The 71,157-nt window shown below is 48.1% G+C and overlaps 1 protein-coding gene and 2 long non-coding RNA genes across 4 annotated transcripts; 2 read left to right on the top strand and 1 right to left on the bottom strand.

Moving 5' to 3' along the window:
* Positions 1 to 24,090: 24,090 nt before the first annotated feature.
* On the bottom strand, positions 24,091 to 29,440 carry LOC121141468. Its single transcript, XR_005878399.1, has 2 exons — positions 29,306 to 29,440; positions 24,091 to 25,072 (listed from the first exon to the last, which is right to left on the bottom strand). It is a non-coding gene; the product is annotated as an uncharacterized LOC121141468 (long non-coding RNA).
* On the top strand, positions 28,936 to 34,159 carry Tmem92 (transmembrane protein 92). 2 transcript variants are annotated; one of them, XM_040749536.1, is made up of 5 exons: positions 28,936 to 29,232; positions 31,445 to 31,467; positions 31,872 to 31,958; positions 32,074 to 32,269; positions 32,415 to 34,159. In XM_040749536.1, the coding sequence occupies exons 1-5, from the start codon at positions 29,149 to 29,151 to the stop codon at positions 32,508 to 32,510; spliced, it is 486 nt and encodes a 161-aa protein (XP_040605470.1). In that variant the 5' UTR covers positions 28,936 to 29,148; the 3' UTR covers positions 32,511 to 34,159. The 2 variants fall into 2 exon arrangements, with proteins under 2 accessions (XP_040605470.1, XP_040605471.1); XM_040749537.1 differs by lacking the exon at positions 28,936 to 29,232 and adding an exon at positions 29,509 to 29,653.
* A 21,998-nt stretch (positions 34,160 to 56,157) lies between these two features.
* On the top strand, positions 56,158 to 57,654 carry LOC121141178. Its single transcript, XR_005878075.1, has 2 exons — positions 56,158 to 56,429; positions 57,110 to 57,654. It is a non-coding gene; the product is annotated as an uncharacterized LOC121141178 (long non-coding RNA).
* The last annotated feature ends 13,503 nt before the right edge of the window (positions 57,655 to 71,157 follow it).

The raw sequence follows: 71,157 nt of genomic DNA, 5'->3' as shown, positions 1-71,157 counted from the left end.
TCTCTTTGCACCATGAGCTTGGGAGACCAAAATGTCATCAGGTTTGTGTGACAAGTGCCTTACATGATGAGTCACCCTACCTGCCCTATTTTTTTTCTTCATTTTAAACTTTTGTATATTTAAGTTATAAAATTTCTGCTATTGCTAGATGTGGTGGCACATGCCTGTAATCTTTGAACTTGGGAAGTGGAGGTTAGAGGATCCGAAGTTCAAGGCCAGCCTCAGCTACATATGGACTCTGAGGTGATCCTCACTACATATGGACTCTGAGGTGATCCTCACTACATATGGATCTGAGGTGATCCTCAGCTACATATGGACTTTGAGGTGATCCTCACTACATATGGACTCTGAGGTGATCCTCACTACATATGGACTCTGAGGTGATCCTCACTACATATGGACTCTGAGGTGATGCTCACTACATATGGACTCTGAGGTGATGCTCACTACATATGGACTCTGAGGTGATCCTCACTACATATGGACTCTGAGGTGATCCTCACTACATATGGATCTGAGGTGATCCTCAGCTACATATGGACTTTGAGGTGATCCTCACTACATATGGACTCTGAGGTGATGCTCACTACATATGGACTCTGAGGTGATCCTCACTACATATGGACTCTGAGGTGATCCTCACTACATATGGACTCTGAGGTGATCCTCACTACATATGGACTCTGAGGTGATCCTCACTACATATGGACTCTGAGGTGATCCTCACTACATATGGACTCTGAGGTGATCCTCACTACATATGGACTCTGAGGTGATGCTCACTACATATGGACTCTGAGGTGATGCTCACTACATATGGACTCTGAGGTGATCCTCACTACATATGGACTCTGAGGTGATCCTCACTACATATGGATCTGAGGTGATCCTCAGCTACATATGGACTTTGAGGTGATCCTCACTACATATGGACTCTGAGGTGATGCTCACTACATATGGACTCTGAGGTGATCCTCACTACATATGGACTCTGAGGTGATCCTCACTACATATGGACTCTGAGGTGATCCTCACTACATATGGACTCTGAGGTGATCCTCACTACATATGGACTCTGAGGTGATCCTCACTACATATGGACTCTGAGGTGATCCTCACTACATATGGACTTTGAGGTGATCCTCACTACATATGGACTCTGAGGTGATGCTCACTACATATGGATCTGAGGTGATCCTCAGCTACATATGGACTCTGAGGTGATGCTCACTACATATGGACTCTGAGGTGATGCTCACTACATATGGACTCTGAGGTGATCCTCACTACATATGGACTCTGAGGTGATCCTCACTACATATGGACTCTGAGGTGATCCTCACTACATATGGACTTTGAGGTGATCCTCAGCTACAGAGACCCTCTGTCACAAACTGCTTCCACAGAGCAGAACTATACTGTTGAGAGGCCATACATTAACCCTTGGATTTGAGAATCACTTGCTTAATTTCCAGCTTTCAAGTGTAACATAATATTACAAAACTTTTTGTTTTAAAAATTCCTAAATACACAGTTTGAGGCCAGCCTGGCCTTCAGAGGTGTGCCAGGACAGGCTCCAAAGCTACACAGAGAAACCCTGTCTAGAAAAACAAAACAAAACAATTCCCAAATATACACAAAGAAAACTGGAAAAATGCAACAAATACTTGAGCACCCACATATAGATTCGGCATCTGTCCAGGTTTTTGCCACATTTGTTTCATGCATCTGTGCATGCATGTGTGCGTGTGTGCGTGTGTGTGTGTTCGGAAGCCCTTTCAAAGCAAAATTACAGACACCATGGAGTTCCTTTGCTAAATTCTTCAACATAGTGATGTCTTCTCGCCTCACCTCCATTCATAATCATACTCAACAATACTGAGAATTATTCTGTATCATCATCAACCACCCAATCTACTGTCTAATTTACTCATTTGTCTCAAAAGTGTTTTCCCCCAAAGACATTGCCAAGAAACACCCACTATATTTGATCATAGTGTCTCATACTTCATCTCTCTAACCTTTGTTCAAATTGACTTTTTATTTTAGAACAATTTTAAGTTCACAGGGAATCTGAGCAGAAGGCACGAGACTCCCTCCTACGTCCTGCCTCTGCAGCACAGCCATCGCCAGGCTCCAAACCCATGCCAGGCAGTCTGTGGGGTGAGCATACACTGACTCATCATCTCCCCCCAAAGTGCACACCTCTTGTTTTTTTTTTTGTGCATACCTCTTGTTATGGATCGCTCTTGGAGCTGTGAATTTTATAGGCTCTGACAAGTATATATGACATCTGGCCATCCCTGAAGCACCATAGAGAATAGTTTTGACTTTTCCTAACTCTCTCTTGGGTTGGGGAGATAGCTGAGTTAGTAAAGTGTTTGCAAACCAGAGACGGATCCCCAAAACCCACTTAAGGATAAAAATGGGTGTAATGTTGTGCTTGTAATCCTGGCACTGGGGAAGTGGAGACAGCAGGACCCCTGAGGTTCATTGGTCAGCCATCTTCCTGCACCCTTGGTGAAGTCCAAGCCAGGAAGAGAGCACTTGCTACTCTTGCAGAGGACTCAGCAGCACCCATATGGAGGCTCACAGCCATCTGTAACTCTGGTACTATGGGATCAGATGCCCTCTTTTGTTTCTAATGGCATCATGCATATCCTGCACACATGGTGCACATACATACATGTAGGCACACACTCATACACAAAATACAAATAAATAACTCTTAAAAATGGTAGATAGTGCCTGAGAAATGACACCGAGGCTGTTCCCTGCCCACCTACACCTGCACACATACAAAAAGAAAAAGGAAAAGGGAAATCATCTCTTCTCTGTTGCACACGTCTCCTTCCCCCTGGCGACAACCAGTGCTTTTAGTTTTCATAGTTTGGCCTTCTCCAGAATGTCATATAATTGGAAGTGTGCAGTCCACAGCCTCTTCAGACTAGCTTCTTTCATTTAGGATTATGCAGACTTTGCTTCGTGGTTTTTCCCTGTGCTGCTAACTCATTTCTCCTTAGCTCTGAGTATCATTTCCGCTGCCTGTGTGTACCAAAGTGTATTTACCCACTCACAGAAGGACATCTTGGTTGCATCCAACTTTTGGCCCAAACAGAGCTGTTGTAAACACTCATGTGCACATTCTCATGTAGAACTGACTTTTTGACTCATTTGAGTAAACACCATGAGCACGAGTTGCTGATCGTATGGTAAGACTATGTTTAGTTTTGTAAGCTACAGCCCAGCTGTCATCCAAAGTGGCTGCAGCATCTTGCATTCCCACTGACAATGAATGAGAAGCCTTGTCCCATACCCTTGCCAACGTTTGCTGCTCCAAGTGTTTTGGATTTTAGCCATTCTGTTAAGTATGTAGTGGTATCTCATTGCTGTTTGTATGTGTGATTATCTATGGATGCATGACACTGAGCATCTTTTTACATGCTTATGCGACAGAAGTGTATCTTCATTGGTGAGATGTCAAGATCTCCTGCCCATTTTAAAATTGGATTATTTGTTTTCTTATTGTTGAGTTCTAAGAGTTCTTTATATATTTTGGACAAAATCACGTAATCAGAAAGTAATTTTTTCCAATAGCTTGTCTTCCTATTCTTTCTTTTGGGGAGGTGCTGGAAGTGAGGATTATGTATGTATGTGTGGTGTACATGCATTGAAATGTTCAAATGCATGTGTGTGTATGCAGGTACACACTTGTTCACTTGTGTGCAGATGCCAGAGGTTGACATTGGGTGTCTTCCTTGAACATTCGCCACTTTATTTTCTGACGCAAGATTGTTCCATGAACCCAGAGCTCAGTGATGTCAGTCTAGCAGCCATCTTGCTCCTGGGGATTCCATCTCCATCTCTGGGGTGCTAGAATGATAGCTTAGGTGTCATGCCCATCCAGCTTTCTTTACACAGATAAGACTATGCGGTGTGGGCCATTCTGGACTTTTTGGCACCCCACATATGGCTTCCCAATCTCTGATGGACTACCTGATGGAAATTCCCCTGGAACGGTCATGGGGCTGGGGACGGAGCATGGATGATAGAGTGCTTGTCTAGCATGCACGGAGCCCTGGGTTTGATTCCCAGCACTGAACAAATCCAGGATGATGTTGAACATCTGTAATTCTAGCACTTGACAGGCAGAGAATCAAGAGGTCAAAATCAGCCAAGCATAGTGACACACACCTTTGGTCCCAGCACTCAGGAGCCTCGGCAGTCTACAGAGCAAGCAAGTTCCAAGACAGCACAGACTACATAAAGACTCCCTGTTTTAACAACAACAACAACAACAACAACAACAAACTAAATATGAAAGGAAAAAGAAGAATGGCGTTGGCTGTGAGATAATGATGCTCTGTGGTCAAGCTGAAAATGTGCCTCGTTTCTTGAGAGCTTTTGTTTTTCATTTTTTATTCATGAATAGGTGTTGTATTTAGCCAATTGTATTTTCTGCATCTGTTTTTTTTTGAGACAGAATCTCTCTATGTCAGTGGTTCTCAACCTTCCTAATGTTGTGACCTTTTCTTTCTTTCTTTCTTTCTTTCTTTCTTTCTTTCTTTCTTTCATTTCTTCTTCTTCTTCTTCTTCTTCTTCTTCTTCTTCTTCTTCTTCTTCTTCTTCTTCTTCTTCTTCTTCTTCTTCTTCTTCTTCTTCTTCTTCTTCTTCTTCTTCTTCTTCTTTTTGAGACAGGGTTTCTCTGTATTGTTTTGGAGGCTGTCCTAGAACTTGCTCTGTAGACCAGGCTGGCCTCGAACTCACAGAGATCCGGTGACCTTTTCATTAATCATAAAATTATTTTCTTTGTGCCCGGCAATGATGTCTTTAATCCCAGCACTCAGGAAGCAGAGGCAGGCGGGTCGCTGTGAGTTTGAGACAGGCTCCAAAGCTACACAGAGAAACCCTGTCTTTAAAAACAAGTAAACAAAAAAACTTATTTTCATTGCTACATCATAACTGTAATTTTGCTAATATTATGAATCATAATGTAAATATCTGTGTTTTCTGGTGGTCTTAGGTGACTTCAACTCTCAAAGGGGTAGAAACCCACAGGTTGAGAACCATGGTTATATGTTATCCTGGAGCTCCTATGTAGATCAGGATGGCCTCAACTTCACAGAGATCCTCTACCTCTCCTGAGTGCTGGGATTAAGTGTGGGCACAGCCACATCTGGCCTCTGCATCCACTGATATGGTGGTGAGATTTCTTTCTTCTCTGGTCCATTGACGTAATTCATAAGATTAAATTAACTGATTTTCAAGTGTTGAGGCATATTTTTGTACCTGGGATGACTCATACTTGGCAGTGGTTGCAGTTATTTTACACACTGTGGGGTTTGGTTTGCCCTTGTGAAAAGATTGGCTGAACTGACATCAGGCCAGGATGATGGACTTGACAGACGACCCTTGAAGACAAGAGAGTGTTTGCAGAGTGCTTGCCTTCATACTCCAACAAGTATTCCTTGAACAGATGTCAGATGAAGGAGTCATCTAAAGACAGAGCCCTTGGATGTACCAGGAACTACCTAAACACCCCTTGCACAAAATGAGTCTGGTTGAGGATGCTGGCAGTACACCACTTGCCGCAAGTTCTTAGAATTGTTGCTGAACTCTATACCCTGTGACATTATCTTTTAAAGAAAAAAAAAAAGATGACCTACCAGGCAACTCAAAAATGGGGAGTTTGCTCCTAACAGATCTGTTTATTGTTTTTGAATTTTTTTTTTGAGACAGTGTTTCCTCTGTGTTACAGTCCTGGCTGTTCTGGAACTTGCTTTGTAGACCAGGCTGGCCTCGAACTCACCAACATCTGCCTGCCACTGCCTCCCAAGTGCTGGGATTAGAGGTGTGTGTCACCACTGCCTGGCTGGTTTTTGTTTCTATTTTATTTATTATTAATTTTTTGTTTTTTCAAAACAGGGTTTCTCTATAGATTTGGAGGCTGTCCTGGAACTCTCTTTGTAGACCAGCCTGGACTCAAACTCACAGAGATCTGCCTACCTCTGCCTCTGGAGTGCTAGGATTAAAGGTGTGTGCCACCACTGCCCGACTGTTTGTTTTGTTTTGTTTTTAAATAGCAAAGACAAAAAGCTCCTAAGTGAGAAGGAAAGTGATCTAGGTCAGAAACTCCAACTTACACAAAGAAAGAATATCAAAGAAAAGAGTGGGAGCCGGCTCACTGGGCAATGCGCTGATGGCAGCACCCACACCAGGCAGATCCACACAGTGTGCTGTGGTCCAAGGAGAGATGGGTCGGGCTGGGGGAAGGATGGATCCTTGGAGCTTACATACTGACCAGTCTGTTTAGCCAAAAGTGTGAGCGCCAAGATCAGTGAGAGAGACCCTGTTTCAAAACTAAGTGGGGAGTGGTTGAGGAAGACACCAACACCAACCTCAGGCTTTCCCATGCACATATACACACTGCATGCTCCCACATGAACACATACATATATGTGCCTGTACACATAAAAACAGTAAGGATGAATTAAAACTTTTACTTTTTGTTTTCCTAACTGACCTACTGGAATGGTTTGTTCAAAATAAGAAAGACTACCAATAACCATGGGGCTATGGAGGTGGTTCAGTGGTTAAGAGCACTAGCTGCTCTTGCAGAGGACTTGGGTTGGGCTCCCAACTCATAAGGCAGCTTGCAACTTCCTGTAACTCCATTTCTAGAGAATCAGAGGCCCTCTTCCAGCCTCCATGGGCTCCTGCATGCATGTGGTGCACAAAAACTTAGGTAGACTCTCTCTCTAAAATCTTTAAAAAATAAGCTGGACATGGTGGTACACACCTTTAATCCCAGCACTCAAAAGGCAGAGGCAGGAGGATCTCTGTGAATTAGAGACCAGCCTGGTCTACAGAGCAAGTTACAGGACATTCAGGGCTACAAGGCTATCTTGTCTAAAAAAACAAAACAAAAACAAATAAACAAATAAATACCAGTGGAGCATGATATTGGGAGCCTGTAATCCCAAAGCAAACATTTTGCAAAGTCATACATCTTTATTTCTTCCGGGGTCTTACATCCCCTGGTTAGTTTTACATAGCATAGCCTTCGTTAGCAATACTTCTTTGAACAGTATTACAATGTTTCTTTCATAGCAGCAAACCTTTTTTTGTTTGTTTGTTTGTTTGTTTGTTTTTTCCATCTCCAAAATTGTCCTGGCAATCTTTGTTTCAAATTCATCTACATTGAAATCTGTTATTTGTTTTTTAATTATCTCATTTGTCTAAAATCATGGTGATTCTAATTCTCCCCCCTTTGCCTCCTGAATGCTGAGGTTGCACGCATGCACCACGATCAACTTGCTTCTGTGGATTTTATCCCATTGTTTTTTGTTGCTGGGTTTTGTTTTGTTTTGGCGACCTTGAGATGGGCTCTCATGATATAACCTCGGCTTTCCTAGAACACACTTTGTAGTACAGGCTGGCCTCACACTCACATAGATCTATATCTGCCCTGCCTCTCCAATGCTGGGATTGCAGATGTGTGCCACCACAGCTGGCTGGTCCTGTGCTTTTTAGGGAGTCTGATATAACCGCTATCTTTACTCTTATAGACACGGTGCCCCCATCCCGTTTTCTTTCACTGTTTTCTGTTTCTATTCGATTCTTTACAGTGTGAGTAGGATATGCTTTGGTGGACTTTGGTTTCTGCTTTTTACATTTATTCTGCTAGTATTTTCTGAGCTTCCTGGAACCTTATTTCAGCGTCTGGCATTAATTTGGGGAAATTCTCCGTCATGATTGCTTCAAATTCTTCTGTTCTCTCTCTTCCTTCTGGTGCTCTCGTTATGTGTAAGGCACTCCTCCGCAGCCATTCCCTAGGTCTTGGATACTTGATTTGTGTTTGTTGTTTTCCAGTCTTTCTTCTCCTGGCTTTTCTGCTTTGTAAATTTCTATCCACATACCCTCAAAGCAAGAGAGTCTGCCCTCAGCTGTGTCCAGCCTGCTTTGAGCTCATCAAAGCATTGGTCATTTTTGTTATGCTATTTTGTTTTTTATTTTATTTATTTTGAGACATGGTTTCTCTGTGTAGTCCTGGCTGTCCCAGAACTTGCTTTGTAGATCAGGCTAGCCTCTAGCTCACAGAGATCTGCCTGTCTCTGCCTCCCAAGCCTAGCATAATTTTGTTGTTGTTGTTTTTTATCTCAAGCACTATTTTGTTTTGTGTTGTTTTGGTATTTCAAAAAATATTTATAGCCAAAATGGTGGTGCATAGCATTAATCTCAACACTCAGGAGGCAGAGGCAGGGTTAGGTGGATCTCTGTGAGTTTGAGGCTAACCTGGTCTCCATAGTGAGTTTAATAAGAAATTTCCCTGTCATTGTTTGGGAGATGACTGGTGGGACAGAAAAAGACTAGTCACATATGGTGCCCAGTGTGGGGCTTGAACACCCACATAGGGCCTGTACGATGGTTTCTCAGGTAGACTCATCCTACAGATGCTCTTTTAAGAGGCCCTGCTGTACAGCTGAGCACTTGAGCAGCTGGTACTGGGTACAAACTCCTGCTTTAGGAATACACAACAAATTTCCAGAGCTGGGGAGGGTAAATGTGGCTCTGGGGCTGGTACCCACTGACATGAGACAATACTCTCATGGAACCAAGGGTGGAGCTGAGCCAGCTGCCAGTGTACATTATGCTAAGCAGGGCTACACAGTGATAGCTTGACAATTTAAGATTTGACTCACAGCCAGGCGATGGTGGCGCATGCCTTTAATCCCAGCACTCAGGAGGCAGAGGCAGATAGATCTCTGTGAGTTCGAGGCCAGCCTGTTCTACAGAGTGAGTTCCAGGACAGCCTCCAAAACAATACAGAGAAACACTATCTTGAAAAACAAAACAAACAAATACCTGCTGAGAAACATTGGATTATGGAAACTGCTAAATCAGGTAAAAAAGGAGGATATAGTACAGAAATGGGCGGATTGTTGAGTTTACTTTTGAACAGCCACTACTCTCAAATATTCTACATTGGTATGGACTTTTGTATATTGATACAAATTTAAGATTCAGGCTTATTGTGTACATTCCCTCATCCCCTGTCCTGACTCTGTGATCAGACATTTTCCCAAGAAGTCTTGGTTGCTTCAGTAGGCAATGGCATTTAGTAACAAAGGTGGATGGTGGTGATGTCCTGCTATTATTAAAGTTGTGGCTCCCCCAGACCTCCTCAGTGGATGAAGTTGGGAAATACAATATGTGTATCATAATCTTACGGACACTGACACATATACACAACATAAACACACCACTCCTCTTAAAGCAATCTATTTCTATAGCTGATATTTTTAAGGAACAATTTGATTTTTAATTGTTTGTATATGTGTGGGGGGGAGGTATGTGCAGGTACCTGAGGAGGCTGGAAGGAGGGTGTATAACTCCCCTTAGCATCGGAGTTATAGACAGTTGCTAGAAACTGTGCTCGGGTCCTCTGCAAGAGCAGAAAGCACTCCCCCCCACGCAAGCACCCCCCCCCCCACTGCATCATCTCTCCAGACCCCTCCAGCCTTGTTTCTATAGATATTTTAAAATCACAGATTCTCACCAACACCCCCACTCCTAGTCCAGGTATGCAGGACTTTGGGTGGCAACACCTTTTCCATGCTTATGACACTCATTATAACACTGGAAAATCATCTTTTCGTGCTTTGCTAGGTCATATTTTCTCCTGAAGCCGTCCCATTTCAACCATATCCCATCACAATCACACCCCACCGCCCTCAGTCTCAGGATCTGACCCTGTCACTGGACCAGCCCACCACTTGGATACGCCTTATCCGTTTAGACTCCAGTGTGCCATGGCTCAACCTCCTCACAGAAGCCCCGGAACCAACATCTCAGAGTGCACACCCCACATAGAAGTGCCCTCATCCGACAAGCCATTGCCTCTCATACCAAGGTCGCTGGGTACCCTATGGACTCCACTACCTGCTCGTCCCCTAGCCCAGCCAGGGGCCCTCTTCACCTCTCATGAGCTGCTGAGCTGGGCCCAAGTGGACTCTTGATGACCCACACCAGCCTGTGCTCCCGCCTGGGTGCTCTCCCTCCTGGGTCCCACCTCCATCCCATTGGAGTTGTCATTTCCACTTCATTTGTCTTCCCGACCCCCCCAACAACATGTGAACCACTGTACATCTCTACCCCAATGCCTGGGGGGGGGGGATTTTACTTTGCTTGGCTGCATCTAAAGGCTTCTAGAAGAAACCGGTTTTGAAAGGAAAAGAAAGGGGATGCAAGGACAGGAAAGGGAAGGGATGGGGAAAGGGAGAAAGGACACAGGAAAGGAGGAGGAGAAGGGGGGATAAAGAGTGTTTCTGGCAATGTCACATGGAGCACTGGGCATTGTGTGTGAGGATGGGGTGTGGGTAGGGGCTTCTAGTAGCTCTGGCTGATGGCGTCTTCTTTCAGAGAGACAAGCAGGCAAGTGAACCACCTCAGTGCTTAACACTTGTCTTGCTCCAGTACCGGCTACGGCTCATTCCAGGACCCCAGTGGTCAACCAGATTAGATTAGGTTGAGCCATGAGCAGAAGTGGCAGGCTCCGAATAAGAGGAGTGAAATCGAAGGGGGGACAGAGCCTAGTATGTGAACTGGAGGGCCAGGAGGAAGGACAGGAGCTGAGACGTTGGTGATGGATGCAGCATGAAGGAGGTAAGGAACACTGGTGAGGAACACTGGTGCTGGGGGTTGTCGAGCAGAGGTGACAGACACCAGCGTCTTGAGTATTTGATAGGATAACAGTTCGTCACAGGAAGCTGTGAGGCTTAGAGGGACTGCTCTGTGTGTGTGTGTGTGTGTGTGTGTGTGTGTGCGCGCGCGCGTGTGCGTGTGTGCGTGCGTGCACGCTCGTGTGTGTAGCCCATGGTGTGGCAATTGTCAGGGGCAGGAGGTGGAGCCCTAAGCCTGGCAGAAGAGAGCAGTGCTTTGGGCAGAGAGATCTAACTAGCCACTGGTGAAGGAAAATGATCGGGTGGGTCAGGTGACAGAATCCCGAGTGGGAGGCTGCAGCTTTTGTTTTGGAGAATGGCTGGAAATAAGGTCTCTGCATGGGGGCCCAAGAATGAGATGAGCCAAGAAAGCAAGCATGCCCGTTGAGGAACGCAGGGCTAGTCAAGGGAAAGGACGTTCTGCGGGAAAAGACTCCGTAAAAAGGGAGGTTCTAGGGTGGGACAGGGGGAGCGGTGAGGGGAAGGGGCCTCAGAGATCGCATCCCTTGAGCCAGGGACTCTGACAGCAGTTACAGCGTGGGATCCAAGCCGGGTCCCTCCTTTCAGGCCGCGAGGCCCCAGCCTGGAGACGTAGGATGGGGCAGTGGGGGGGAGGGGCGTCTTCTCATTCCCTTCCGGGGCTGTAGGTGGGGAGCTCCGCACATCAGCAGAGTCCCTCTTGTCTGAGCCTTCTGGTCCTGGGGTCCTGGCGCCCAATGGGATGGGGACTGGGCTGGGGTCCCTCCTCCTCCCTCCATTCACCACAGGGGTAGGTAGGGGACTGGGACCGGCAGTTTCGAGCCGGATTTGTTTCTCATTTTGCTTTTGGCTCTTCTGGTGGAAAAATCGAGGCGCTCCCCTCGGTGCATCTGAGGCAGAGAAGGAGAGCATAGCGTGGCTTGGAGGCCGTCCTGGCTGGGAACTCGGGAGAGGGGGAGAGGGCGGGGCCTGGCTGGGAGAGACTGCTCCCCTCCTCATGAAACCCCCACCCTGCGCCCTCTGCTTCTTCGACGTGGCTCTTCGGCCCCGGATTGAGCCTAGCCAGGAGTCCTGAGGGGAGGGCCAGGCAGGGTGGAGGGAGGCATCAGGGTCAGCACTTTGCCAGCGCACTCTCCTTCTCCAGACTCAACAGGAGGGATTGTCTCTCACAGGAGACTTGAAGTCCCCCAGGAGGTCGGGGAAGCTACAGCAGGAGGGCTCAGGAGTAGATCCAGAACGTCTTTCTCCTTATAGCAGGGAACCTGCCTAACAAGGAGGAGGCAGTTGAGTGTCACTTTCACAGCCATCCCGAGGTCAGCATTACCAACCCATTTTATGGATGGGTTAAGTGAGGCTTACACAGTCAACTATGCCTGATCAAGGGTTGTAAAACCTCCCTGAAGCAGAGCCAGGATTTGAACTCAGATAATCAACTGTTTCCCAAAGCGGATGCTCGGAACCTTTCCCCCTACCAACAAGGCTGTGGGTGAGCACCCAGGCAGGGCACCTTGAAGGAGCCCAGCAGACCCGGTCATTCTCAGCACAGCCACTCCTTTCGGTGTCTGTGCTGTCCTCAGCCCCTTATTTGGTAGTGACGTGTCTCAGAGGTCCCCTCCATCTGCCCTCCTGTGGAGCCGGCACCCCCCCACACTCCATTTTCCCCGTGGCCCGTCCCAGCCCCCTCCTCAGCCGGCTTCCGAGAGGAGCCCAACCGCTTTCCCTGGAATCTGCTGCCTCTGCTTTCTGCTGAGGCACCATCTGGACTTCATTAGGCACTGAAGAGAAAACTGAGAGCGGGAACACGGAGCTGGCCCCCGGCTCCCGTCTGCAGGAAGGGCTCTGTGCTCTTCACGGGCTGTCCAGCCTTAGACCTCGCTTTCCTATCTCCCTAGAGAGCAGACACAAAACGTGCCCAGGAGAAGGTGGCCCAGAAGGTAGGACCCAGACCTTCGCAGAGCCCTGTTTGAAACCGCCCATCTCACTACCCTTCCTATTACAGAGAAGACTAAGGTCCAGAGAGGGTAGTAACTTTCTCAGGGCCACACAGGGAACCACAGGAACCAAGTCCAGGCTTGGGAGCCTTCCATGCATACAGGTTTCTAGAGAACACTGGAAGTCCCTAGCCAAAGCAAGGACTTAGGGGAAAGCTGAGTGTTTTCCCGGCAGCCCCGGGAGCTGAAGTGACACGGGAAATCTCGAGGGAGCCGTCGGGGAGCAGCCTTCATTCTTCTGAGTCTGGTCCCTTGATTTCTGAGCCCACTTTCTGCCCAGGTGCCACATCCCTCTGGCATCCCATCTCTGAGCGTGGTTAAGTCTTGGGGTGGGGAGCCACTGGCCCTTCCTGAAGCTCTCCCCCTTGCCCAGCCCCAGCTCCAGACGTGGCAGGGTGAGAGCATGGAGTGAGGTTTCTGCGCTCCCTCCCAAGTGCTGTGCTGGCGGCTCCCGAAATAAAGATCGAATGTGGGCTTGGCAGAGACAGAGGGTGGGAGAAGCAGCCACAGCAGCGCGCTGGGCCTTCATTCTTTCCGTTGTAACTTCACCTCCTAACCTCTGGCATTTTAATTATGTCTCCTACCCGCTGGCTGTGCCTGGGCCCGCTTGTGAGCTCACCCTTTCCTCCACGAGGGGAGGGAGGGGGCAGCTGCTTGCTCTGGGACCCTCAGCTCCCAGTCTTTTCCCTGGACCTGATCAGGGCATCAGGCTGGCTGACCTCTTGCCCTCCCCCCTTTCTAAGCCCAGGAAGGGTCTTGGGGAGGGTGTCTAACTCCCAGCAGTCAGCCTGGGACCTCTGGTCCTTTGTATGACTCATTCCATCTTCACACCCTCTGCACCATTTAATGGTAGCCACTGTCTAAGGAGAGGCGCGACAGGTTTGCTACCCTGTTTCATGGCCAACTCAGCCTTTGTTGGTCTATGCAAGGCAGAGCTAAGGCTAGGAAGAGGGACTGGAATAGTCCAGGCTTGCCATCTCCTCACATCCCTAGAGTGGCCACATTTCCCAAAGGGACAGGATGGAAGCATTAGGAAACCACACAGGAGGGCTGGGGATGCAGCCCAGTGTGTAGATTGCTTGCCTAGCATCCGTGAAGGCCGGGCTGGTCCTCAGCACTGCGTGCTCTGGGAGTGGTGGCACATGCCTGTAACTGTAGCACTCAGGAGGCAGGGGCAAGGGGATAAAGCTCAAGGTTGTTCTCAGGTACATAATGAATTTGAGGACAGCCTGGGCTATGTGAGACCTCGTCTCAAAAAATACCAGAGGAGTGTGGTGTCCCCAGATGGTAGGATTTCTGAAGGAGGTGGTAGCAGAGGATCATGAATGTGAGGCTAGCCTGGGCTAGACATTTAGACAGGTATGGTGGTGTACACTTTTGATCTCAGAACTTGAGAGGCAGAGGCAGGAGAATCTCAGTGAGTTCCAGGCTGACCTGGTCTACAGTGAGTTCCAGGACAGCCAGGGTTTCATAGTGAGACCCTGACTCAGAAAATAACAACAACAACAAATCAATTAGGACCAGGGAAATTATTTGGGTAAAAAGGATTTGGATAAAATGATTTGGGTAAAAAGGATTTGCCACCAAGTCAAGCTACCTAAGTTGAATCCTGGAGACTTACAAGATGGAAGGAGAAAACTGATTCATACAAGTTGTCTTCTGACTTACAAACACACACACACACACTCATATACACACAGACTTATACACACACAGACTTATACACATACACACAGACTTACACACACACGGACTTATACACATACACACAGACTTACACACATTTATACACATACATACACACACGGACTTATACACATACACACAGACTTACACACATTTATACACATACATACACACACGGACTTATACACATACACACAGACTTACACACACACAGACTTACACACACACACACACAATCTAATTTTAAAAAACACTAAAAAGCAAACAAAGGGGTAGAGAGATGGCTCAGAGGATCTGGGTTCAGTTCTCAGCACCCACATGGCAGCTCACAATTGCCTGTAACTCCAGTTCCAGGGGATCTGACACCCTCTTCTACCTCCATGGACACCAGACACTCACATGGTACACTTATATGCATGCAGACAAAACAGGCATACACAAGAAACAAAATAAATAAATCTTTTTAAAAGTCAAACAAGGACAAACTAAGAAGTAGAGTACCTAGGAATTTTTATTATATATATAAAAATTAAAATTTAAAAATTTAGATCTTTTTTAATGTGTGTGAATGGTTTTTGTTTGGTCGGTTTTTGGTTATTTTGTTTTGGGGATATTTTGCCTGCATATAGCATGTGCACCACATGTATGCCTGGTGCCCACAGAGTTCAGAAGAGGGCATAGGATCTGGTACAAGAATTACAGATAGTTGTGAGCCACTATGTGGGTGTTGGGAATTGAAAGCTGGTCCTCTGTAAGGACAACCAGTGCTCTTAACCAATCAACCATTTCTCCAGCCCCTTTAGAGTTTTTAAAGTAAAATAATTCCCAAATGTCTCCACTCCAGGTTGTGGCCAACGCTGGGAGTCACACCCTCTTCCCTAGCATGGCCCAGAGCAGGAGTAAGATGCTATCATGCTCCTTCCTAATTCATAACTCCAGGCTGCTGTTCAAAATGCCAGTGGCTGCTGCTAAGAAACCCTGATCCTTCCTGGAGACAGAGGTCCTGGGGGTGTGGGTGAGGATGGGGAGCTCTGCTGGTTCCCTGGAGGTCAGCTTCTTCCAGCTCAGCATGAGACAGCCTCAACTCTGCCACAAGGCCACTGACCCTGCTAAGACTTCCTTGTTCTAGTTCCCCCATAGACCCTGGACCTGCCTGTGAGGGCAGCCATCTGTTGTCTTCATGCATGAAGAAGGTTCCATCAACAATGACATAAGGCCTGCTCAGTCTCAGGCCTAACTGGGGCCTGCTATGGCCTTGGTGGAGCTCCCAAGCTCAGAAAACCAATATACTTGTTGGAGGAACAGGGCAGCTCCTGGAGGGGGCTTTGACCCAATCTTGGGTGAAGAGCACGGGGAAGATTCCCAAGGATGTGACAACCAGGCCCAGGAAGAGACAGAATCCATACAGTTAGAGTAAGGTGTGAGGACAGTTCGAAGATGGTCAGCATGGGTTGATTCCCAGGAGGCACCAACTGAGTTCCACGTGTCAGGCCATGGGGGACAGGGCTAGCCTGTGGTAACAAAATGGAAAAAGGAAAATTGACAGCAGAAGGATGAGGACCAGGGGGTACCCTAAGTTGGCTTCCAGGCTTCTGGTTTGAATGTCAGGCCAGGTAGCATACATGCAAAAGGTGAGTTTGGGTACCCAAGTAGAGCGACCCCCAAAGGGGTTGGATACCCCAGGTACCATGGAGAAAATACAGAAAAGAGGCTGACCAAGACACAGGAAAGATGGATAGGTATGGCCTACAAAGGAGCTGAACAAGGAGTGACCAGTGCCACTCAGGCCCCTATGCAGGGGTCTGAGCTAGTGGATGTAGTCTAGTGACCAAGAAGTCTTGGTCTCCCTCTGCCCCCAGTTCCTTCCCCTATGCCTTCACCCTGTCCCCACTGTCTCCCTTCAAGGTCCCATCACTCTTCCCCAGGCACTCTTTTTGCATAGCATTCTTCTTCTTTCTTCCTTACTTAGAAGGCTCAACATCCTTCTATGGCACACTCATACCACCCCATCACCCCAGCTTCTGAAATCACCCCCAACAACCACCTACACCCTCCACTGGGGACACACTGGAGTGGACTCAGTCCTTGGCTCCCTCAGTGCCCAGTTGAGCCTCTACCAGATACCAGGCTCTGAGACAGCTCCAGAGGAGTGGGCCCCCAGGGCCTCCAGTCTACAGGAAGAAGTAGGGCCTACAAGCGCTTGCAGAATGAGAAGGGAGGTCCCAGGAGGGCTTTGGATGCACCAGAGGAGCTGGGTGGTCATCAGGGAGGCGGTGATGGTAGAATTTTGAAAGGACCAGCAGGATTTCACAGCAGAGGAGGGAAGAAAGCGAAGGAGACTGTGGATAGGAAAACAGGGCAAGACCCTGAGGTTCCCAGCTCAGAGTAGCTGGGGGTCCCAGGAGTTCGGTTCACAAGGGCAGCAAGCTTGAGCCGAAAGGGTCATGTCACACAGGCCGGCAGCCACTGCTTTCTCGCTGCCCACAGAGGTGTCTTGCCCCAGGACTTTTTGGATCCTGCCACCGCCGAGTTCATCCAGCCAATCAGAAAATCCCTGTGGAGGTTCTGTTTTGTGCCTAGACAAGTGCTGAAGACTCTAAGAGACTGAATGAAGTCCCAGAATACAAGGTTAAGTTACAGCTGGGAGACAGACCCTGAAGACAAAAGTAAGTAAAAGCTACAAAACAAAATGACAGAAGTTAGCCTTTGAAGGCTGGGCTTGTGTCTATCTGCTCCATGGATGAAAAATCCCCAAAGACAGAATCTGCCTTCTCCGTTAGGCTAATGCAGGGCCTGTGACTACTCCATCAGATTAGGGCAAACCCTGTGCTCACCCCAACAGTTCCAACCCCTTGCAGCAGTGCCCGCGCCTCCTCCTTCAGACTGGGATTGAGCTGCACCTTCACCATCAGACGGTAGCAGAGCCTATGCCTCCTCCACTAGGCTAGAAGCACCCCCTGACTCAGGAAGGACATGGCAGAACATCTGGACCAGGAGCTAAGGCGTCTCAGAGCCTTCCAGAGCATCCTGGCCCCCAGTGCTTCTCTCAGACCCTAGCTGCTCCTGTCCCTGGTGGTGGGAGAAGGGCTGGAACCTGAGACCCAGATCCTCACACTTTGGGAAGGACCTGCCTTCTGCTGAGGAGAGGTGTGGGGAGGGGCAAGGACAGGGGAAGGAGACCCTGGAGGTGGCAGAGGTCGTGTGAAGGACCCTCCATTGCCAACCTGCCTGAATGGGAGGGTTTCCCTCTCTTCCTTCCCCAATCCATTAAACCCTTAAATTAACCTCGGCCCCACCCTGAGCTAGGAGAGAGTGCCCAAAATACATCCTAAATTATACGATGCTTGGGGGCAACCACAATTCTTCCTCCCTCTCCAGCAGGCAGCGTAGCTCTACCCAATGCTGGAGGACCTCCCCCACCACCAAGCTTATTTATATAGCTGTAGCTCCCCTTTTTGCTGTCTGGCCCTATTATGCTTGGGTGAGGCCCAAGCAGGCTCCACAACTCTTCCAAGAGGCCAGGGGAATAGGGGGTTATGCCCTACCAGTCTGCTGGTCTGAGGCATAATTTATGGCCTAACCAGGATACTTTGGGGGCACTGTTAATGATAACATCAGGCCTTGGGATAGAGCTGAATAGTTCCAGACAGGCACACTGAACACGTGGTGGTCTTTTTACACACACACACACACACACACACACACACACACACACACACACACATACACACACTGTGATCTGATTTTAGCCACTGGTCACAGATTTGATGTATCCCTTCCCACACCATCTGGCACTGTCAGGATTCTGACTCCAAGGACCCTAGATGCAGGGGAGCTCTGGGGAGACCTGGCCAAAGGAATGGGCAAGCTGGCACAGCTCTTTTGAGAATACAGATTTGGCCATGGCCTCTCTGGACAAAGCTTCCTTCCATCCTGGGAACATGGCTCCAGTGGCCCTAGTTTCTAGGGCTGCTGCTCTGGCCGGATGAAAGGGAAGGGCAAGCAGGAGAGAGATACGGGAGTGGGAGATGCCGGCACTGGCACGTGTGAGCTGGACGAACAGGAAAATGACAGAGTGAGAATTAAACAAGGGGGGGCTTCTAGAGTCCCCGCTGGCAACAACTCCTCCCTCCCTACCCTCACAATACCTACAGGCCTGGATGCCCTCCCACTGCCACTGGTCACTCTCTTGCTCTGAGCACCACTAGGCTTCACTGTCTCTCTAGCCTTGGGCAAACTGGGTCAGGACCTGCTCCCATTCTTGGGGGCTGAGGAGTGATGGCATTCCTCTGGCTCTTCCCAGCCTGAGTCCTGTTAAGTGTCCCTCCATTCTGCCCCTCCCAGGCCTGACTCCTCCAGATCCTGCCTCAACCCACCCCCCTGTTCTCCGTTAGGAGTTGCCTGTGATACGGGAGTTGGTACCCATTCTGAAGGGTGAAGAGGAACATGAGGGGTCCCCAGGGGCAAGGCAAGCTCAAGGAGCCTCTTCCAGTCCACGTCTGAGGAGAAGGGACGGAGACTGGGGACCAGTGGGGCTGGGTGGTAACATCACAGGATCTAGAGATGCACATACACATCTAAGTTCACACGTCATATGGGCGACTCAGGAGATGAGGCTCAACCTCTCTGGGTATCATCCCCTCGCTGTAAAAACAACTGGTAGTGTGTATACTGGGTGAGTCTATGAGTGTGTGAGGGGTACATGTGTGTATGTTGTGTGTGGGCATTTATTGGGAGACTAGAGGTTTCAACCATGACCCCCTAAGGAGCCAGAAGCCCTACATCAAGGAAGACAGTCACCACAAGCACACCCCCAAGGAGGTAACATGTGTTCTCCCTATTAAACTTGATTATCCGTCTGCTTGACAGCCCCCATGCCTCCCCACTTAACCAGAAAACACAATTTATGGGCCTGGGGCATCAGACCTGTCATTTGGTGAGAGGATGCAGCCCAGCCAGGCTGGAGCAGAGGTCTGTGTAAAGAAACTGTGCCCAGCCTGCCAGGCACCCGCCCAGACACTTAGTGCCCTGTTTACCCTGGCCCGCGTGGTTGGCACAGGTGGACCTCTCCAGGGAGCGGCTGGCAACTCTGTCAGCAGACCCACCTGGAAGTCAAAGAGGAGACCAGGACGGCAGCTTTGCAGAGGCAGGAGGGCAGGCAGCACTGTGCCCAGATGCGACACACCAGCACTGTAGTGCATGGCATAGCTGCCTCGAGCTCAGGGCCTCTGGCTACCTGACTAGACAGAGTACCTGCTGGGCCCTCTAAAAGATGTTGTAGCTCTAGGAGGCTGGATGCTGCTTGGCTGATGAGAGCCTAGGTCTTTGGAGTCTTGGTCCAGGGTACCTGACTACCACTGTCTGCCTCTCACTCCCCAGGGGAGGGGTCCACCCTCAGCGCCCGAAAGCACTGTGCCTTGGCTTAATTAAACACACTTGTTGCAACCCTCTGCCCACTAAAGCCAGTGGCTACAGACACACTGTCTTCCTGTTTCTTCACCATATGGACCAAGATTCTGCTCCTCCACCCAGTGAACAATATCCCCCAGCACAGCATCCCCCAGCAGCATGAAGGCTCACAACCCTCAGAAGACACAAGATGCTCATCCAGCACGGCCCGTCCACTATAGCCATGAAACCATCATACCACAGCCCACACCCACATGTCTACTCCTTTGTACCCTCCTGCCAGTGGTACAGCTCTGAAACAGGCGCAAAGGAGGCCAACATGTTTGCCCTGGAGTTCTCCCAGCCTTTTCCCTCCCCAATCTTCCCTCCCACCTTCCCCATTCCCCCTTTCCCCCTTTCCAATTCACTGAGCACCACCCCTTCTTCTCTGTCCCCTGGTGGTCCCCTTCCCAGAGGCTCTCTCTTGTCCATCTCCGAGCCCGTATCAGAATGTGCAAGGCTGCACATCGGGGGTAGCTCCCACTTGACTGGCAGTGAAGTTGGGGGATTGCTCTAGAGGACAGGGAGCAGGAGCTGGAAGTAACTCTGGGCCTCACACCACCCTGTTCCACACCCCCACATCGACTGCCCATCCTCCCCATCCAGGATGAGTCATCCCCACATCTGGAACTGACCCATCTGGAGGACCTCCAGCCTACTCAGGCAGCTCACAGGGGGCACCCCGGCTCCCAACTGTATCTCACCCTGCCCTCTCCTGGCCGTGGGGTCTTGCCTCATACCCCACCCCCACCAAAAGTGGCCTGGTCTCCTAGTATGCAGGCTAGTGTCAGAATGGAGTAAGGGTAAGACACCCAGCCCATAGGGCCTCTCTCAACAGCAGTAAAAGCAGTGGCTCAGTGTCCGTGGCTTGCACAGGCTATGCAAGCCGCTTTGGAAGAGCCCAGGCCCAGGCTGGGAGAGGCAGGAGGCTGGCAGCAAGGAGGCAGCGGTTTGGCTCAGAAGGCAGGGGCAGGCAGAGGGAGTTTATCCTGGCCCGAGGCCCCAAGCCAAACATCCTCCACTAACCTAGCAGACACATCAAAGCCCAAAGGGAAGGGGCCCTTTGGTAGAGGAAACCTGTAGTCCTGGACGCCTGACAACCTGGCTCTGGGCACAGGACCACCCTGTCCCACTCAGCATCAGCAGGCCAGATCAGACTGGAAGCAGCGGTTTGGAGGGGACATTTATATCTAGACTCTCCCCCTGCCTTTGGTGCAGTGAAGGGGACAAAGCCAGCATCAGGTCCTAGCTTTGGACCCTAGAACAGTTTCTTCCTAAACTATATGTGCCTCCCTGGGTCTCCACCCACTCTCCAGGCAGAGAAGGTTGATAGGGGGTCACTTTGCACCCTAGTATTTCATCCACAACTTGGAAGAAAAAAAACATTAAGCTGTGAGGGAAATGATTTCACCCCCAGGCGACCTTGCTCTGCAAAGAACGTTTTTCTACATGGGCATGGGAAGGACGGAGAGGGCAGGGGGCTTTGGAGCTGGTAGGAGAACCCAGCATTGAAAAATAAAAGCTGGAGAAGAATCAGAAGGCGAGAACTGGGCTGCAAGCCACGGGGCCTCTCTGGGGGCCCTGCAGGGGCAGAGGGAGGGGGCCGGGCTGTGAGGTGCTAACACAGGAGCGGGAGGCGTTAACAGGGCCACTGCGGAGAGGGGGATCCTGGAGCCAGCTTGAAGATAAGGAAGCTGGTCTGGGGTGAGGGGCGCGGCCACGTCAGCACAGACGCTGGCTGTGTGCACACAGCACGTGCACACATATGTACTGGGACGCACACGCCGTCACATGTGTGCGTGCACACGCCTGGAGCCAAGTCTGTCCTCAACTGGGAGCCAGATGATGTGGCTGCCTCTCGAAGCCAGGATCGCAGGAAGAATGTGCTCTCCACCCACCCACCTCCTTCCTCCGCCTCTCTCTCTCTCTCTCTCTCTCTCTCTCTCTCTCTCTCTCTCTCTCTCTCTCTCTCTCTCTCTCTCTCTCTCTCTCTCTTGCCTTCCCAGCTTCCTTCCGGGATGTTCCCTGTCCACCCCCGCATCCAGACTTAATCCGACGCCCCAGATCTATCTTTAAGAGGCTCTGCCTTAAATATGTCCCCCTCAGAGGGGCTGCTTTTAGCCCCCAGCTTCTTTGGAGGCTGGGAGGTTCCTGTAAATGTAACCACAAGCTGCTCCCCCCCACACACACATCATGGGTCTGTAAGCCAGATCAACGCACAGACAGGGTACAGTTGAAAAGAGAAGGACCCAGAAATCACAAATTCCTTGCTTCTTTATGGCTTGAGACGCCTATCTCAAGGGATAAACAGTGAGGGCAGAGAAACCATGTACGGGAGGAGGTGGAAGGAGCCCCAAATGGAGTAGATTGGGAACCTCCAGACCCTCAGCCCAGTTTTTGCTCAACCTCTCCAGACTGCATCATGGTGATTCCATTTCATCCACCATTCCAGACAGCTAAAGTCCACTAGTTTCCTCTCCTGCCACACCCCCCCCCAGTTTCTGGAGGGCCTCCCTCAGGTCTGGGCCCCGGAAACCTGCACTTTGGAAGTATAATGGTTCCCAAATGCCGTTTCTTTGTCTCTGTTAAGCCTTGGGGAAGGTGAGCATTAGTAGAGACCCTACAACCCAGTCATTAGGGTAATAAGCTCCCTGCACTGTTAATTATCAGGTGTTTACCCTCCCTCTGCATCTTGGCCTGCAGATTGGCAGCTCTGACTTGGGGTCAACTCCAGATGTCACTTAACCCATCCCTATGTCTACCACTCAGGAAGAAGGGCTAGTGGGCTTCCGTAGTCAAAGGGATGTTGGGAAGGAGACTAAGACCCTGGTCCCACTGGCAGGACCCTGCTGCTCTCTGCTCCTCCTAGAAGGAGGGTCAGCCGTTGCCCACCCCCATACACCCTGAAAGTAGCTCAATTCCTGGGGTATAATCTTGCTAGGAGAAGGGTGCATAAGCTTCAGTATACTATTGGGGGCAGAAAGAAGAGGAAGATACCCCCAGACAAACATCATCAGTTTGAAGCCTCCTAACCCAGGGCCCTTCACCAACGACTTGGAAACAAATTTCTCCTTAGAGAAACCCAACCCTGACCCCGGAGGCTCAGGCTCCAACCAGCTTCCCCTCTGACAACACAGCCTCTGTTTACTTGGAACAAAGCACCATGGGGAATGAAGGCTGAATCAGAGCTGGCTGGTTCCGTGCAGCCTGGTGGGAATATGAGGACATGTCCACACATCTTCAAGAGAGAAGGGAAAGGCCCTTAGAGAGTGGGGAGGACATTGGAGGACTACTCTTCCAAGAAGATCCACGTCTAAGAAGGCTTTCGGGAGGAAGCGATAAGAATTTATTGGGCTTCAGAGAAGTGTGTGGGCAATGTATTCCAGGTGGGAAGTGGCCCAGGCTGAGGCCAGGAGGGAAATGGAGAGTGGGGCGAAGGTCTCTAGTGGGTTGGGCCAGAGAGTGCACACTGGATGAGGGACAGGTATAGGCACCCCCAATTGTCATCCTAATTGGGCTTTATGCAAGTGACAGTTGGAGCCTTGGAAAGTTAGAGAGCAAGAGAGAAACACCAGAGCCAACAGGGAGGCCAAGCTAAAGACCTTACAGAAGATAATGGTGAGGCCCCTAAAGAGCAATGTGGCACTGCGTCTCACAGGGGAGGTGACAACTGTGATTGTCTCCAGTCCCTGAGAGCTCTCCAAAGACCCATGAAGGAATGTGGGAAAGAGTAGAAATCTCTTAGGCCAGACTTGGTGGCACACCCCTTTAATCCCAGCACTCAGGAGACACTGTTAAGCAGATCTCTGTGAGTTCAAGGCCAGCTTGGTGCACATAGTGACAACCAGGGCTCTGCGGAGAGACCCTGCGCCCCCCCACACATACCAAAAAAGGAAAGAAAGGAAGGAAGAGAGAGAGAGAGAGAGAGAGAGAGAGAGAGAGAGAGAGAGAGAAGGAAAGCAAGCCCAGGCTCTGCCCCAGCATCACATCCCACCACATCTGGTAGTGTGCTAGTGGTCAATACCAGTCGTCCTCCCAAGCAGGTCACTGCCCTATCCCTTGTAATTGACTTTTGCTGGGGTGCAGACCATGTACTGAACAGTAGAGGGGGCTGCTGAGCCGGGCATTTAGGGCCAGTAGTGCTGGTTGGTCTCTGGCAGCCCATGTAGAGGGGCAGAGTGAGATTTGCTTTGGAAAGAGGTAAGGCCCTTAATTCCTGGGTACTCCGTTTTGTCACAAACAAAACCAGCTCAGTCAGGCAGTGGTGGCACATGCCTTTAATCTCAGCATTCAGGCAGGTGGATCTCTGTGAGTTTGAGGCCAGCCTGGTGTACAAAGCAAGTTCCAGGACAGCAGGGATGTCTCTAAAAAACACAGCTCATGTTTTTTTGCTACTGCTGTATGCCAGGCACTGAGCAATTGGGGTGGAGGAGGAAGACCTTGCCCAGCTGACCCCGAGGAAGAAGTAGGCTGTACTCTGGTTCGTACAGGATCCCTCAGTGTCACTAAGCAGCTCTTGTCATCTCCTTCACAGTCTCTGTGTGTGTCGCTTTGGTTCTCCTTTTGCAAATGAATAGAGAGAGAGCTTAGGTCGCACACAGCAGACCATAAATGGCATATTGGCTAAGATAGCACAATACTGCCCCTAGAGGCAGAGTCCCAAATACAGGCAAGTATTCTGCCTCCTTGGAAGAAGTCACAGCCCAGTGATACTAGGTGTCTTAGTTGGGCTAGTTTTAGTATTGTGGAGAAGCCAGGAACATTAGGATGAAGTATCAAGGGATGAAACAGTACATCACCTAGCTCTTCCTATCCAGGGTCAACTAGGCAGTTATAGGCAAGGTTTCCCTCCCCGAACCCTCAGCAGAGTGTTTCTCCAAGAGAGCCGTGGCTCCCCTGGCTAAGATGTAGCCACTTGAGCGATGTGGGGGGTCTCACAACCTGCATGATCGAGATTGTGACTCAGCTCCCATGTCCTCTGTGAGTTGACCTTCCTGGCCTCTGGGCTCCAGCTGCCTTCTCTGAGAAAGCGTGGGTGGTCAGCTGACCTCCAGGCCCTTACAGTGAGGCCCTAGAGGGTCCACAGACAAGCAACTCCTTCTTCAGCAACCGGCCCGAAGAAGAGTGAATATGGAGAAGGCATGGGGACTTTACCGCTGCTTGAGAAACCCAGCTGGAATTTGGTGTGAAATCCAGAGAGCTGCAGACTTCAGAAGGTCTCCGGGTCTTCCTGCCTCTGGTTTCCTGAGTGAAAGAATATATCCATGCATGTCTGCATGCACAAGCCACCCTCTCATTGTCAGCTCACTGGGTGGGGATGGGGCCGCTGCCCTTGAACAGGACCCTTGTCTCTCTGAACAAGAACCGCTCTCACCATTGTGGTGATGGCACACGCTTTTAATCCCAGCACTCCCGAGGCAGAGGCAGGCAAATTTCTATGACTTCGAGGCCAGCCTGATCTGCAAAGTGAGTTCCAGGACAACCAGGGCTATACAGAGGGAAACCCTGTCTCAAAAACCAAATCAAAGAACGCAGCTCCCACTAAACTCCGCACTGACTTTGCCTATAGCAATGCTGAACCCTCTAGTCTTAGTGGATGCTGGCAAGGGCCTTGGGCTCTTGTCCTATGCAGGAATTCCCAACTTCCAGTCTCATCCCATCCCAGAAAGGGGCGGAGGGGTCAGGCAATTTGGTGTCATAGAACTGGGAGGCCAGAAGCAACTTCTGGGGACTGACTGGACTCTGCCTGATGAGTCAAGATTAGGGGACCACCTTTCTCCTTTTAGAAGTCGAAGGGCAGAGGGTGGAGCAGCTGTTCTCCAGTGTCAACTCCTGTGACATTGTAAATGTGGGTAGGATCAGATTTGCCGAGTAAAATACCAGACACTTTGAATTTATTTAGTGGGGGGGTCTGTGGTGGCCTTTAATCCCAGCAGTTGGGAGGCAGAGGCAGGCAGGTCTCCAAGTTTGAGGCCAGCCTGGTCTACAAAGTGAGTTCAAGAACATCCAGGGATACACAGAGAAACCTTGTTTTTGTTTGTTTGTTTTTCAAGACTGGGTTTCTCTGTGTAACCTTGGCTGTCCTGGAACTCTCTCTGTGGACTGCTGGCCTTGAACTCACAAAGATCTGCCTGCCTCTATCTCCCAAGTGCTGAGATTAAACGTGTGGGCCACCACCATCTGATTGAGAAACCCTGTCTTGAAAAAAAAATATTTAGGTAACTTTGAATTTCACATAACAAATACATTTTAGAATTATCTAAATGCAACTTTAATTGGGTGCTTTTGTTTTTTCTTTTGGCAACAATAGATCTGGGTCAGGTGGAAATGCTTCATTCCGTCCCTAAGGGCCACTGGTGCTAGCCGCTTCCCAACACCTCCCCCCCCCCACCAACTACTGAGTATGTCCTCTTCCCTGGTGTAATCCTAGAGGGCTCCAAGCCTGGGCAAGTTGACAGGCCGCAGGAAATGAAGAATGATCGGGACATGGATGCTGAGACACTTGGGCTTGGGCAGGGGCAGGTGGGTCAGAAGTCCAAGTTAGCAACAATGTCACCCAAGAGGCAGAAGTGTGAGTGTTGTCCGGAAGTTTCAGCACTCTCCCAAAATGTTCCCCTTTGGCTGGGGGCAGGGGGCACTAGTCAGGCTCCAATATTAACTGCAGGGAGGGGGAGGAGGTGGCAGGAGACAGACTCCCATTTTTCCCTTTGGACTCAGTCACCCCAGATTGCAATTAGAGAGGAGATTCTCTGGGGGCCAGCTCCCAACTGCATTTGGCTTAGTAACGGAAGGTTCTGTTTTTAAGAAGTAGAAAGAGCCAAGGGATAATGAGAAACAGAGGAAGAAAGTGACAGAGAGACGGGAGACCTATTCCGTGGAGGGGCCCTGAGCCACAGAAGTGGTGGGGGTGGAGTACAGGACCAAAGCGGTCAAGGAAATGCATGCAAAGACAAAACCAAAAGTCCTCTTACTCCACTGACCTACAGTGGGGTGACAGAACAGGAGGGGGACACAAAGGCGCCCAAATGGGTGCCTTTGGACATGGCGAAATGCTGAAATCGGAAAACGGGCCTGGGGGAAAGGCGAGGCTTGGAGAAAGTTTCTCAATATCACAGAGAAAAGAGGATCAGAAGGCAGGAAAGGGCTCTGTTTCCAGGAGGCCAAGTCAAAGTGGACCGGTAGCAGGGGATGCAGACCAGGCAGCGCCCCAGACACCACACCATTGCGCCCTTTCCCCCGGTTAGGCTGCTACACGTCTCTTCCACTCTTGACAGTCATCATGCATCCACCTGTCTGCCTGTTCTTGACAGAGGCCTCCTGAGTCACCGGGATCCCTGAGCGCACCCCCGCTCTGGGCGATGCTGCCACCTGGCGGCCAGACTCTGACCGCCTGAGTCCTACCAGGAATCCCACCTGACCTCCTTCTGCTGCTTGAGGACTATCTGCTTTTTGACCACAGTGGGCAAGTCCTTAACCTCAGTTTCCTAAACATGTCTTTAGCCTCAGTTTTTCTTTAATCAGAAAGGAAATGAACCAGCAACTCCCCACAAAGTTGCAAAGGGGAAGGGATTAATATCTCAATATCAATTATTGTCTCAATAATGGGGATGCTATGCTAGACTTTTCGCTCCCCAACCCAAGCAGCCTTTTACTGCCTTCATGGGCAAAGTGCAAAGGAATGCACCGTTTACATGACCCCACCAGCCCCGCCTCTATTCTGCTTGTTCCTTGGCTGTCTTTCTGAAATCTCTGCCTACCTCCCTTTGCATGCCTCTCATCTCTGGGCAGGTACAGCACCCCTCCTTTTGTGTAAGATAAAGGGGTGCAGGTAACAAGGAATAATTCAGCAGTCTTGAGCTGTTCTCTCAAATCTTTTATTTTAGAGATATTTTTAATCTGGGTGGTAGTGGCACACACCTTTAATTCCAGCCCTGGGAGGCAGAGGCAGGTGAATCCCTGAGTTCCAGGTTAGCCTGATATACAGAGAGAGTTCCAGGACAGCCAGGGCTACACAGAGAAACTCTATCTCCAAAAACATAATCAATAGCAACAACCAAAAAAAATCTACCTACCACCTGGTGGTGACCCATACCCAGAACTCAGAGGCAGAGGCAGGCAGATCTCTGTGAGTTTGAGGGCAGCCTGGTCTATGTAGTGAGTTCCAGGACAGCAAAGTCTACATAAACAAATCCTATCAGTCTGGCAGTGGTGGCACATGCACTTGGTTAGCCTGATATAACAACAACGACAACAAAAATCTACCCACCAGCCGGGCGTTGGTGGTGCACGCCTTTAATCCCAGCACTCGGGAGGCAGAGGCAGGTGGATCTCTGTGAGTTCGAGGCCAGGCTGGACCGACAGCCTCCAAAACAGAGAAACCCTGTCTCATAAAACCAAAAAAAAAAAAAATCTACCCACCAGCTGGTGGTGACCCACACCTTTAATCCCAGCACTCAGAGGCAGAGGCAGGCAGATCTCTGTGAGTTCGAGGCCAACCTGGAGTCCCAGGACAGTCTCCAAACCTACAGAGAAACCTTGTCTTGAAAAACCAAAAAAAAATTTTAGTTATTTCATTTTATGTTTGTATCTATTACACATATGTATTGCACCATGTGCATACCTGGTGCCCTCAGAGTTCAGAAGTGGGTGTTCTCTCCTGCTTGAGAGCCATCATGTATGTAGATGCTGGAAACCCAACTCAGATCCAAGGACAAGTGCTCTAAACCCCTGAGCCATCTTCCCAGATTGTCTCCCTCCCCCTTGTCCCCTCCCCCTTTTGTTCTTTTTCTTTCTTTCTTTTCTTTTCTTTTTTTTTTTTTTTTTTGTTTGTTTTTTTGAGAGAGGGTTTCTCTGTAGCCCTGGCTGTCCTGGAACTCACTCTCTAAACCAGGTTGGCCTTGAACACACAGAGATCCACCTGCATCTGCCTTCTGAGTGTTGGGATTAAAGGCGTGTGCCACCACCACCCGGCTTTGAACTCACTGAGATTTTCTGTCTTCTGGGATTAAAGGTTGGTGTCACCACACCCTGCTCTACTTAAATGCGGATCAGACTAGGGATTCCCACGGTGCTCTGGTACATCTGGTTTACTACTTAAATAAGCCCATCCCGCGTCCCAGTGTCTCAGACTTGAGCAAATTCAGCTCCTCACCACTTCTAGTCTACCTGAGCTCCCAGCTGGAAGCCTTAGTCTGGCCCAACTCAGGTGTGCTAACTCCGCCCCCATTCTGAGGCTGGGCCCCATAGGTGGAGGGAAGTTGTAAAGATCGTGCCCTGTCACTCCTTCCTTGGACACGGAAACTCAGTAGCCCCCTGCCAGAATGCCGGATGCCAGGTTCCTGGACCGCGCGCTCGCCTTGCTCGTCTGCCTGCTCTCCAATATCCAACGAGTAAGCACCAACCAGGTAAGCAAGCCTTCTGAGTCTTTTGGAGGACCGTATGGGTAGAGATTTGCCTCCCAGCCAGTCCCCGCCTTACCTTGTCAGGAATTCCTTGTAACCACTGGCAATTAGCAACTTCCTTTCTGTTTTGCTTGGGGAAAGTGGAGGTAGAGACCGCACCTTGGAGGGAGGCTCTGGAAACCTGGGCCCCTAGTCTTGCCCGAGTTGTGTTGTTAGTGGTATCTGGCTCCACCCACGGTCCTGAATGGGAACTTTGACCTCCATTCTTGTTGTATTTCTTACTTAGCTTCTCATCTGTAAGGCTGAGGAATCCGAGGTCTTGCTTGTGTGGGCTAGGCGGCTGTCCTGCCCTGTTTCTCCATGGCTCTCTCTGGGACTTCTCTTCATGTGTTCTAGGGAGGAGGAGGCTCTCTGGACTTCTTTGGTTCGTTGCAGCTTGTCGGAGCTGGGTGGCCTCTGACTTGGGTGGTTCAGGGAGGCAAGGTTTTGAGTGCTGCCGTTCCTCATATCCAAACTCTTTTAAGTGTCTCGGGTTGGCAGGTTTTCCTGCAAACTGAGAGGTGGTCAGAACAAGCCTTTTAAATTTACAATCTTGGTTGAGAATCTGTTGTGGGGTGGGGGTGACGTCCCAAGCCTGCTCCTCAGGACAGTTAAGATTCAATGGAATTGAAGTTCTCTGCCCAAGGCCATACATGAGCCCAGATTCAAGGCATTCTTTCCATTCTTAGACCCCAGCATCCTCTGATGACCCCTCTGTGCAGCCCCAAGTATAGGCATGGTCAATCTCCCCGTAAGAGCCAATAAATCCAGCTTGATATCCCACTCCATGCTTCCTAAAACTCAGGCTCCTAACCATCCCAGATCAGATAACCTGGTTAAGTTGGAAACTGGAATAATCCTGGTCCAGTTTATTAACCCTGCCATTATAGGATATGCTATGTAGATTGACTGATCTTGAACTCAACAGACATCTGTGTTTACTGCCTCAGCCCTGGCATTAAAAGTGGGCTGGGGTTTAAGGGGGGTGTGATCTCTGTTATAACTGCTTAAATGTAATACAGGAGAGGGTGGTGGCAGCTCACGCCTTTAATCCCAGCACTCAGGACACAGACAGGCAGATCTGAGTTCAAGGGCAGTCCTATCTACAGAGCAAGTTCCAGGACATGGGGCTACCAGAGAAACCAGGAGTGGGGAGTTGGCAGAGTCTGGTATTTGGAAGAGCAGGGGATGTGACTGAGTTCCTGGGTCCCCTGCTGTGTCTTTACTTCTTCCTATACCTGTCCTCACTAAAGAACAGTGCTGCTGTAAGCCTGTGACTGTCACTGCTTCCCTTGCCTTTACTCGGCAAATGAAGTGCTATTGTCATGATCTGACTTCCCATTTTTTATCTGTTGAGACAGGGTCTAGTCCTGGCTGCTCTAGAAATTGCTAGGTAGGCCAAGCTGGCCCCAAACTATAACATCTACCTGCCTCTGGTGTGCTGGGATTAATGATTACTACTGCTGGCAATGGTTGTCATTTTAAGTGAGGTAGTGGGAGAGAGAGATGCCTTGAGGACTTGTAGAGGAGAGTCCTGGTTAAGAACTTAGACATGATGGAATTCTGATAGAGGCTCTGAATTCCCAGCAAGTACCTGATGAATGGGGCTTGAGTGTGTTTAGGAAACTCCTAGAGATGCATCTACTTGGGACATGGAGTGTTGAGGGGAAGGGGCTTATGTTTCTTTCTGGAGGTTCTGGAGCTAGGTGGCTTCCTGGGCCAATCCCCAGCTGAGGGTATGGAAGGGGGGAATCACTTGGGAGCCAGGTAATAGTGTTCCACAGCAGTCTGGCGGTGGAGACAGGAAGACCTCTGAATTCCAGGCCAGCCAGGGCTACATAGTGAGACATGGAGTCATGCCTTTAATCCCAACCCTGGGGGTATAGGTGGACTCCAATCATTGACCCTGGACATGGAGCTGGAGAAATGTGTGAGACCAGCCCCTCTCTGGCATCCAGTCTGGCCTCAAACTATCTATCTAGCCTTGAATGATTCTCCTGCCTTCTTGGGTTCTGGGACTGTGGACATGCACCCCTATTCTGGTTTGTGCACATCTGATGTATCCCCATTGCTGGAAATTGAACCCAACACGTAGTGTGTGCTAGGCAGTCACTCTAAGAACTGAGACCCAACTCCCAGTTTTGAAGCTCTGACCACTGTCTGTTTTCTCCCACAGGTTATAATCAACTGCGACACCCTGTAAGTATGGGACTTAGGAGGGGGATGGAGGGAGGGTAGTGTGGTCAGATATGCCCTGGATAAGGGGACAGATACCTCCTCCTCACTCTTCCTACTTTTGCTGAAACCATACCCCCTCTCCTACCACCCAACATTGGGAACTGCATTATTGCAGGTCTGTAGCTGCTGTTAATCTCTTACTTTTCTGACCTGGAGCCCCATGCCTACCCTGTAAGATTTAGTAGCATGGTCATTCTGCCTGAGGAACCCTGAACTCCTTGGTCTCAAGTCCTCCCAATGTGTACCCCACACCCACCAAGGGTGGCTTGCAACCTGAGGGTATAGGTGTCTGGGGAGGCATGGACACTTTGTTCTGATATTTATGGTGCCCTCGGTGTCTCCCCGTCCCTGTCTGACTTGACCAGAAACTGCCCCATGGGATTCAAATGCTGTGAGAGTGGATGCTGCCCGGAGAAGAAAAACATATGGAATTCTTCAAACGACTCTTTAAGGTAAGCCCAGGGTCAGCCCTTCTGGGTACCATTCATTCACAGAAGGCTGAAATAGGCTGGGGGTGGGTGATGGAGAGTAGTATAGGCACTCAGGGCGATATCATTCCCTTCCCAGGATCTTGTTCATCGTCTTCCTGGTTATGATACCTCTGTTGTTCATCTGCGGCTTGGTGAAGCGCTTCTGTTGCAAGTGCAGAGAGCCAGAGCAGAACCTCAGAAGGAATCGTCAGATACCTCCAGAAGCACCTACCATTGCTCCCATAGAGATGATCTGGGTCACCACCTTGGATCCCCCACCACCCTATGATCAGGTAAGTCTTTCTATCTCAGTTCCTAATTTGTTTCATAGCTGGACATGCAACTTGTTGAAGTAACAGATTGGAGAGGGCTGCCAACCAAGTTCATCATTCCTTACCCGGGCCTAAAGCAAACTAAGTATGCTTCCCCCCCCCCCAGGTCATATTGAAGCCTGAAGAACCACCTCCTCCCTACAGCCTCAGGCCTGAGGACCCTGCTGGTCAAATGAGAGGCACTGACAGCACAGCCTTTTGAGCTACCTCACCACAAACTTTTTGGATCGAGCCCAGGACTTCGTAACTCTGGAATGACTCTCATCTTTGATTTAATTTATTGTTTTTCTCCCCCTGTCCCTCCCCAACTGCCAAGCTGGATTCATGGTCTCTGTCCCAACTCCGAAGCTAAAGACTGTTGAGGGTGCCTGTAGTGGGAAGCAGAGATCATTCTAGCATTCTAGTGGAATGCAGACCTTGACTGGACAGCTGGCTCTGCCATCCTACAGAAGCACTTCTGTGTCTGGGGGAGATAGGAGACTGAACTGCATGGACTCCAAACCACCTTCCAGACAGGACCCCACTGTACCTCCATAGCCAAGCTAAAGTTTCACTGACTGATCTCTGACCAGTTCTGAGGCTAAGCTCCTGCCAACTCCTTCCAATGGTGACTGAGTACGTTGACCATCTGCCTGGGAGGATTGTGCATCCTAGCTGAGAATGAATGCTTTGACCTTAAGATTCCTGGGGCCTGTGGGTACTAAAGAAATGGACTGGAGAGTTCCCCGGATCCGAGTCTCATCTCTGCTTTCTGGAAGACCAGAAATTGATAAGCATGGAACTCTTAGGGAGGTACAGGTCAGAAGGCAGGGTAGAAGCCTGGAGAGGCAGGTGTAGTTAAGACCATGGAGTGATGCCTACAGAATGCTTCCTTCCGGATTCCTTTCCAGAATTTCCTGGAGGGAGAAGGGTGCCAGACCCCACCCTGTTCTTCCTGCTGAGCAATAGGTGCCAGGCACTGTAGCCTAACCCCGCCCACAGCTAACCCCTAAAGGGAAGAAGACTGTCCTGTGGCTGAGGAGCTGAAGAAAGCTCAGTCCTGTGTGCAGTACAGCTTGGAGCTTCCACTTGCCCTCAGGTCAAGGCCAGCCTTCTTTTTCAGACACTAGAGAAATCCCACAGTTGGAGTTTTGACCTGCAGCAGGAGGTCACCTGCCTGTCACTGAAGATAGTGTACGGCTTTTAATTTCTCTGCAGCAACTGTGATGTGGCCTGAAGAGAGTGACTTTTCCCAAAGCTCGGTGCCTGCAATAACTTGTTTTTATTTTTAATGTTCATTGATGTTTGCCTCCTCGTGTGTATCTGTGAGGGTGTTGGGCCGCTTGGAACTGAAGTTTCAAGTTGTGAGCTGCCACATAGGTACCAGGAGTTGAACCCATGTCCTGGAAGAGCAGCCGGTGCTGTTCACAGCTGAGCCATCTCTCCAGCCCCTTGAATGGACTTCTACTGTTGGTGGGAACGGGAGAGGTGTCACCGTTTCAGAGGTGATCTTTCCTTTCATGTCACCGATATTTATAAAGCCAGTATTCTATGTCTAGCCTGGTATCCAGGATGAGGTCAGGTGCAATTCTTCAGATAAGTCTGCAGAGAGGCCTGTGCACTAAATCTCATGGAGATGTGTATCTCCTGGTGCACTGGACTGGGTGGGGTGTAGCTATGGTCCCCATCCATTGCCCTATGGAAGCTTGTTCTGAAAGACATGAGCACCCACACTGAACACCACCTGTCCCCTAAGCATGAAGAAGGACCTGCTGTGCCGACCTACATCATGTCTGCCATTTACTGTTGGGAGTAAAGGGGAGTTCAGGGCAGCTTTGGTTTGTAAATAAACTTCACCATTACATTTTAAAATGTGTGTGTGTTTCTCTACATAGAAGAGCCAAGTGCTGTGGTAGAGTCCTATCGTCTCAACTATTGCAGAATCTGAGCCTGGGTGACTTAGTTGAGATCTTATCTCAAAATTTAAAAGGGGGAAGAGGGGCTGGGGAATGTGGTAGCAAACTTTCCTAGACCCTGAGTTAGGTCCCCAGTTCCTGCCCCAACAATTCTAAAAGGATTTGAGCTGCTGGGAGCAGTGTGCTGGTGGTTAGGTATAGGGGTTGTTTTTCTTCTAGACAGTTTCTCTGTGTATCCCCCACTGTCCTGGAACTCCTGTAGACCAGGCTAGCCTCAAACTCAGATCTGCCTGCCTCTGCCCACCCCCAAGTGCTGGGATTAAACCATCACTACTGGTTTAGAATTTTATTTTTAATCTATATTAGTGTTGTGCCTGCATGTGTATCTGTACCAGTGTTATGCAGTACCCCAGGAGGCCAGAGGGGGCATCATCCCCTGGAACTCAGGTTCTAGTCAGTTAGAGCCACAGTGTGGGTGCTGGGAACTGATCCTGCCTGGGTCCTATGGAAGAGCTGCCCAGTGCTCCAAATGCTGAACCATCTCTCTAGCCCAAACTTCTGTGTTCTTTAGCATTGCTTAAGTTTTTTTCCCAGGGAATAAGCCTTGCTTTTTTATATTTGAGATGTGTTTTGGAAATGTATAGGCAGATGTAGAAATATCTGAAGGTCTGGGATATAGCTCAATGGCAGTGTGTTTTGTCTGGCTGTACAAGGCCCTGGGTTCAATCATTACACTGGAATAAAAAAATACTTGGTGAAACTTGATCAATTACAACTGGTAATTTTCAGCCCTGTTATAAAGACAGGAGCAAGTAAGACTGACAGGTGGCACACATGACATGTACATGACTCTGAGGAATAAACACGCAATAGACATGAAAAGGCCTGGATATCTGTGGACATAGGAAAGGCTTTTGAAGCTCATGTGCTCAGCCTCTGGGACTCGTGATGGGCTCTGGGAATAGACTGGGTGAGAAGCAGCCAGCTGCAGCCTGGCTACCCGGGGGCTGGATGAGCAACTTGCCAAGGAGTGAGAATTCATTCCTCATGGAGATTTAGCAACTCAAACTCATGAATGAATGATGAAAGATAGTAAGTGAACAAAGGAGGAAGAAAATGAATGAGGTCTTCCTCCGAGTGTTTGTTAGAACCTAGAAGCTCTTTGGACCACCATAAAGGAGTTCCCTGAGGATACTGAGGGACTGGGGGGACACACAGTGAGGAGCTAAGGGAGCATGCTCCTGGGACAGAGAGAAAGCTGCAGGTGCTGTGCAAGGGACGGAGTGATGACAGCAACACCTACTGTCATTACCCCACCCTAGAGCTGAGATTCAAGGCTCTAGTTTCTGCACCTAACATCATCACATCTCAGTTTTCTCATTTAAACAAGAAAGAGATGAGCCCCTTTCGATGTCTCTGGTAAGATATGCCTGCCTACCTGCCTTCCTTCCTTCCTACTCCTCTTCTTGGCTTTTTGAGACAGGGTTTCTGTGTGTAGCCCTGTCCTGGAACTGGCTCTGTATGTAGACCCGGTTGGCCTTGAACTTAGAGATCCGTCTGCCTTTGCCTTGGAGTGCTGGTATTAAAGGTATGTGCCGCCATACCAAGCTAGGATATACCTTCTGGCGCCATTTTGAGAAGGGCTGGGTGGGAGCATGTGACAGTTTGCTTAAACCCTGCAGCATTTCCTGGCCCTGTCTCCAGTTAAGTCAACTTGACACCAACTGGAGTCAGAGAGGCAAGAGCCCTGTGAGAAAATGCCTCCATTAACATCTGGCTGTAGGCAAGCCTGTAGGGCATTTTCTTAACTACTCATTGATGTGGGAGGGCCCAGGTCATTGTGGGTAAGGCTACCCCTGAGCTCAGGAGGCAGAGGCAGGCCGATCTCTGAGTTTGAGGCCAGACTAGTCTACAGAGCAAGTACCAGGACAGGCAGCAAAGCTACAGAGAGACCCTGTCTGGAAACAAGCCCCCCCCTAAAAAAAAAAAAAAAAAGGAAGAAAACGATCTAACCCAGGCGTGGTAGCATTTGCTTTAATACCTGCACCCGGGAGGCAGAGGTAGGTCTGTCTTCATGAGTACAAGGCCAACCTTGAATAAACTGAGTTCCTGGACTGTCTGGGAAGAGGGAAAGGGGAGAGAGGAAAGACAGAGAGAGAGGGAGAGGGAGAGAGAGAGAGAGGCACTGAGCTCAAGGCCTCTGCATCAGCTCCTGCCTCCAAGCTCCTGCCCTGTTTGAGTTCTTGTTCTGACTTCCTTCAACGATGATGATGTGGAAATGTAAGCCAAATAAACCCTTTCCTTCTTGCTGAGGTGGTGGTGCACACCTTTAGTCGCAGCACTCGAAAAGCAGAGGCAGGAGGATCTCTGTGTTCGAGGCCAGCCTGGTCTACAGAGCGAGTTCCAGGACAGCCAAGGCTACACCGAGAAACCCTGTCTAGAAACCTCAGTCCCCTGTCAGCTGCTCTTCTACGTCCTCTCCCCCTCTTCATTTCTCACACTCCGTTCCCACTCTTCCAGGACATAGCCACCCCGGGCACTGGTGGCCTCAATTCTGCTGAAGCCCAAAGTCCATTTCCCGATGTCGTCTCTCAGCATTGGATCCACATGCCAGTGTCCCTGCTCCAACAATTTCCCCACGCCTGTGTGGCTCTACTCTGCCTTCCTTCTCCCTACAACGCTGGCTGCATCTGCTAAGATTCGGTCACCTTTTCTCCTCCTCCGTCACCTCTGAGTGACAGTGGACCTGAGGCTCTATCTTCGGCTCTCTTGTCCTGATCTGCACTCACTCCCACAGTGCTGGTCATACTGCCTGTGACTTTGTTATAGAACTAATATGCCTTCCCGGGGAGAAATCACTCCGAGCACTTAGAGATTGATACAGGAAAACTGTAGTAATAGCGGGTGACTAGTTCTGGCTAATGGAACAAAAGGGAACCAGCCCTGACAGAAATTGTTGGCTAATAGCCTCAGATCATGAGGAATTGAGTCAGGCTGTATCAGGCAATCACCTCTAGCCTTATCATGTGTGCTCCACCTGTAGAAACATACACGGAGTTACTGAAAACAACCCACCCTGCTCCAGTCAAACCATAAAAAAAAAGCTGTAACTTCCTAGTATATTCCATGTCCATGTCCCCAGGCCTTCAGAGTGTACCCAGCCTTCATCCCAAGGGAATATTGGAGTCCCTCATTGTTCCCATAAAGCAGCCTCATTTGGTTGAAATTGAAGTCTGTCTGCTTCTCTGCCTTGTTTTTCTTACGGAAATCCCCATCAGTTTCGTGTGGAGACGCTAACCTTCAGTTATGTTAGAAGCACAGATTCTTTCTACCATTTCTGTTTGGTTTTTTCAAGACAGGGTTTGTCTGTGGCTTTGGAGGAGGCTGTCCTGGAACTCGCTCTTGTAGACCAGGCTGGCCTCGAACTCACAGAGATCCACCTGCCTCTGCCTCCCGAGTGCTGGGATTAAAGGCGTCAGCTGCAGCCACCACCTGGCCCTCTCTCTACCATTTTTTTTCTTTCTTTTTTTCTTTTTTTTTTTCGAGACAGGGTTTCTCTGTGGCTTTTGAGGCTGTCCTGGAACTCGCTTGGTAGTCCAGGCTGGTCTCGAATTTACAGAGATTCGCCTGCCTCTGCCTCCCGAGTGCTGGGATTAAAGGCGTGGGCCACCTACGCCCGGCTTCTCTCTACCATTTCTACCAGCTACTATACAATGTATCCTGTGTGCTCCTGTAGCAAGTTTGGTAGATCTTTTGTAACATCCGTTTGTTACTCTTACATCAGTTTCTCTACATCAGCTTCACAGATGTGTTTGGTCTGGTGAATTTGGGATCTTTGTCTCTGGTTAAGACTTCTCTGCTGAACTCCAGATGAACTTCTCCACACAGCACTTCCCCTTGGAGCCTCTGGAGGACCCCATGGCCAAAAGTGCATTCTGGCTTCCTGTTGCTCTTCCCCAATCCATTCTTCCTGATGTCTTCTTGCAGGTAGGCACTAACAAAAGTCTAGCTGTTCAGGTTGAAAACAAACAAAGCCAGGCATTTTCTGCCTTTTCTTTTCCTCATTCTCTCATTCCTCTCAGTAATACCCAAAGCAGACCCACATCTACCTCTCCCTATTTCAAGGTCACAGTCCATATAAGGTCATTCACTCCAGGCTATGCAAACAACAGTCGACAGGCTATGCACACGACTCTCCACAGGCTAGGCTAAGGACTCTCTCCTAGGTTTCTGCCTCTGCTGCTGTCTCCATCCTGCCCCCTGCAGTTCATGCCATGCAACTATACTACCTGTGATCTTTACTTTTGAAAAATTTGAGACATGATCACACCACTGGTAGCTTAGGCTGGCCTAGAACTCACAGTATAGCCCAGGACAGCAATAAACTCACAGAGATCCTCCTGCCTCAGCTTCCTGAGTGCTTGGATTATAGGTGTGGGTCACCAAGTCCCGCTGTCTCACCCCCCCCAACACACACACACACACACACACACACACACACACACTGCTGGAGATTGAGCCTCTGGCCTCAAGCATACTACAACTGAGATGCATTCCCAGCCCCCAGGGCAATCAATTCTTCCTTAGCATAAATACTGCACTCACTGCTCCAGTGCCCCACCCACACCTGGGGCATAGGGCACACCTCTGTCTGTAACTAGCAGGACTTAAGGTGAGGTCTCTCCCTTCCAGTCACAGTGACTTTCCACCCGGTGTCATGCTTCTTTCTCATCTGTAAGTATCTGGGATCACACCCCGCCTCAGGACATTTGATCTTTTAGATGAATTTGAATTTACTCCTGATGCTCACAAGTCTCCGTCTCCAGTGAATGTTCACAGAGGGGCCTTTCTTTATCACCTAGGCTCCAGCTCACCTGTTCCTCTCTGACACTGCAGAGGAAGGAGTCTCATCCCTTCCCTTCCTGAAATTGCCTGGTTTTGTATGTTTATGGGCTGTGTCCAAGCTCCCTCAAAGATGGGTGAAAGGTTCAGACATTACGCTGGCCTGCCCTATTACCTGGCAGGATGCACTCAGGCAGCACTGTGGCCAGCCCAGAGTTCTGTGAGAACCACGCAGGTGCAAAGGACCCCTTTAAAGGACTGACCCTGCCCGCTTACACTCTTTTACTCTCATCTTTCTCTCTTACTTCTCTCTCTCTCTCTCTCTCTCTCTCTCTCTCTCTCTCTCTCTCTCTCGTATCTTATCTCTCTAGTCTTAGCTCTGCACGGGTTGGTTACCCCTCACCCCCCCTTTTCCTTCCCTGTCCACCAATAAAACTCCACGTGGGACCATTGACTCAGGGTTTGTGTCTGGTTACTGGGTAAACCTAGACATTTTAACAACAATGGGGACCTGGCACTGTCACTAGGCTGCCCAGCGTAGTACTAGCTCCAGTTCATGGTAGGTATCACACATGGCAATTGACCACAAAAGTCATGGTCACCTCAAGGGAAAATGCAGGTACCCCGGGGAAAAGGAGGGGCTTTTTTATGGTGGAAGTTGATGGAAGCAACATAAAAAGAAAAGAACGGAGGCCAGACCTTAACAGAAGCAGATGGTCCTTTACCAGAGCATGAAGGACAGCAGTTTCTCTGCAAGAAGGGAGGGAGACTCTGTAAACCAGGCTGGCCTCAAACTCACAGAGATCCACCTGCCTCTGCCTCCCGATGCATGGGATCAAAGGCATGTGCCACCACTGCCCAGCTTGAGGGGTTTATAGAGCAGAAAAGAATGGGAACTTTTGGGGCAGAAAATTCCATCTGCAGACTGTGGATCTGTTCCCTTCTGTGTTGCCCCGCCCCGCCTCCACCCCCATCTTATCTTGTCAAGAGTCTCCCAGCTCTTAAGTGCCTCAGATGTTCTTATTGCTATGTTGATACTTGTCAGGTAGGTGTTCAAATCCTTTTTGCTGAGTTGGGAGTTTCTAGCTAGCCTGAGGCTCTTTGTTTTAGGTCATTAACCTTTCACTGTGTGTACAAACTTTCTCTTTCTTCTTCCTTCCCTCTTCCTTTCTTCAGTCAGTGAGCCCCTCCTTCACATATCAGACACTGTGTGTATTGTGGGGTGGCTGCAAGGCTACAGGCAGGCACCATTCCTGTCTCCATGGAAGACACACATAACCAAACAAGAGAGTCAGAGCTTATATTGCGTGCTGAGGGCTGGAACAAAAAGTTCAAACTCAGGTGACCCGAAGAGAACTACATGGGTGCTGGAGATGGCTTAGATAAAGTGGCCAGGAATGTTCTTTGAGGAAGTAACATTGAGCCGAGTGTAGAAGAGACGCAGACTGTGGCGTGTAAACAGCATTGGGTTACCTACTCCACAGGGGCAGCATGTGCAAAGACCCTGAGAAGACTTCCTTCAGAACCCTAGGATTCTAATCAAAGGGCACCACCATTTCCAAGCACTGTGGTAACTAATGGCATAGTTTGGGTAGCATACCCAACAGAAAACCTTTTTTTTTTTCACAGTTGTGGGGGTCAGAGGTGTGACATGAGGGTATTGGCCAGGTTGCCCCTTACAAAGGCTCTGGGAGAATTTATTCCATTTCCTGTCTTGGCTTCTGGTGGCTTCCAGGAATCCTTGGTGTCTCTGAGCTGGGAATTGCCCTCAGACCTCTCCCTTTGACTTTGCAAGATCTGTCTGAAAAGGACATTCCTCATGAACTGAGGACTCAACCCCAACCAGATCCTTCTGTTAATTACTTATGCAACGACAGTGTACAGCAATTTCCTGGAAGTTAAGCCTCTATCTTGGAGGGAAGCTCCTTAACACAGAAGTTTTAACTGGCTTGAAATGGTTCATGCAGGGAAACTCCTTAAGTTCAAGAAGTAAACAACTCAGGCCGGGCAGTGGTGGCGCACGCCTTTAATCCCAGCACTCGGGAGGCAGAAGCAGGCAGAACTCTGTGAGTTCGAGGCCGGGCTGGACCGATAGCCTCCGAAACAATACAGAGAAACCCTGTCTCGTAAAAACCAAAAAAAAAAAAAAAAAAGAAGTAAACAACTCAAAGGCTTCAGGAAGTCCCTGAAATTTGCAAGACTCACTAGTCTCACCCTCTTCAAGGAAACTCCTTACTCCTTAAACTCAGGAAGTAAACAACTAAAGGTCTCAGGAAGTCCCTGAAACTGACAAGACTCTTTAGGCTCTGCCTTCTCAAGCATATATAAGCAGTAAGGCCACTGAGTTGTTTTCCAACCAGCCGAGCTGCCTGGAAGAGGCTTAGTCCAGCCCCTGAGCGTCCTGAGAGAGACACTCTCTAAACTGTTGAGCTGCCCACAGTGTGCTCTAGGTTTCCAGCCTTTGTGAGCTGTCACCCATACTGTGGTGGGTTTCTGGAGATGCAGGTCTTTGAGTGATTTCTGTTTCTGTAAGTAACCCTAATAAAAGTCTCTGGCTCACCAAGTTGAACTTTGGTGATATTCTTACTTTGATTCTCTGTCTGGGGAAAATAGATGTTTTTTTATGGATCCCCAAGAATAGTGTCATACAACAGATACCTTATCCCAAATAAGGTCTCATCCTGAGCTTGCAGGTGACATTGTTCTGTTGGAGGCTCCAGCTTGCTCCCGCATAGTCTGGGTAGCCCCGTTCCTGTCTCTCTTCAAACCCCACCTGTTCAGAGAGTCTCCAAACAAAAGAAAGGCTCCCAAAGCCAATTCTGAATCCTTGGCAACAACTGCAGCTTCCTCCCCTTATGCTGCCAGCTGCCACTTAAGCAATCAGCTTTTGATCATATTTGGGCACAAACCCAGCTTGTGGCAGGCATGTCATCACCCCTCACCTACAATCTATAAAACCTCCCTGACTTAGTCCAGGCATCTGACTTCTCTGGCATCATTCTGTGAGGCCAGTGAACCTGCCTGGGTGTTGCTTTGCTCAGTATACTTGTTGCTATACTATTTTTCAATTGATCTGGCTTACTTAAGAGTCAGTGAAAAACTTATGGTGGGGGAGGGGGCAAAAAAGGCTATTAGACATATCTTTAGGAGTTTCAGAAACAAGAGCACCGATCCCTGAATATTCCTGGCAAGAAAGGACCTTAGATGTGACTGGAGAGAGGCACAGTGATTAAGAGCACCTGCTGCTCTCACATATGACTTCTGTGTGATTCTCAGCACCACATGGCAGATCACATCTGTCTGTACACCAGGTCCGAGGGATTTGATGCTCTCATCTGCTCCCTGGGGGCACTGCCAATGCACATGTGGGGCACAGGCATACATGCAGGCAAAACACTCATACATGTAAAATAAAAGTAAATAACCCTGTAACGTGTAGTCTTCCTGCCAGTCGCTTGGGCCCTGCCACAGTTAGCAGCTTGGGTCCCACTACTGTCTCAGCCCCAAATAACACACAGGATGCTATATTAATTGTAAGCTGTTGGCCGTTTGCTTGGTCTCTTACTGGCTAGCTCTGATTTAAGTATTTAACCAATAATTGCTAATCTGAGTATTTCCATGTGATCTTCACTTACTGGAGGAAGGGTCCACATGCTGCTTCTCCCGAGTTCTACGTTGTGACTGAATGTGCCGCTCTTTCCCAGAATCCTCCTCGACTCCTAGTCCCACCTATCTTGCTTCCCTATTGGCCAACAGTGCCTTATTCAACAACCAATAAAATAAGCACATACACAGGACTTCCCCCATCATAACCCTTTAAAAATGAGGAAGGGAAGGACCTAGGGGAACACTCTAAATAGCACATCTCAAGGTATATTCCCAGCCTCCACCTCCATAGTGTGACTGCTATCCTTGATTGTCAACTTGACTGCATCTTGGATTAATTAAAATTCACGTGGTTGGGTACACCTGTGAGGAATCTGTTTTCTTAAATCATTTGCAATGAGAAGATCCGCCTTTTTTGATTTTTGTTTTTCAATACAGATTTTCTCTATGTAATATCTTTGGCTGTCCTGGAACTAGCTCTGTAAACCAGGCTGGCCTCAAACTCACAGAGATCTCCCTGCCTCTGCCTCCTGAGCACTGGGTTAAAGGCGTGCGCCACCACTGCCTGACATGAAGACCGACCTTTAATAGAGATATTTTGAGGTAAGAAGATTAAACCTGAGCATGTTCATTCTTTCATTAGCATTGGAGTCTGTTTCTTTGGAATTCTGGTGTATACTAAACACCAGCAGAGACATCCAACTCTGTGGACTGAATGACTACTAAGATTCATGAGCTTTCCATTGGTAAATAGCTATTGTTAGACTAGCAGATCTCTAGCCTGTAAGCCATTCCAATAAATCCCCTTTCTCTCTCTATAGAATCATTCTGTCAGTTCTGTTCCACTAGAGAACTCTGACTCATATAAAGAGATAGTGGGAACATTTCACATTCAAGTAAATCTAAAAGTGTCATGTGATCACCTTACACTGAAAAACCCTGACTCACCTGAGCTAGTCAGTCATAGTGAGGAAGCCACTTTATCATTTTGTAACATACCGCTTTCCTGTTTCAGTGTACCGTAAGATCCTGACTTCCTGTCCCTCATCCCTGGGGAATGCTGAGTTCCCGTCATGCCACAGAAGCATGGGAGGAAGGTTGACGTAGTACAGCCTTGCCTTGTTTTCAATGAGACAGAAAGCAGAAGTGACTCAGTTAAGATCACAGGTTGGGAGAGCTGGACTTCAGACTCCTCCAAGTGATAGAGACGGGGACACATGCCTGGGTGAAGAGATGCCAAGTGATGCTGCTGGGCAGGGTTTGGACTCACACACTGACTCACTCACACACACTCAGCCTGTGTGTGAAACACAGCCTCTTTTTTTGTTGTTTTTGTTTAGTTGTTAGTTTTTTGCTGTTGATGTTTGTTTGTTTGTTTGTTTTTGTTTTTGTTTTGTTTTTGGTTTTTCGAGACAGGGTTTCTCTGTATTGTTTTGGAGACTGTCCTGGAACTAGCTCTGTAGACCAGGCTGGCCTCGAACTCACAGAGATCCGCCTGCCTCTGCCTCCCGAGTGCTGGGATTAAAGGCGTGCGCCACCAACACCCGGCTCATTTGTTTGTTTTTATGAGACACTGTTTCTCTGTGTAATAACCCTGACTGACCTGGAACTCACTTTGTAGATCAGGCTGACCTCAAACTCACCAGAGCCCAGAGACCACAGCACCTCTTATAAAGGAAAACACTTAATTGGGACTAGTTTACAGTTCAGAAGTTTAGTCCATCATCATCATAGTGAGACATGGTGGCATGCAGGCAGACATGGTGCTGGGGAGGGTGACCAGAGTTCTACATCTTGATCTGCAGGCCCCAGAAGGAGACCGTACACCACACTCGTCGTAGCTTGAGCATCTGAGACATTAAAGTCTGCCCTCACAGTGACACACTTTCTCCAACAACACCTCCTAATAGTGCCAGTCTCTATGGGCATTCAAACACCACGCTTCCTCAGACAAAGGAACAAGCAAATTCACCCAAACACAAAAAAGAGAGGGTGTGTGTGTGTGTGTGTGTGTGTGTGTGTGTGTGTGTGTAGGGGATCTATATGGCATAAAAGAAAGTAGAATTATATATACTTTGTACCCACGTTGTTTTCTGATTTTGATACTGTATGCAACATGTAACCATCAGTCACCACACAAGAATATAACTTGTGGGAGAAGCTGGATAAACAGACCTTGGGACTATGTGTGTATATTTGTGCGTTTTATGTGTATATAAATGTGTTTTATATATATGTGTGTGTGTGTATATGTGTTGTACATATGTGTTTTATATGTATGTCATATGTTTATGTGTTTTGTATTTATATATGTGTGCTTTATGTCTTGCATGGATGTTTTATATGTGTTGTATATGTGCTTGTGTATGTGCTATGTATGTATGTATGTGTGTTGCACATATGTGTACCTTGTTTATGTTTGTATATACAATGTTAGTCTTATCAACTTGATACAACCTAGAATCACGAAGAAGAGACTCAGTGAGGACCGTTTACATCAGGCTGGCCTGTGGGTCTGACTACGGGGTTGTATTAACTGGTGGGTGAAGACCCACCCTAAATGTGAGTGACCCCTCCCGGTAGCAGCCCAATGAAAGGACCCTGTAAGAGGGAAAGCTTTGCCTTTGGTTCTCATGCTCTTCGATCTCACTGACACTTCATCTTGTGTTGCTGCCTCTGCTGATCCCGTCAGTGATGTTAGCACTGGCTCCTTCTGGCTTCCAAGGTGGACTGAAGACCAGCAGCTGTCCAGAATTGCTCTAGGCACCAGGATTGGAACTGCTGAGGCACCCAGCCCCACGGACGGAGCGAGCAAGCGAGTGAACATGCATGCATTTGTTTCTCTCTGCTCTTGCCCGGTTGGGACCAGCTACTCCAAACTTCTGCCACTGGGACTTCGCTGTGTGATGAAACATAAGCTTGAGCTGTAAGCTGAGTTAACTCCTTTCTCCCTCAAACTGCTTTTCGTCAGGAAAATTATCACAGCAGTGAAGCTAGGACAGCGTGCATGTGTGTTCTGCACGTGTGTACTCACACATGTGGTTACATGTGGAGGCCAGAGGTGGCTGTTGAGATGCCCGCTTTTTTCTCCTTCCTTCCTTTTTCCTTTCCTTTCTTTTTCTTTTTTTGAGACAGGGCCTCTTTTTGAACTCAGAGTCTGCTATTTCAACTACACTGCTATACTGAATGACCAGGGAGCCTCTGGGATCCTCCCCACCAGCACTGGGTTTATAAATTCATGTGACCATGACCAGCTTTTTACATGGTACTGGGAATCCAAACTCAGGTCCCCACAGTTGTGCAGCAAGCACTTTCCCCTAAGCAGTCTCTCCAGGGTCCTAATCCTTGAGGCCCAGGACTGAATTCTCAGTCCTGCTCGTGCCATGCAGAATACTAAAATTACAGCCATGTAAAGGTGTGTCCTGTCACCTGCTGGGTTGTTGTCCCATTTTTGTATCTTCCTGTGACTATACTGACTTTAAACATTAAAAGTTTTAAAAATACTTTATTACTATAACCATCATTTTCTGTGTATGAGTGTTTTGACTGAACATGTCTGTGCACACATGCTTGGTGCCCACGGAGGCCAGAAGAAGATGCAGGATCTCCCGGAACTGGAGTTATTGATGGTTGTGAGCTACCATGTCAGTGCTGGGAATTGAACCCTGGTCCTCTGCAAGAGCAGCCGGTGCTCTTCACTGATGAGCCATCTCTCCGGCCCCTAAAAGTTTTGTTTTGTTTCTTTTAATGCAGTTTTCTGCCACCAGGCCCAAGAGCTTTTCATACTGGCAAAAACCATTTGGCTGAATGCAGGTCTTGCTCCCAGTGGCCAGTAAAGGGCAGTATTTGACCTGAAGGAATCTATGTGCCACAGGGGATTAGCAAACATTTCACTGCCTAGATTAAAGACAATGGAGCTGTACCTCTCCCTCTCACACCAGAGTTGACTGCAGGGACAAGGACTTCAGCCTCTGAGATGGTAGCACTGCGCTGTGGTGGAGTTGGAACACACACACACACACACACACACACACACACACACACACACACACACGGTCCCACTATGTATGTGTTGTGTATGTATATGTATGTGTGTTGTTTATGTATATGTATGTGTGTTGTGTATGTGTGTTGTGTATGTGTGTTGTTTATGTGTGTTGTGTAAGTGTGTGTTGTGTATGTATGTTGTGTATGTGTGTATGTGTGTGTGTTGTGTATGTATGTTGTGTATGTGTGTGTGTTGTGTATGTGTGTGTGTTGTGTATGTGTGTGTGTTGTGTGTGTATGTGTGTTGTGTATGTGTGTTGTTTATGTGTGTTGTGTATGTGTGTATGTGTGTGTGTTGTGTATGTGTGTGTGTGTTGTGTATGTGTGTTGTGTAAGTGTGTGTGTTGTGTATGTATGTTGTGTATGTGTGTGTGTTGTGTATGTGTGTGTGTTGTGTATGCGTGTGTGTGTGTTGTGTATGTGTGTGTGTATGTGTTGTGAATGTGTGTGTGTGTTGTGTATGTATGTGTGTGTGGTGTGTATGTGTGTTGCTGTTGTTCCTCAGGCACTGTCTGTCTTTCAGAGACAGTGTATCTTCCTGTCCTGGAGCTCTGGGTGAGTAGGTTATGTAGCCGGCTAATTGCTCCAGAAGTCCACCCGTCTGCTTCCTCAGCATTGGAATTACAAGTGTGTGCTGCTGTGCCTGGCTTTTAAGGTGTGTCATAAGGACTGAACTCTGGTCCACCCACTTGAAGGCGAGTACTTAACCAACCGACTAGCAGTTCTCCTAGTCTTGCAACTTACTTTTTTTTTTAAGATTGGGTTCTCCAGCGTCGCCCATGATGTGCTCTTGTGACCCTCCTGCCTCTACCTCCTGAGTGCTGGGATCACAGGCATCTATGTACCACTGTGTCCAACATGAAATGTCAGTCAGCTGGTTGGGATGAGTGCGTTACTCGAAATACAGTTGGTTTCTGGCTGCTTTCACAGGGAGAGGCTATCAGGAGCCCCCCTCGGAGACTGGACACAGCAAGCAGCAGAGCTCCCCAGAGCTCCCCTAGACAAGTCGATCCGGAACTGCTACACGAGCACATTGCCTTCTTGGTCCTCCTCTTTCCTCTGGAGTCATCTCCAGCCTTGTGACGTCATCATGGTGAGACCAAGGGCAGCCACTGCTGCGGTGTGGCTGTGCTTCTCTGGCCACGGTTCAGAGCTGGCACTGATCAACCTGGGCCACTTAGGGCCTGAGGACAATCAACCTCCAGACTGCCCCAAGGAGTAAATCTAATAGATGGAAAACCTAGAGCTGGAGGTAGCCGTGTTGTTAGCCTGGTTGAGTGAAAAGGAGTGATGACAATCTTCAGAGGCAAGTAAACACAGGAGAGAGAAAGTTCTACCCCATTCCTCTGTCTGGTTCAGTATTTCCTAGGGCCCAGCTGCCCAGCCATAGCCTGGCTGTTCTACCTTTCTTTGGTAACCAGAATAACACACCTCCATTTTGTTTGACACTTGCAACCCAAAGAGCTCTAACTCGCCAAGTAGACCAACTCCTTCACTTTGCTGTTGAAGCAGCAGATGACGAGGGAGTCCTGGCCTCCCTAGGGCAGAGCTCAGTGACTGTAGGCTAGACTCAAGTTGCCAGTTCCCAAGTGGTGGCTTTCCCTTGTTTCTATACAGCTGCTGCTCTCCTGTGACTTCATGACATCTTTTTTTTCAAGACATGATTTCTCTGTGTGGTCCTGACTGACCTGGAAATCACTCTGTTCACCAGGCTGTCCTTGAACTCAGAGATCTGCCTGCCTCTGTCTCCTGAGTGCTGGGATCAAAGTACACCACCATGGCCTGGCCTTGCTTCATGGCATTTAAAAAATATGTATTTATTTTTTTGTGGTGTTTGGCCTACATGTATGTCTGTGTGAGGGTGCCAGATCCCCATAGGTGCTGGGAAACGAACCCAGGTCCTCTGGAAGAGCAGCCAATGCTCTTAACTGCTGAGCCATCTCTCCAACCCAGCTTCAGGGCATTTTTAAACCCAAGGGAGATCTCCAAAATCCTCAGTTAGAGGGAAATTGAACTTTACTTCTTCCTGGCAACAAAACAAAATGAAAAGGTAACCACAGGAACCTAACTGAAGACTGAGGACCTGAGAGTTGGCACTGGAAATTGAAGGTAGAAGAGTAATGTCCACCTTGTGAGAGGTGGAGCAGAACGGTGTCACACCACACCGTGACCCTGCTCTCACACAAAGATGACTGCAGGAAAGCGGGTCTTTACCTCTTCTGCAAAACCGTCATGCAGGATCCACATGAAACGGAGCCATAAATGTCTTCCTAAACACAGCTAAAAAGAGATCAGAGAGCCGTGCAGGTGCCGGCTGCCTGTGGATTCCCACGCCTAGCTGACCTCAGGGTTTACCGTTCCTTTGAACAGAAATCAGATGACTTATGAAAGGGATCGGGGCCCTACATGCACTGTGCAGTTCCCTGCAGACCTTAGCTCCCGCAGTTGACACCCCCTGACCCCTCTGCACCCAACTCCTTCACTCCCAGACCTAGCTCTCCCTCCAGGTCCCCACAGTGCCCCAGCATGCCAACAGGCTACTGAGTGCCTCTCAGTCATCCTGAAAACCCAGGGCAACAGAGAGGTACAGCAATGTCCTTCAGGCATTGGCCAGATGTCATAGCTACTTTTCCTCTTATGATAAAATACTCGGACAAAAGCAACTCAAAGGAAGATGGGATTCTTTTGCTTCACAGTTTGAGGTCTGCTCCATCCTGGTGGTCGTCAAGGTAGCAGGAGCTTGAAGCTGCTGGCCACACTGTGTCTGGGGAAGGAAAGAGCAATGAAGGTATGCGGCAGCAGCTCCTTCTCTCTTCATATATAGTCCAGGATCCCAGGGTGGGACCGTCCCACCCACCATGGGCAGGTCTCCCCTCCTCCACAACCACAGGGTGGTGGTCCCCAAGACCTGACTCGACAAAGGCAGCTTTTGAAACCCTATGAAGGAATTGTGTGAGCGGGAGGTGGCTGATTGACACCCAGCGAGATGAGCCTCCTCCCAGCTGCCAAATGCTGACCAGGTGTTCACCCAAGCCGGACAGACTCTCATGGCCACTACCCAGGAACGTAAGGGAACCAGAGGCTCCAGTCTGGACATTTCCGGGCCAGCCATCAATGGTGCTGATGCAGGGGACCTGGGATGGAAACCTTAAGCCGAGCCCTGAGGAGTGTTCAGGGTCACACCTCAGAACAAGGCATGATGTGCCATCGTCATCCCTAGTGACTGTGCTCTGCCCGTTTGGAGGGGCCTGGTACCCACCTGTACCTGGGCTTCCCCTCCTGTGGGTCCCAGAGGATCCTGTTATCTAGCCTGACCCCCATTCTGAAGAACCCCTAAACTCAAAATTTTGATTCTGACCAATAAAAACAAGCCTGGTCTATTGAGAGAGTTTCAGGATAGCCAGGATACACAGAGAAACCATGTCTCCCAAAACTAAAAAATAAAATAATATAATTAAATGACCACAGATTAGTAAAAATAAACATGTCAAAGCTTATGGCAGACGGAGTTGTAATTCAGGTGTGGGTGTTTACGTAGCCTGCAAACCTTGGTTCCAGCCTCAGCACTGCAGAAATGAAAATGTGTGCATGAGGCAAGAGCAGCTTACCGTTACCCAGATTCTAGTTTATGGGACAATAGACACTGCAAGTGAAGGAAAAAATCTCAGATAAACAGCCTGACATTACACCTTCAGAAACCAAACAGGAGCAAACTGACCATCAGCATGGTGGAAGCTGAGAGAGAAGGATCCTTTGAGCCCAGGATATTAAAAAAAAAGTCCAAAGTTAGCAGAAGGAAGGAAATAATGAGGACCAGAGCAGAAGTGGAACAGGCTAGAAAAACGAAACGAAAATGATCAGGAGCACACACACCTTTAACTCCAGCACTGGGGAGGCAGAAGCAGCGTGTCTGTGAGAGTTCAAGGCCAGCCTGGTCTTCATAGTGAATTCCAACACAGTCAGAGCTTCAGAGTGAGACCCTATCTCAATCAATCAATCAGTCAGTCAGTCAATCAATGATAATAATAAAATAAAAAGAAATAAATAGACATACAAACAGATCAGCAAACCTTGAGCTAGACTAACCAAGGAAAACAAGCACTGTTTGACAAGATGCCTCTGTCTTCTGAGTGCTATGATTTAAGGTGTGTGCCACCACTGCCTGGTCAATACTGAGTTCCTATTGTGATAGTCAATTCTTTTAGGTTCTGTGGATACAGCAATGAAGAAAAGCAGAGAAAAAAAAGAGTCTTTTCACAGAGCTTATTTATGTTCAAGACAAGAAATATAATCATAGCAACAGAGCACTCATGGGAATAACCAAGTGGAATGAACAGATACGTTGTATAGTGTTTTAGCACATGATCAATGCCTTGAGAAGCCTATCAGGGAGGGCCAAGCTGGCCTGTGTAGTCTCCTGAGCAGAGGGTGAGGCCACCTTAGAGATGAGGAAGTGTAACATAGATAGAGCCACAGAAGGAGCTGACCTGCCATGTCTGCTCAAAAGAGGGACTGGAAACAAAGGCCTCCCAGCAGGGTCTCTCAATCATAACAAGTTAATTTCCTGTTGTGGGTCGGGTTGCTCAGTGGTAGAGCTCTTGCCTAATAAGGACAAGCTCTGACTCCACCCCCAACACTAAAATAAGTTTTCTGTTTTCTTCATCTCACCAAACCAGCACTCTGTCTGGGTAGTCATTCTAGAGTCCACTGACCATGGTGGAGCAAGGTAACCTTAGTAAGAACACTCTGATGAATTAGTTCCAGGAAAAAGAAAAACAAAGAAGCAAGCCAACACTGCTCCTTGTGGGGATATGTCTGTGGCCTAAAAATAAGCCCGGTATCACTGGGGTGGGGGGGAGGCAAAGGGGTGCAGAGTTAACTCCTGGAGCCCCAGCTCTGCTGATTTACAAGATGAGGACCATGCCATGGAACGAGGCTCAACAGATCGGTCTCCACGTGTGTAAAATAGTTCTTTGTTTTATTTTTCGAGACAGGGTTTCTCTGTGTAGCCCAGGCTGTCCTGGACCTTGCTCTGTAGACCAGGCTGACCTCGAATTTAGAGATCCACCTGCCTCTGCCTCTTAAGTGCTGGGATTAAAGGCATGTGTCACCACCACCTCGCTTCATGTGTAAAATAGGATTCGACCCCCTCAGATTGTAACCATAGATATAAAAGAAACAGGTGGGTTCAGTTCCAGCCTGATCCAAAGGCTGGCTGCCTCCTCCCTCTGGGCTCTGAATATCCCCCGTGCTTCACCCTTGACCCCCAGACTTGAACTCTAAAGTTTGTGCTTGAGGTTGAGCTAGGTGCCAGGTAAGGGCTTTGTAGGGTTTCTGACTTTTTATTTTATTTATGCACTATCTGTTTGCTTTTAAGACAGGGTCTCACTATGTAGATCAGGCTGGCCTTGAACTCACAGAGATCCACCTGCTTCCCCAGTGCTGGGATTAAAGATGTGCATCACCATGGCCAGTTTATTTTACTTTCATAGACAGTCTCTATATGGCCCAGGTTGGCCTAAAGCTTTTGACCTTCCTGGATGATGGAATGATGGGATTATAGACACCTGGACAAATGGGCTTTTCTTCCCCTTTCAAAGGTGGGTACCCCACTGAGGGCCGGTATCCCATAAAGCTCCACTGTGTAAAACTTCTATGCAAAGGAATTAAAGTCTTTGCATCTCTCCAACCAAAACCAACTAAACAAACAAACAATAAATAAAACAAAAGATCTGTTTAGGAAATGTCCCTCCCCATTCTGAGAACTTAATGAACCTAAAGACCTGGAGGAGTTAGCTCTTTCCACATTCCTTCATCTCCTTTGTGCCCGTCCTCCTCCTCCTCCTCCTCCTCCTCCTCCTCCTCCTCCTCCTCCTCCTCCCTCTCTCTCCCCTGTCTTCTTCCTCCTCCCTCCTCCTTTCTTCTGATTCAATCCTGGAGCTCAATATGTAGAGCAAACTGCCCTTGAAGTCACAGAAATCTTCCCACCTCTGCTGAGATTAAAGGCCTCCACCACCAAGCCTGGCTGCCAATTCTATTAAAACTAGCCAATCACAAAAGACTGTGAGGTCAGACCCAGTCAATGAGGAAAAGAAGCTGTTCTCGCCTGCTCTGGAATAAAAGCTTGGTGAGCTTCCGGGCTCAGTGTGCTGCCGGTCTGCCTTCCGTCACGCAGGACCTGCTTTTATTTTACAGAACTTGCCTTGCTGATTGCTTTCACTTTGTTCATGTGTTGCTCTTTGCGGCACCAAGAATATTTGCTTTCAACCGACATGTACCGTGGTGCCTCACAATGGCCTGTTTTCAGTTCCGAGCTCTGCCCATGGCATGATACTGAAATGCTGGAATCTAGAGCCTAAGCAAGTGAAAGAATGTGAACTAAAATTGGAGCAATTTGTCTTGTAACTTATTAAATGAGAACTAAAACTTACAAGTAGCTAGTTGTGGTAGTACATGCGTGGAACCCAGCTAGCCAGGGGATGAACCAAAAGTTTCAGGATAGTGTGGACTGCATAATGAAACTCTGTCCCAGAATGAACGAGAGAAAGGCAGGCAGGCAGGCAGGCAGGCAGGCAGGCAGGCAGGCAGGCAGGCAGGCAGGCAGTTAGGTCTATTTATACATATATCTGGAATTCCAGCTTCTAGTGAGACTAAACCAGGAAATCACGAGCTCAAGGGGTGCCAGGGTTACAGGGTAAGTTTGAGGCCAGTCTTAGCAACTTAGTGGACTCTGTTTCAAAATTAAAATATTTTTAAAAGGATTGAGAATGTAGTTCAAGATAGAGGACTTGCCTAGCTTTGAGAGACCCTGTTTTCAATCCCCCATGTACACACACACACACACACACACACACACACACACACACACACATTTATTTTACACATACCCATCTATTGGATCCAATTCCGTCTTCTGGCCTCTGAAGGTACCATGAACACACATACCATGCACAAATCATTCATACTGGCAAAACACCCACACATAAAATAATAGCCATAATAAATTACAAATACCGGCCAGTCAAGGAATTGGTTAGAAACCTCCCTCTGGGACGGTCCTGGTCCTCTGCTGCCATCTGCTGGTAGTAATCAGGTTGGCAGAGACACAGCCAAGGAGAGCTACAAGAACCCAATAAAGGTTAATCAGGGTGAGCTTGGGGGTGGGGGGAGCCCTGAGGAATGACTTAGCCATCTAAAGGGGCTTTGAAGTGTCTGAAGAGACTTGGGGACCAAGGAGTCATTTTTTGTATATATGTATTTATTTGTCTATTTTGAATTTGTTTTTATTTTTAAATCTTATTATATCACGCATCATTTGAGTGTTTTGCCTTCGTATATATCGGTGCACCGTGTGCAGTTAAGTGATCAGAAGAGAACATTGGATCCCTTAGAACTGGAGTTAAAACCATTGTGAGCCACTAGACTCTGGGATACCAACCTGGGTCCTCTGGGAAAGCAGCTAGTGCCTAACTGATAAGCCATCTCTCACAGGGGTCACTTTAACACTGTACAGACAGAGATCCAAGATTAAGGTAGATAAGTGTATTTCTCTGAGTCATGCCTTAGGGACAAAGAACCCTGATGTCAAAATCCAGGGCTGGTCTGAACCTTGATTCTGGTGAAGCCCCTGGATGAGCAGCCACATCTGGGCTACCTGGAGACTCGGTAGCAGTGCAGGGCTTAGGGACTGGTGGATGGTTTGTAGTAAAATGCCTATCTAGCAGGCTCAATGCCTTGGCTACGGTCCCCTGCGTGTGAAAACAATGAAATAATTCTGCTGTCGCTGACAAATAATAAATAAATAACAAGAAAGGCAGAGTATAGGATCCACTGGAAATGCACTGAGCCAGCATGTTTCAAGGCTGCAGGCAAAGAACATAAGGGGCTCATTTTGAACACCCTGCTTACAGCTCTCCTCAGAGGGCCTGTTTCTGTGGTTTAGGAGCTAGTGTGCTGGAGCAGCCTTATAAAGCTTCTACACCCTGACTGGAAAGAAATTCAGACAGCATACAACAATTTCAAGAAGTCAATAGGCACTGTGCGTACAAAGACTTGTTCTACTGTTTTCTGCACACATGTGCGTATATGTTTTTACAAAAATTACATTGTAGATCTCCATGTCCCCAACCCTTGTTTTGATTCTCTCTCTCTCTCTCTCTCTCTCTCTCTCTCTCTCTCTCTCTCTCTCTCTCTCTCTCTGTCTCTCTCTCCCTCTCTCCCTCCCTCCCTCCCTCCCTCCCTCCCTCCTTTCCTTCTTTCCTGCCTTTCAATTTTATTTTTCTTATTTGGATATGGGTTGGGGGTTGAGACAGGGTTTCTCTGTGTAGCCCTGGCTGCCTTGGAATTCACTATGTAAACCAGACTGGCCTCAAACTCAGAGATCTGCCTGCCTCTGCCTTCTTAGTGCTGGGATTAAAGGTTTTTGTTTTTTGGTTTTTGGTTTTTGGTTTTTTTTTTTTTTTTTTTGGTTTTTCGAGACAGGATTTCTCTGTATTGTTTTTTGGAGGCTGTCCTGGAACTCACAGAGATCCTCCTGCTTCTGCCTCCCAAACGCTGGGATAAAAGACATGCACCACCATACTTAGTGGATGCAAAGTGCTTTTTTGATTATCAACCTGTGGTGGTTTGAATAGCAATGGCCCCTATAGGCTCATATATTTGAATGTTTAGTCGTTAGGTGCTACTTGACAGGAATTAGGAGTTGTGGCTTTGATGGAGGAAGCATAAGCCAGGTGTGGTGGTGTGCCGCACTCAGGAGCTGGAGGCAGGAAGTTCAGAAACTTAAGGCCATCCCCAGCTATGTAGGAGGTTAAAGGCTGGCTAGCTTACATAAAAACTTTCTTTTTCTTTTTTTTTTTAAGCCTTCTAAAAGTGCTGATAATGCAAAGAATATAGGACAAAAAGAAAATGAGCTACTCGAAGAAATGCACACTGGAATCTTTTTCAAGGAGTATTTTCCCCCTTCTGTCTCCAAACAAGAAGTAAAAATGGGGATTTGATGTGTCAGTTAATTTATCAATTTGATGGGATTTAGAAACACATCTCTGGACATGACTGTGAGTTCTGTAGGCTTAATTGTTGTTCAATTGAAGTGGGATGACTTTCCCCAGATTTGCATTTCTCCATCCGATGGGCCGGGGTTCAGAACTGAAGAAGAAGGTGGCAAGCTGGGTACCAACGCACATGCCTCTCTGAGTCCCTGGCCCTCCCCCCCCCCCAGCCTGCCCCACTCCACCCCGACTGCAGGTGCCACATGGACAGCCACCTCAAGCTCCTGCCTTTCTGGCCTTGTCTTCCCAACCATGAACTATGAACCAAATAAACCCTCCTCCCTCCCTCCCTTGCTAGTTCCCTCCCTTCCTCCCTCCCTCCCGTGCTCGCTCCCTCCCTTCCTTCCATTGCTTTTATCAGATACTTTGTTATACAAGTAACTAATACAGTTGGAGACAGTTCAGAGTGTTCGCCCTAGCTGCAGTCGTCTAGATGTGAGTAGAAATCTCCTGGGGCACAGGGTACACAGGTGACTGGAGGATCGCCTCAGGCCTCCCTATGCCCCAGTCTAGCCAGGCATCACCACGTGGCTCCTGGTAGTTCCTGAGACCCAATAAAAACATACTGACCACACTGATCGTCAACGGTTGGCATTGAAACCGGGGCTATGCCTTGTGCTGAGCAAGCATTTCCTTGTGTACAACCTGCAGTACCGGGTACAACTCGTGACCACTTTGCAGGTAAGAACTGGAGGTGCAGAGCTATGACCCCAGGTCAGTTAGCTGCGACTTTAAAGATTCAGGATTTGAAGAGCCAGGGGCCCTGCTTCCAGAATTCAGAGGGGATTGGGGTGTCTTGTGGTCTCCCAGGCTGTGGGGAAGGGAAAGTGCCCTTGAGTCTGCAAGTGAGCACGTGTGAGAAAGGTTAGACCTCCATGCCTGGCACCTCTGGGAAGGAACACAGTGTCTGGGCCTCAGTTTCCAAACTGGAAAGGACTCTGGGGAATTCGGGATGCAATGTGGGATGGGTTCCAATTGCTGTCATTCATGTAGCTCTTCTACCTACTGCATTTCTGGAAGAGAACTGTTTACTAGCGGGGTAACGGTGTGGCAGGGATGAAGAGCAGGGTTAACGTCTACAGGCAGAGCAGAAGGATGACTCTGATGGTTAGAAACAAAAGGTTACAGAGTTGGAAAAATGGCTCTGCTATCAAGAGTACTCACTGTGGTCCTAGCGCCCTGCTTCAGAGGCTCACGATGCCTGTAACCTCAGCTCTCAGGTATCCAATCCCCCTTCTGGCCTCCTGGGACACTGTGCGCACATGAAGTGCATATACTTAAATTTAAAAATCAAAAACAAATCCTAAAATAAAAATACCCCCCAAACAACAACAATAACAATAACAAAACTTGTTACATAGGAGAGAGGCCCCTGAGCATTGGGCCTGTGGCAGCCTGTAGTGGAAAACTGCACTACACTGGATAAAGTGCCAGGCCAGGCTGCAAAAGGCATGTCCATCCATCTCAGCAAAGCTGCAAGCAAGAAGGCCTACTTCCCCTTGTGTCAAGCCTCCTGCTGTCAGCTGGAGGAGGGGGCCCTGGAATGTGGCCTGGAGACTCCCAGAGAAAGAAGGCTGGAGAATGCACTCAAGCTGAGATCTGAGGACAGCGTGGATCCAGGAAACACTCGTATGTCTGGGTGTTTATAAACGGGCCTCCCTTCCAAGTTGCATCAGGACTTATTTGGCAAAGAATGTCATCCTCCCTGGGGAAGGAGGCAACCCAGAAATGGGAACCCATAAGGGAAGTTGCTCCTCCATATGGCTCTGGCATCTTCCTACATAAATAATTGAACTGTTGGAGCTGTGAAAATGAGGGCAGCACAAACTTTGGAAGACTCTAGTGTGTGGGACCAGGGGTGTGGTCTAATCAGAGCTTGCATATATGTGACTGATTTCAACAGTGACAGAGTGTGACATGTATCATTTGTGCTGAATGGTGAATGGTTTTCTTTGTCGAAAACATACTTGTAGGGCTAGAGAATTGACTCTGTAGGTAAAGGCACCTGCATTCAAGCCTGCATTTCATCCTTGGAACCTACAAGATAGAGGGAGAGAGCCGTTTCCTGAAAGTTGAAAGAAAAGAGGTGTCCACACACATGTCATGGCATGTTCATGTGTGAAAACACAAAATACTAAATATAAAAAAACTGGAGGAGACTAGAAAGACACCCTTGCAGGAATAGATTTGGGGTTGGGGGGTTGTTTGTTTTTGTTTTTGTTTTTTGTTTTGTTTTGTTTTGTTTTTGAGACAAGATTTCTCTGTGTATCTCTGACTATCTTGGAACTCGCTCTGTAGACCAGGCTAGCCTTGAACTCAGAGTTCTTCTTGCCTCTCTGTCTGCCTCCTAAGTGCTGAGATTAAAGGCATGTGTGTCTCTCATCACCTGGCTGAATAGATTTGTTTTAAATCACCATACCAACTGTATTTAAGTAGTGTTTAAATCACCAAACAGGCTATTTTTAGAGTAGGGTTTAGGTTCATAGAAATATTTAGTAGTGATAAATGATAATGCCCCCTAAGTCTTTACCTTCACATACACATTTTCCTTTTATTAATATTTTACCTTTGTGATATTTTATGTATAGCTACATATTTAGATAGATAGATAGATAGACAGATAAAGACTGACAGAGAAATAGATAGGTATTGAACCCAGGGCCTCCCCTGGCATTGGTGGCACATGCCTTTAACCCAGCACTCGGGAGGCCGAGGCAGGTGGATCTCTGTGAGTTTGAGGCCAGCCTGGTCTACAGAACCCAGGGCCTCACACATCTTAGGCAAGAGTTTTCCCAAATGTGCCAGCTGTGGTGCCTTTGTTACAGATGAGCCTATTTGGATACATTGCTATTGCCTAAGGTCAATAGTTTACTCAGAGTTCATTCTTCTCCCTGTATAGTCTACTGATTTTGACAATAGACAGATGTGTGCAATTATAGTATCAAAACAGTTCACTACCCTCTGTGTTCCACCTATCATTAATACACTTTTAAAAGGAAGAGTTTACACTTAAGAAACGTGTCTTAGAATGTCAGTGTTATTATGTGTCCCTCTTGATAACAAGGACAGTTTCATCATCATGTTGAAAGTTTAGGAAGCCATAAAAATGATCCCAAACTGACAACCTCATGAGTCAGGGCATGCTAATGTCCTGTAATCTCAGTTCTTAGGAGGCAGAGGCAACATGATGGACACAATTCCAAGGCAATGCTGATCTGCATTACAAGTTCTAGGCCAGCCAGGACTAGATAGAGAGATTGGGTCTTATAGGGGGTGGGGGGAGTGGGGAGGTCTGGACCTGGGTTCTAATCCTAGCACCCACATGGCAACTCACAATTGTTCATAACTAGTTCTAGGGGATACAACATCCATGTTTGACCTGTGTGTTAGAAGCACACATGTGGTGCACGCGCGGGCACACACACACACACACACACACACACACACACACACACAGGCAAAACACTCATAACATAAAATAAACCTTAAGACATAAGGGAGAGCTAGAGATGACTCAGTGGTTAGAGCACGCACTGTTCTTCCTGCCCTTCCTTTTATAGCCTTTCCTGTTAAAGGTGTAGTCCAAATTTCTCTTCTTCCATCAAACTTCTCTTGAGTTGCCCAGTGGGACAGTTGATCTGCTTTAAGTGGAGGGTCTGTTCCACTTTCTTATCATGAAGAGCCAGGTAGTTTTTCACCCAAAGGCCTCACATATGCCATGAATACATAGTTTACTGCCTCTCAATCCTACCAGGCCAGCTCTTCCAGATCCTGGCTGAAATCCCAGACACACCCTTTCGCTATCTATCCCTTCAAGCCACAGAGTGACGCCAAGTTAGTTGGGAAACGGTTAAATTCTGTAAGAAGAAGCCCCAGTTCCCCATCAGGGTGATGCAAGAAGCCTGGTGAAGCCACTCATGAGGTACCCCTCCCCCACTCATGAAGTACACCTCCCCACTCATGAAGTTCACCTCCCCCCACTCATGAAGTACCCCTCCCCCACTCACTCATGAGGGCTGAACCCAGCACATTGTGCTTGTCAGTCAAGCACTCTGCTGCTGATCTAAAGCCTAATGCCACTTTGACATGGGGCTATTTTGGGCTGGAGATAAGTGAGAGCAAACAAACGCAGACATACCCAGAAGATAATGAGAGTCTATTCCTAGTCTCCATAAAGCAAACAGCAAAATGAGCCACATGAATTTTGTTTCCTAAACAAAAAGAAAATAATCCTGTTTATACCATGCTATTGTCAACTAAGTGTGAAATAGCATTTTATCTATGAAATAAATCGAAGTTCATTAAAAACAATTACAGGGATGTTGGTATTTTGCTGGTTAGTCTTTACTGTGTTGTCATAAGCTAGTCAACTTCAACTGTGGAATTTCTTCTATCCACTGGCCTGTGGAGGCAACTGTGGGACATGCTCTTGACTGCTAATTGATGTAACAATCCCCGAGCGGGTGGTCCTGGGTTACATAAGGAAGCAAACCAGTAGGCAGCCTTCCTGGTTCAATCATCCTGTTCAATTCCTGCCTCCAGTTCCCTGCTCTGAGCCCCCGCCCTGGCTTCCTTAAATGATGAACTATTTATTACCTGAAAGTGTAATAGGAAAGAAATTCCTTCCTTTCCCAAGTTGTTTTGGTCAGTCTTTTAGCACAGGAACAGAAAGCAATTAAGAAAGTATACAAGCCGGGCGTTGGTGACGCACGCCTTTAATCCCAGCACTCGGGAGGCAGAGGCAGGCAGATCACTCTGAGTTCGAGACCAGCCTGGTCTACCGAGCGAGTTCCAGGACAGCCTCCAAAACAATACAGAGAAACCCTGCCTCGAAAAACCAAAAAAAAAAAAAGTATACAATCCCAGTATTCTGGAGGCTGAGGCAGGAGGATCAAGAGTTAGAGAGGCCAGCGTGGACTACATAGTGACTCTGTCTCAAACAAAACAAAATATTTTGAGTAGGAATCTGTGCACATAACTGTAATCCTACTGCTCAGGAGGGTGAGTGGAGGATTCCAAGCCTGGGACCAGCCTGCCTTGCATAGTAAGCCCCTGTCTCAAAGATTTTAAGTTCTGGGAATGTTGTTTGAGCGTAGTGCCAAGGTGTGGTCTGGCCACTGCCTCCATGCCCTTAGCTGGGATGTCCCGAGAGCCTGCTGCAGCTTCCCCTCGACTTCCTGCCTTGCTCTGCACAGTAATGTTTGAGACAGTTTCTTTGCTTCAACCTCATGAAGCAGCCTTTTTTTTCTGCTGCTTCCTGACCTCTCCCAGCCTCCATGAAACTGAAAAGAGGAAAGGCTTTGATCTGGATTAGACTTGAAGACTAAGGGAACGTCCTGGTGGGTTTAATCTCCCACCCAGACCACTAAAGCCTTCACCCATCAGCAAGAAGCCTGTCCCACTTTCTCATCATTGCTAAGTTTACTGGAAAAGCATCCTTAATTCCCTTCAAAAACTCTCCCTCTGTACCCATAAGTAGGCTGTTTGCATAAGAGGCCTGGCTTTCAGTCTGTCTGAACTGTCAGTGTGCTGTCCCGCTAAGCTGAATCATCCCTAGCTTTTGATTCGAAGTGACGGACGTGTGGCTTTTCCTTTCCCTTGAGCATTTGGAGGCCACTGTGGGGTTATTAACTGACCTCATTTCAACTTTGTTGTGTCTGGCATGGGGGAGGCAGCCGGTAGGTGGAGCCATCAGAACACGCAGAGATTATCCATTAACTCCTCCGCCTGACGTGGGCACAGTCAGTAGCACCCCACAGCGACTGCAGTAGTTCCAAAGGTCACTGATTACAGATCAGCATGACAAATGGAGCAATAATGGAAAACTCTGGAAACCTGTGAGAGTCACCAAGACCTGAAGAGAGCACCTGGGGTTGGACATTTGCATCCACAGACAGGCGTGTTGTAAACCCACTAATCTGTGGAGAGATAAAGCAAAGCACCACCACGGGACCTGAAAGGGACAATGAGATGAGATGTGTCAGTCTGAGAACTGTTTTCTGAACCCCGTGTACCTATGGGCCCCATATTTGTTTGTTTGGAAACAGTCTTGTTAACCTAAGCTGCTATGCAGCCAGGGATGCCTCTGGACTCCTGGTCCTCCTGCTTCTACCCCGAGTGCTGGGATGATAGGCATGTGCCACCATGCCAAGTGTGTGCAGCGTTGAGGATCAAACCCGGGGCTTTGCACACCACTCTACCAATCAAGGCCCATCCCTAGCCCAGGACATACATTTGTCAAATGTGTTCCTACTTCCCTCCACCTGGAAAATAGAAGTTGATCATCAGGGATAACTGCTAGGCCCTTCCTAGTCCAGAGGACTCTGCATAGAAAGTGTCCCTAACACTCGGCGTCTGTTTGTCTTGCCATGACTTTTGACCCTTTGCGATTCCTCCTTTTTTTGTCCCTCTTCTGCCCTGTCACTTCTCTGAAAATGAACTAGGCTTTGTTTCCTGTTCAGTGGTGGCACCAGAACAGGCTGTCCCCAAACCCCTTTAAGAAAGAACTCATCCCAACTGCTAGCAATACAGTCATCTCCTTGAGGAAGCTGCCAACTCTAATTTCATGGGACCATATCCAAGGACAGACAAAAAAGATGTGTGTGTGTGTGTGTGTGTGTGTGTGTGTGTGTGTGTGTATTTGATGGGGTATTGAAGGATTGGATGTTTAAGATGTTAAAATAGCTATTTTGGGGGACTGGACATGTAGCTGTGATACCACCAATACCTTAGATTCCTATGGAAACAAACAGAAACCCAGAACAATACAAATGTGAAGCCACCAACTAACTTGTAACTAAGGGATTTCCCCCCCCCCCACACTTAAATCAATCAAATATATTCTTTGTCTTGTTTCCACAATTCCCTTCTAAAACCTTCCTTAGCCTACCGGCTCCAGGGAGCCGGAACACTTTCTGTCTGGTGTTGCCTGATTCATGAGCACGGAATGCTCAAATAAACTAGTTGAATTTCAGACATCTCTAAGTTTACCACTTAGCAAAGCCGGCCCAAAGACATTACCTCACCCACCCCTGCCACGAGGTAGAGTCCTTCCCCTTCTCTTAGTCAGCTGTTATTTCTGATAAAACCACCCATGCCAAAAATCTACCCTTGCACCAGAGATCACCCAGGCCCTTCACCCAGCTCCTCTTCTCCCAGATGCTCCTGCCTACTCAAGGATAGAGACAGAAGAGAGAAAACATGAAGGCGCTCCCTGTCTGTATGTGCCTGGTGACTGGAACACTTAAAACAGGAGATATTCTGTCTGGGCACCTCCTGATAAGAACTAAGTTCACAGTATTGCCTCTGGTCATCTCCACCTTGCACAGCCTGTAGTGTCTCAGAGAGAAAGGTCGGCTTGATAAAAGGTAGGGAGACCGGCTGAGAGCAGGCTGTGGGAGGAAACAGAGGGCTGGCTTGCTTAAGGTCCTGTAAAGATCATGATGCAGCCACCAAAATTGGTGTGAGAGGTCTCAGGTTCCATCCCCAGTATGGGAGAGAGAGGAGTGAAGGAAGAGAGGAGAGAGGGAGGGAGGGAGGGAGGGAGGGAGGGAGGGAGGAAGGGAGGGAGGGAAGGAGGGAGGGATGGTAAATCCCTATCCTATAGAACTAGGACAGCATGCCCCAAACTTGAAAGGACCAGAACTGAGGAGAAAATGTGAGGATATTTCTCTGCAGATGCTGGTGGTGACCCCACTCAAGAGTCCATCACAGGGCGGGCAGCATGCTTTACAAGTATACATTCAAAACAAGAGCCACCTAACAGGACATGTGTTTAGCAACGTCTCAGTCGCTGTTCTGTTGCTTTAAAGACGCCATGACCAAGGCAACCCATGAAGCATTTAAATGGAGGACCTGCTTATAGTTTTTGAGGGTTATCCATGATCACCATGGTGGGGAGCATCAGGCATGATGCTGGAGCGACAGCTGAAATAGTTGCATCCCGATCTGCAGGAAGCAGGCAGCAGGAAGGCTTTGAGATTTTTGAAACCTCAAAGGCCAACCCCAGTGACACACCTCTTTCAACAAGGTCACACCTATTCCAACAAGGCCACACCTCCTAATCCTTCCATAACAGTTCCACCAACGGGGTCTAAGCATTCAAATATACCAGCCAATGGCAGCCGTTCTTATTCAAATATACCAGCCAATGGCAGCCGTTCTTATTCAAATATACCAGCCAATGGCAGCTGTTCTTATTCAAATCCCCACAGTGGGTATGGGGTAGATACTGGGAATAAAGTTCACAGATAAGAGAGAATAATTGCAGATCAGAGAGCCGACTGGACAGTATGGATGCTACAGTGCCATGAACCAAGGCACATATGAACTGATTGCTCACCTGAATCGAGGAAATGAGGAATGAAAGGAAGTGATGGGAGAGAAGGGAGGAAAGGCCCCGCCCCCAGCCACCTTGCTCAGGAAGTGGGGAGGATGGTGTAAACAATCCGGGGGTGCCCAGTCTGGTCCAGAGGTGCACAGCACTGAAGGGAGGGGGACTGGTCCTAGGGACTTCTCAAGTTGTTTCATATTTTTATGGAAATGTCAAGCATATCAGGTGGCAGAAAGGGGCATGCGTCATCTTCATTTTCCAAAACGAGGCTAGGCTGTTAAGGCCACCAAGCTTGTCAGACAAAGCTCATGACACCTTTGATTTCAGAATGAACTCAAATCCGAAGACCCAAATTGAGCCCCGACTTTGTATCCAGCAGGGCGTGAATCATCCGACAGATGGTGGGGGCGCATTTCAAGAGGCACAGAGGGAACCAGAGCGGCCCCTCAGATGGCCCTGTGGTGCCAAGCTGTTCTCAACCCAGGGCAGGCTAAGCACCAGGGGACTTTGTGGCTTCTGCGCTTGCTGGCTTCAGGGAGCAGCTGTGACCTAGCAAACTCAAGTCATTGAAACAGAGACAAGAATGCAGATGTTAGGATCTAGCTCAGCCTGGGTCACATGTCGACTCTGAAACAGAATGGGAGTGGGGGGTGGGGGGTGGTAGCAACTGACAGTGCCCCAGGATTGTTATGAGTGGGTGAGCCTGTGGTTTCCCCAGCCTCTCCCTCTGAAGTCCCTGTGGACTGGCAATGGGATTTAGGGAAGGAAGAACTCTCTTACTTTGTAACTAAGTAGACATTGTTTGGGTGTGTCACTGTCTGTTGTCTCCTATGCTGGGCTCTGTCACTTGAAATCACTTGAATCCTGACTGCTCTGGGAGCATCAGAGTAGGAGCAGGGCTGTTTTCGCCTTGAATTTTAATAGCCACCCAATGTGCTTTGCCTTAGTACAAAAGTGGTGCTTTCCTTCTGTCTGTTTGTTTTGGACAAAATTCTACCACTTCATTCTAACTTTCAATGGAGATAGAGAGCTAAGCTCTTGGTGACTAGTCAGTCATATTTTCTCTTTTCCACATATACTGCCTTTAAAAAAAAATGATGGCTGGGTATGGTGGTGCATACCTTAAATCAGGAGACTGAAGCAGGAAATCAAGTCTTGTAAGTCAGCCTGGGCTACATAGTAAGATACTGTCTCAAATAAAGTAACAATATAACAGTAAAAACAAATAAAATAACATCACAAAAAAACCTACATAAAACTATTTATTTACTTATCAGTAAGTGTGACTTGTTTTGTTACAGAAAACCATCCTGACATTGTTTAAGGAGCCATTCCTGTGTTTTCAGGTGACATGTGGAGTATGACAATGTGACAATAGAAATATTGGTCACCTGAAGAACTGAGGTCTTTGCCACTCCAACAAACACAGCCTGCCCTAGCTCCCACAGGGGACGTCCTGTTTCATCTGATGAACTTTCTGCTGTGGTTTTATTGTAGCTTCAAACTCTTGTCTGAGCAAGCCTGTTTTGTCACGGATGGTTGAAATACTTCATGGAATGTTCTACTTCACAAGAGTTAATAACAAAAAGTGTCGTGTCAAAACCCAAGACATAACTATAATTAAAATCACATTGTATTTCCTGTTGGTTGCTGAAGCCAATCATGGAAGTCTTATCTTCCATAAATACTACATTTGGAATTTCCTGTCATAGAAAATTATTTTTAAATGATAGCTCAGAAAAGAAATATGAAAGGCTCTCATGCTATACATTATTAATATGATTTATGGCATGTCCCTTGGTAGAATGTTGAAAATATGCCAATAATTTTTCAAGAAAAATTAAATATTAATTTAGTTGATGAAAAATTAAATATTAATGGAGTGCTCAAACACCAATTATATTGCAATATGAGCTTGTAAATATTTTCATAAGTAATTCCTGCTCCATATTTATGTATTGGTATATGCCAAGAAAAGAATCATTAATTTATACGGAAATTTTTCTTATTTTTTCTTTTTTTCCTTTCTTTTTTTTTTATTTTTCGAGACAGGGTTTCTCTGTATTGTTTTGGAGGCTGTCCTGGAACTTGCTCTGTAGACCAGGCTGGCCTCAAATTCACAGAGATCCACCTGCCTCCACCTCCCAAGTACTGGGATTAAAGGCGTGTGCCACCAACACCCAGCCAGAAACTTTTTTTCACCAATAAATTTTTTCCAGCTGGGTGATGGTGGAGCACACCTTTAATCCCAGCACTCTGGAGGCAGAGACAGGGGAATCACTGTGAGTTCGAGGCCAGCTTGGTCTACACAGAAAGTTCCAGGACAGCTAGGGCTACACAGAGAAACCCTATCTCGGAAAGCAAAACAAGACAAAAAATATTTCCAATTTACAATTTTTAAAAACTTAGGATTTTTAAAAAGGTAAGAAAACTATTAATCTTATCACTTGGATTTGTGGATAGTCCTTATGATGGGAGCAATAAAAACCCCAGCCCACAACTTGAACAGAAACTTGACTGTGCGTAAATGAACAAAATGTAGTCGAGGTACAGCTCTGGGAAAGGTCTCATCCACAGTTTCAAGGAGATCAGTAGGAACCTGGTACCTTTTCCCTCCTGTGCCTTCTTCCGGGACAGCCTCTGCCTCTTGTCCATGGATACTGGTATGGACCACCTGCTTGCTCCCTCCCCTTCTGAACCAGAGTGCCTGTTCTTAGAGCTGCAAGCTTTGAACTGAGAACTTCTGTCTGTGAGCTGTGAGCTACAGCTTGGCTTAGCTGTCCATGACTCAGAGTTGAGTCCCCTAAACATCATTTCATGTTTGTGAATTCCCAGGATTCATTTGTCATTGTTGAAATACTCACGTTACATGACTTTCCAAAGACTGGTCAGATTAGTGTGTGATGGCACAACGTGTAACCCTAACACTTGGCAGAAGGATTGTGAATTTGAAGCCAGTCTGGGCTTTATAGCAAGACCTTGCCTATAACACACACACACACACACACACACACACACACACTCTCTCTCTCTCTCTCTCTCTCTCTCTCTCTCTCTCTCTCTCTCTCTCTCTCTCTCTCTCTCTCTCTCTCTCCCTTTGTGCCTTCCCTGGCTCCTGGGCACTAAGGTTCAAATCAGTGGTGGAGTGCATACGTAGCAAGCAGGAGTGCCTCTGTTTGATAGCTAGTATCACCTGTCAAATGGACATAGAGACCTTCTATGAGCTCTTCCATAGAGACCTCACTGATGACTTGGGAAATCATACACCAAGGAAAGTGAAGAGAGTGCCTCTCTCTTAGAGACTGCTCTAGCGCTGTGGAGAGACACCATGACCAAGGCAACTCTTATAAAAGAAATCATTTCATTGTTGGCTTGCTACAGTTTCAGAGGGTCAGTCCATTAGCATCATGATGGGAGCATGGCAATAGTCATGGTGCTGGAACAGTAGCTGAGAGCTACATCCTGATCTATAAGCAGAGAGAACACTGGGACTAGCATGAGCTTTTGAAACCTCAAAGCCCACATCCAGTGACACACTTCCTCTAACGAGGCCACACCTCCTAATCTTTCTCAAACAGTGTCACTCCCTGATGACTAAGCATTCAAATCTATGGGCTTATGGGGCTCAGAGCACAATTGACACTGATACCCAGAGTTCTAAATCATCATCATGGTCCCTTGTTTGAGTCAGAACCCAGCATCGTCTATTTTTTTTTGTATTGTTTTTTTGTTTTTTTTTGAGACGAGATCGATCTACTATGCAGCTGTTGGTGTCCTGGAACTCACAGAGATCCACCTGCCTCTGCCTCCCAAATTCTGGGATTAAAGGTGTGCACTGCTGAGCGGAGGTGCACAAGCCTTTAATCCCAGCAATTAGGAGGCAGAGGCAGGCACATCTCCATGTTAGCTCAAGGCCCGCCTGTTCTACAAATCAAGTTTCAGGACAACTAGGACAATTACACAGAGAAACTCTGTCTGGAAAAAAAATAGAAAAGAACAGAACAGAAAAGAAGGGAAGGAGGGAGGGAGAGACAGACAGAGACACACATGCAGAGAAGTGTGCTCCATCACACCCAGCTCCTAAGGCAAGTCTTAAGTCTTAGTTCATGACAGCTTGGCAACGGATCTACTAGGCTGTAGTTGTATTTACTTGTCAGGACCACCAGCCCGCAGATAATGACACAGAGACATACTATTAATTATAAAAGTTTGGCCTTTAGGCTTTTTTTTTTTTTTTTGGTTTTGCTGTTTTTCGAGACAGGGTTTCTCTGTGGCTTTGGAGGCTGTCCTGGAACTTGCTCTGTAGACCAGGCTGGTCTCCAAGTCACAGAGATCCACTTGCCTCTGCCTCCAGGGTGCTAGGATTAAACCACCCTCTTATAAATTAATTAACCCATATTATTTAATCTACATTATGCTGTGTGGTTCGTTTCCTCATCTCTGTACTGCATGTCCTGCTCTCCCTGTATCTCTTGGCAAATCCCTCATGCCTAGATTCCTCCTCCTCTTCCTTTCTCTCCCCAGAAATTCTGCCTATGTTCTCCAGCCTAGCTATTGGCCATTCAGCTCTTCATAAACCCAATTGCAGCAATACATCTTCACACAGTGTATAAATATCCCATAACACTAGGCCCAGAGCTCCACCTGACAGTCATATACCTGGTCTAATACTTCAGCAGAATTGACACAACTAGAGTCAATTGAACTCTCCATTGGTCCTTGGCTTTTGGAGTAACAGTCATCAGAGTGAGCAGTTGGAATTGCCTCCCATCTCAGCTGGTCCAAACCCATACTGCGTACTACGGGGACTGCAGAGATTAATGGCACCCTGAGAGACCGAAGGATGATTCCCATCATTCCAAACCAAGAGGATGACAACAACTCCCACAAACTGAGTCCTGCCCTGGCCTCAATCCCTGCTGCCGTGTGGGTATTATCTTTGTTAGACAGATTGATATCGGCTCAGACACACAGCGAGCCCGTTCTGCTGATAGAGCAGTCTTCCCCATCCCCATCAAGAAAAAGGACAGCGTTGGCTAGATTTATGCTAACCTGACACAAGCATGAGTCATTTGGAAAAGGGGAACCTCGATTGAGAAAATGCCCCCAACAGACTGGTCTGTGGGCAAGCCTGTGGTGTATTTTCTTATTCAAGGATTGATGTGGGAGGGTCCAGCTCACTGTGGGCGGAGCCATCCCTGGGGTGGTGGTCCTGCATACTAGAAGAATGCAGGCTGAGGGCTGGAGAGATTGCTCAGAGGTTAAGAGCACTGGTTGCTTTCCCAGTGGTTGAGTTCAATTTCCAGCAACTACACAGTGGCTCACAACCATCTGTAATGAGATCTTGTGCCCTCTTCTGGCCTGCAGGCATATATGCAGGCAGAACATATACATAATCAATACATTTTTTTTTTAATGCAGGCTGAGCAAACCACGAGCAAGTCAGTAAACAGTGTTCCTCTATGGCCTCTGTTTCAGTTCCTTTGATGATGAACTGTGGCCTGAGAGCTTTAAGCTGGAGTAAACTTCCCAAATCGATTTTGGTTGTGGTGTTTTATCACAGCAAAAGAAACCCTAAGGCCAGGACCACTCCTCTGTATCACATTGATTGATCAATAGTACACCCCTATAGTCTAACTCCATGGTGATGCTAACTCCCATCTTCTGTTATAAGGAAGTACAAAGGGACCAGAATCCTCTGCGGTGTCACAGCTGCGTCACTATGTTGGTTACATCGTGCTGATCAAGCCAGATGAGGGCAAAATGACAAATACAAGAAAACACTGGGTCTGGCGGTGGTGGCGCACGCCTTTAATCCCAGCACTAGGGAGGCAGAAGCAGGCAGATCTCTGTGAGTTTGAGACTGGTCTACAAGAGCTAGTTCCAGGACAGCCTCCAAAGCCACAGAGAAATCCTGTCTCAAAAAAAACAAAACAAAACAAAAACAAAAAAGAAAACACTGGGTAAAATTCCACAGAGCTGTAGAAAAACCCTGCAAAAATGTGGGGAAACCACAACAATAGGGAAGTTCTTGGGGACCTAGCAGGCATGCTCCCTCCAAGAAAGGGGGAAATTGTTTCATTTTATGCCTCCCACTGTTATAACAGAAGCCCAAGGTCTGGTAGATCACTCAGGTTCTGACCAAGCTTGACATCTCCTTCTGGTGTACTTCCTGAGCCGACCCGAGGAGGAAAACACTGTGTGACAAGCCAGGCCTTCAGCCTTTGGAGCCTTATGTGTCCTGCACTGTATAATTCTAGAGAAACCTACTGTGACTGTTTATGTGTCCTGCACTGTAAAATTCTAGAGAAACCTATTGTGACTGTTAATCTTGATTGTCGACTTGGTGGGATTTAGAGTCATCCTGGAAACAATTCTCTGGGAAAGTCTTCAAGGGACTATCTAGATTAGGTTAAGTGAGGTGAGAAGTCCCATCCACAGTGTGGGTGGTGGAGTGCCATGGGCTGGGGTCCCAGACTGCATAGAGAGGAGAAATCACGCTCCACACTTCCTGTGGATTCAATGTGACCAGCTTCCTCTGGCTCCTACTACCATGTTGTCCCTGCAATGACCCTTGAAGTGTGAGTCAAAATAATATATGTTGTCATAGCAATGAGACAGTAGCTAATACAGTTGTGATAGGAAGGGATTCTGTGTAAGGTGTCCTGAAGCACCAGCAGGGAGGATAACACGTGGCTGCCTGGGCTCTGGAGCAAGGCCATTCCATCCACAGTGGTGTGACCACCAGCTCAAGGTCAGCTCCCGGTGGACGGCCGTACTGGAGTTCTCCCAAGAACCAGAACCAACGGCGTAGGCACAGCAACATGGGAAGAGATTTAGACTGGCAAGTGGCTCTCACAGTTCCTGAGGCTGAGAAGTCCCATGGTTTGCTTGTCCCATGACAAGCTGGAGAATCAAGGGACTTGGTGATATGCTTCTGTACGTTTGAAGACCTAAAACCCAGGGGGCAAGGGAGGAACTTCCTCTCTAAAGCTGTGGACCTGGGGCTCAGAGAGGCTGGTGGTGGAAGCCCTAACATACAAAGTGCTAAGAACCAGAATTTTTTTTAAATCACAT

The sequence above is a fragment of the Mesocricetus auratus genome, unplaced genomic scaffold (assembly GCF_017639785.1).
Source record: "Mesocricetus auratus isolate SY011 unplaced genomic scaffold, BCM_Maur_2.0 Super-Scaffold_100007, whole genome shotgun sequence".
Classification (NCBI taxonomy): Eukaryota; Metazoa; Chordata; class Mammalia; order Rodentia; family Cricetidae; genus Mesocricetus; species Mesocricetus auratus.
The sequence above is the reverse complement of the archived record's forward strand: the minus strand, read 5'-3'. Positions and strand labels throughout refer to the sequence as shown.

Bases quoted from the DNA above. Each gene is read 5' to 3' on its own strand.
- Tmem92 (XM_040749536.1), top strand. From the start codon at position 29,149: ATGCCGGATGCCAGGTTCCTGGACCGCGCGCTCGCCTTGCTCGTCTGC. The intron at 29,233-31,444 runs GTAAGCAAGCCT...TTTCTCCCACAG, and splicing joins AACGAGTAAGCACCAACCAG to GTTATAATCAACTGCGACAC. The intron at 32,270-32,414 runs GTAAGTCTTTCT...CCCCCCCCCCAG, and splicing joins CCCCACCACCCTATGATCAG to GTCATATTGAAGCCTGAAGA.